The following is a 72,089-nucleotide window of genomic DNA, read 5'->3' on the forward strand; positions in this document are numbered from 1 at the left end:
ATAGATGAATTGACACAGGAAAGGGATAATACAAAAGTTTTATCTAATATAATGCATTCACTCCTAAACTAAATTCAATTCCATATAACAAATACATTTTCATCTTTGTGAAATTTAAACGGTTACCTCTTTCAGAAGTCTGTAAAAAAATAAATTTTTTAAAACAATACTGTATTCTCTTACTTTTTTTTTTTTTTTTTTTAAATTATTATTATATCAATAAAGTCCTATATCTCCTTGGCTTATTCAGTACTTCCATTCATATCCTTGAGTCATCACTGCTGTTAAAATTGTCACAATATTTTATTTTACATGTCAAGGTAAACAAAGAAATCCAAAGATCCACACTGATTGGAGAACACTCTCAGTAGCTGTACTGAAATGTTTGATTAAACTGTTAAGTTCACATGAGAGTCTATAGTTTAACAGTTCGAGCTGCAGAACTGTGTCAGTCTTCTTAGCTTGCAATAGCTTTTATTCTAATCTCTCACAATAAAACGCTGTTAGTTAATTAAAAATTTTGCTTGGAGTTGTTGTCCTGTGGATTTTCTGCTTGTTTATGCTTGTATGTGTGTGTTTTCTTCTAATAAAGATAAATACATAGAAGTTATATTTAACAACAAGAATTCCTGGCCAAAACTATTTACTTTAGGTTAAGATTTCATTTTAAAACTCTTCCACCTTTCTTTATTTTTACAAATGTCAACCGGCTATATTAGAAAATTTTACAATCTCCAAATATTATACTTTTATAAGCTTACAACCTCAATCTTACTACAAAAGAATCTTATTTAATTACAAGTCTTTTCTGAGACAGAAATAATTTACTTCAAGTTAGTATTTAATTACCTGAAACTGTAATGGATATTTACAGATGGTATTTAACATAACATTAACATTTAGAAGTTTAATAGCATCTAAAAGTAATACATGATACGCAATCACAAAATGCACCACTGATAATCAGTTCTCTGTCCTCTGCAACTAAAGTGAAAATGAATAGTACTTTATAAATTGATGCACAACAGGCACAAAATCTCAAACAAACTATGTAACCATCGTTGAAAATTTTCAAAAGAATTAAATGGTGATAGTGGAGCTGTTACACTGATATGTTAATGGGAACATTTAAGAAAACATTAAACCATAACTTTCTTGGAAATATTTGTATCACTCAAATTCAGATTTTTTTGTTATAAGCATGATTTTGAATCATTGGAATCAAGATGAGATGTCAAAGTTCAGCTTTGTTTCAGATTTTCTGAGAAACATATTTCAATTTTATTATTTTACTATTTTTTGAGTATTTAAAAATAAATGTTTCATGTCTTAGTACAGTTCATAAAAGTAAAACACAGTTTCTATCTGCATACTAATGACTATCAAGAAATTGTCCATCTACTTTCATGAATTAATGACATTTTCATTGAAAATCCCTGATTTCTTAAATTAATTTCGTTGTAAATATTATTTTGCTAACTTTTTAAAAGTTGAAGTCACACAGTATGTACAAAAAAAAAAACAACCAAAAAACAAACAAACAAAAAAGCACCTTCTTTTTCAGTTGTTGTCGTGGTTCTGTGTTTCTTGTTTGTTTGTTTGTTTGTTTTTACTTTGGGTTTCAGTATTCCACATCAAAACATCATGTAGTGTACGGGGTATTAAAGTGTTAATGCCCAATCCCAGGTACCTATCCCTGTACATTACCGAAGTCACGGGGTCTGGCCCTTCCGGGTGGGGGGGGGCGCTCCCTTGCTGCCTGGCAGTGGGTGCTGGAGGGTGCTTTCCTAGCCGTTCCACGCTTTTCGGGTTTGACTCGGTTCCGGGAACTCTCTCTCTCTCTCATCTTGTCTGATTTATTAATCTCAATTTCAATTAAATTGTATATATTGTGTTATCTTGTATTCCAATATTATAGTAAAATAAGTTTTCCTCCATAGATTGTTGCCGCTGCTCTTTTCCTCCCTTCCTTCCTTCCCATTTTTGTGGGACTGGGGTGGGGGGGGGGAGAGCAGAGGCCTGTCGTCCCTGTCACGGACATAGATTGATCTGGTCAACTCCATGACAGATTTTTGGCGCCCAACGTGGGGCTACTGCTGCTTTTTAGCTGTTAGAACGGATCTTTTTTTCTCTCTGCTCTTAGAGAGCTTCGTTAGGGAGCATTATCAGTAGTTCAAGTTTCTGTGCTGGAAAACCTGACCTTGAAAGATTAGGTGTACTGCCAGTGGTCTGGGATATTTGTAAACTTTGAGCACTACTTAGTCTGGGTAGTGCCTTTTTTTTTCCCTGCTCTTGTTAGCTTCAATTCATTAACCACTTTTTAGCAGGCACCTCTGATGAACCCACTCGTTATCGTGGGGGCGCTGTGTAAAGGATTTAAAGCAGATCAACCACCAGTGCAGTTGCTCCAGTTACCACAGGTAATGAATAGAGGGGCCCTGCCCTCAGTCAGGGGGGGGAAAGGGATAATAGAGTATATTGGACTGTGTGGATTTGATGGCCTGGCACATCAGAACCACTGAAATATAAGGCACTGGTGGACACTGGTGCACAGTGCACTCTGATGCCCTCGAGTCACCAAGGGACAGAATCAATCCATATTTCTGGAGTGACCGGGGGCTCTCAAGAATTGACTGTGTTGGAGGCTGAGATAAGCCTCACTGGTAAGGACTGGCAAAAACATCCTATTGTGACGGGCCCAGGGGCTCCATGTATACTAGGTATTGATTACCTCAGAAGGGGGCATTTCAAGGATCCTAAGGGGTATCGATGGGCCTTTGGAATAGCTGCTGTGGACACAGACAACATTAAGCAGCTGTCTGTTTTGCCTGGCCTGTCAGAAGATCCATCTGTTGTGGGGCTGCTGCAAGTAAAAGAGCAACACGTACCGATTGCTACAAAAGTGGTGCACAGGCGTCAGTACCGCACCAACAGGGATTCTTTGCTCCCCATTCATAAGTTAATTCGTCAGCTAGAGAGCCAGGGAGTGATCAGTAAAACTCACTCGCCTTTTAACAGCCCCATATGGCCAGTGCGTAAAGCCAGTGGAGAATGGAGGCTGACGGTGGACTACCGTGGCCTGAATGAAGTCACACCCCCACTGAGTGCTGCTGTGCCAGACATGTTAGAACTCCAGTATGAACTAGAGTCAAAAGCGGCCAAATGGTATGCCACCATTGACATTGCTAATGCCTTCTTTTCCATCCCTTTGGCCAAAGAATGTAAGCCACAATTTGCTTTCACATGGAGGGGCATTCAGTATACCTGGAACCGTTTGCCCCAGGGGTGGAAACACGGCCCAACCATTTGCCATGGGTTGATCCAAACTGTATTGGAACAGGGCAGTGCTCCTGAGCACCTGCAGTACATTGATGACATCATTGTGTGGGGCGATACAGCAGAAGAAGTCTTCACGAAAGGAGAGCGAATGATCCAAATTCTTCTGAGTGCTGGTTTTGCTATTAAGCGAAGCAAAGTGAAAGGACCTGCCCAGGAGATTCAGTTCCTAGGTATAAAGTGGCAAGATGGCCGTCGTCACATCCCGACAGATGTGATCGACAAAATCACTGCTATGTCTCCACCCACTAGCAAAAGAGAGACACAATCTTTTCTGGGTGCAGCGGATCTGGGCTTTTGGAGAATTCACGTTCCAAGCTACAGCCTCATTGTAAGCCCCCTTTATCATGTGACGCGAATGAGAAATGAGTTTACATGGGGCCCTGAGCAGCAGCAGGCTTTTGAACAGATTAAACAGGAGATAGCCCGTGCCGTGGCCCTAGGGCCAGTACGGACAGGACAGGGTATAAAGAACATCCTCTATACTGCTGCTGGAGAAAACGGTCCCACTTGGAGTTTGTGGCAAAGAGCCTCAGGAGAGACCCGAGGCCGACCCCTGGGATTCTGGAGTCGGGCGTACAGGGGGTCGGAAGAGCACTACACTCCCACTGAAAAGGAGATCTTAGCTGCATATGAGGGGGTTCGGGCTGCTTCCGAAGTAGTCGGTACTGAAACACAGCTTCTTCTGGCACCTCGACTGCCAGTGCTGAACTGGATGTTTAAAGGAAAGGTTCCCTCCACCCATCATGCTACTGATGCCACTTGGAGTAAGTGGATTGCGTTGATTACACAGCGAGCGTGGATGGGGAACCTCAGCCGTCCAGGAATCCTAGAGGTCATCATGGACTGGCCTGAAGGTAAAAAGTTTGGAACACCACCAGGAGAAGAAGTATCACGTGCTAAAGAAGCCCCACCATACAATGAACTACCAGAGAATGAAAAGAAATATGCCCTGTTCACAGACGGATTGTGTCGTATTGTGGGAAAGCATCGCAGATGGAAATCTGCTGTGTGGAGCCCCACACGACAAGTTGCAGAGGCCACTGAAGGAAAAGGAGAATCAAGCCAATTTGCAGAGGTAAAGGCTGTCCAACTGGCCTTAGATGTCGCTGAACGGGAGAGGTGGCCAATGCTCTATCTTTACACTGACTCGTGGATGGTAGCAAATGCCTTATGGGGGTGGTTACAGCAGTGGGAGCAAAATAACTGGCAAAGAAGGAGTAAACCTATTTGGGCTGCTGAACTGTGGAAAGACATTGCTGCCCGAACAAAGACTATAGTTGTAAAGGTGCGCCATGTAGATGCTCATGTGCCCAAGAGTCAGGCTACTGAAGAACAGCAAAACAACCATCAGGTAGACCGAGCTGCCAAAATTGAGGTGGCTCAAATAGACCTGGACTGGCAGAACAAGGGTGAATTATTTCTGGCTCGGTGGGCCCATGAGACCTCAGGTCATCAAGGGAGAGATGCAACATACAAATGGGCTAGAGACCGAGGGGTGGACTTAACTATGGATGCCATTGCACAGGTTATTCATAACTGTGAAACATGTGCCATCATCAAACAAGCCAGGAGGATGAAACCTCTCTGGGAGGAAGGGCGATGGCAAAAGTACAAATATGGGGAGGCATGGCAGGTTGATTATATCACCTTGCCACGATCTCGCAATGGCAAGCGTTATGTGCTTACTATGGTGGAGGCAAACAATGGGTGGCTTGAAACATATGCAGTACCCCATGCTACCGCCCGAAACACCATACTGGGTCTCGAGAAACAAGTCCTGTGGCGACATGGCACTCCAGAAAGGATTGAGTCAGATAATGGGACTCATTTCAAAAATTCTCTTGTAAATACTTGGGCCAAAGATCATGGCATCGAGTGGATTTACCATATTCCCTATCATGCACCAGCCTCTGGTAAAATTGAACGATACAATGGATTGTTAAAAACGATGCTAAAAGCACTGGGTGGCGGAACATTTAAGCACTGGGAGAAGCATTTGGCAGAAGCCACCTGGTTGGTCAATACCAGAGGATCTATCAATCATGATGGTCCTAACCAATCCAGTTCCCTACATACCGTAGAGGGAGATAAAGTCCCCGTTGTACATGTAAAGAACATGTTAGGAAAGGCAGTTTGGGTTCTTCCAGCTTCTGGAAAGGGCAAACCTCTCCGTGGTACAGTTTTTGCCCAGGGACCAGGATGCACTTGGTGGGTAATGCAAAAGAATGGGGATGTCCAGTGTGTACCACAGGGAAACTTGATGCCGGGGGAGTGCAGTTACTAATTCTATGTGTATATATAAGTATATATATATATATAGCCATGTGTGTGTAATGCATTGTAATCATTTTTTTTTTTGTTTGTATATATGTATATATATATTTTAAGCATGATGTAACGATGTAGAATAAGGGGTGGAATGTCGTGGTTCTATGTTTCTTGTTTGTTTGTTTGTTTGTTTTTACTTTGGGTTTCAGTATTCCACATCAAAACATCATGTAGTGTACGGGGTATTAAAGTGTTAATGCCCAATCCCAGGTACCTATCCCTGTACATTACCGAAGTCACGGGATCTGGCCCTTCCGGGTGGGGGGGGCGCTCCCTTGCTGCCTGGCAGTGGGTGCTGGAGGGTGCTTTCCTAGCCGTTCCAAGCTTTTCAGGCTTGACTCGGTTCCGGGAACTCTCTCTCTCTCTCATCTTGTCTGATTTATTAATCTCAATTTCAATTAAATTGTATATATTGTGTTATCTTGTATTCCAATATTATAGTAAAATAAGTTTTCCTCCATAGATTGTTGCCACTGCTCTTTTCCTCCCTTCCTTCCTTCCCATTTTTGTGGGACTGGGGTGGGGGGGGGGGAGAGCAGAGGCCTGTCGTCCCTGTCACGGACATAGATTGATCTGGTCAACTCCGTGACAGTTGTCCATTTATTTTTCTGAATTTCCTGATGAGTTTTACAAAGAAATTGTATTTTTATTTGGTTTAATTGAATGGTAAGATTTTGTACTTTTAGTTTCTACCTACAGTTATGAACAGAACATAATTTGAGAAATATGTTTGGCCACATTAGCAAAGGAACTATTTCCTATGCTTTTAAATAATTTTATGCCTTCACTCAGTCTGAGAGTTTGAAGGGTTTGACATGTTGTCAACAGTTTAAGGGCTGATTCGGCCCAGTTCCATCATTAGTGGGGCGGAGGTATCCGCAGATCATTGCCTCCAGAAAGGGGAAACAGGGGACCCAGAAATAATTAAAAAGAGTGGCAACGATCTGAGGAGAAACAAATTAATTTACTAAATATGGTATTAGAATGCAAGATAATAAACTATAATACAGTATAATTAGAATTGAAGCTAATAAATCAAATATAATGTGAGAGAGTGTCCAAAAGGTGGAAAGGCCTCACCATAATGGTGAGGTGAGATGCGCAGTCACGTCGAGCAACAGAGAGAAGAGAGAGCCAAAAAAAAGGGATGTAGGTGACCTACCAAGGTCTTTTACCTGTTCTGCCTGAGCAGAAATTATAACAGCACAGAGAATACTCTTCTGGGGAATGTAGTAGTTCTTCTCTTCCAGTACAAGTACCGAAACCTGGAGCATTAACTCTTCAACTCCCAGTGAACTAGATGATGTTGTGATGTGGAATACCAATAACCAAAAATCGTAAAACCATGATATGTGGACTTTTGTCTGTGATCATCCACAATTTAAATGCTAATGATATTGTTTACTTAATCTCTAAACTAGAAGGTTTTTTGTTTTTGTTTTTTTAAAGATACTTAACATACCAAAGGTTATACTGTTTCTCTGAATCTCTCTGGAAATTACTCACTCTTTAGCTATTCATTCTTTCATTTGCACTGATACTAGGCCCCCAGAAGTTGTCAATCTATATGTGTAGCAATTGGAATACTGAATATTCAACAAGATTTGCTTTTATTCTGGGAAATGCTGCTTCCTCTCCTATCTCTTTTCAAATCAATAATGCTTTTTTAGCTCTTTATCAGTTTGAGATATTTTGTGATTCTATGTCTTTAAAGATCACCTAGTCCAAATCCCAAAAATTCTTTGTAATATATCAGATTGCCCAAAATTCCTTCTAAACCTAGCTTTGAATATTTCTATGAATATCCACAATTTTATCTGGCAGTCTGTTTTAGTGTGTAACTCTATTTAGGGTAAAAAAAGGCCTTCTATTGAATAAACTAAAACTACTGCTTATTAATTTGAAGTCATAATCCATGGTTTTATCATTACATGCACTGGTGAAGACTCTTTCATCCTTTCCTATACATGTCCTTTAAATGTTGAATGACGTTTCCATTGCCTATAAAAAGAGGTCTTTAAGTTAAACACCCCAATTCTTTCAGCTTTTCTTCATTGAAGGGGTACTCCATCCTTCTTCTGACCTGCTCTAAGTCTATGCCTTTCTTACACTGAAGATCCTAGAATTGGACACAGTATTCTAAGTAGGATAGAGAGGAAGAATAATTTCTCCAAGCCTGCTGGCAACATTTCTGTTTGTGTAGTTCAAAATATGATTTACTTGGGGCTGCAACAGCACTCCACTAGCTCCTGTTAAATTTTCATCTACCAGTATCCCCAAATCCTAGTCTGCAGGGCTGCTCTCAGTGCAATTAGTGCTAGTACAGGATACTAATATGATTCTGGTAGAGAATCTTTCGCTTGTCCTTCTACTTCATAAAATTCAAGTGAATCAATTTATTCTATCCTGTCCACGTCCTTCTGGATGACAGCCCTTCCCTCCAGTGTATAAACTGCAATACTCAGATTGGTGTAATCTACAGAACTGCTGAGAGTGCCCTTCAGTCCACCAACTATATCATTAATGACACAGTTGAATTCTTTGTCCTCAGTATAGACTTTTGAGGAACAGTATTTATTATGCATTTCTATTCAGACAATGAGCAATTGATTATAGTCTTTTACATGTAGCCATTAAACTAGTTCTTTGTCCAACATGTAGACCACCTCTTAAATTGTGTCTTTCCAACTCAAAGAGAAGCATGGTATGAGACATTGTGTTGAAGGCCTTGCAGAAGTCTATTTAGACAATGCTGGTTGTCCTTCCCTTATGCACTGTCACTCCATCATAGAATGCCACCAATTTAAGTGTGATTTTCCCTCGGTGAAACCGAGTGGGCTGTCTCTAGTCATCCCCTTGGCCTCCTGATGTTTCAACCTCGCTACAAATAGAATTTGCTCTTGGTGGGATCTGAAGAGAAGGTAACAAATCCTTAGTTTGTAGAATCTTCCTGTATATCCTTCTCAAAAAAAGGTCTTTCATGATTTTTCAACTATAATGGAGAGAAGCTTGACACTTATATATTCCAGCTCTTTCAGAACCCCAGGATGTATCTCCTTGTATTCCATGGACTTGTGTATGTTCGGATTCGTCGGATGGTCTTAAGTATGCAAATAAGTAATAGTTTTGCACTTCAGACCCCATGTTTCTGGTTGAATTGACTTGTATTCCAGATTGGTAGCATACTTATTTTCACTTCATCTTATGACATTAAAAAAACAAACAAACAAACAAACAAAAAAAAAATTAAAAAAAATCCAGCAAACACGTCAGCTTTTCTGTAGATATCATGTGAGCATACAAATGGAGATTTCCTGACTAAACATCTCATAAATACTTGTCTACCTAATTCTGAGTATAGTAGGTATACATTCTGCAATATTACAGTAGATCAAAATAGTGCGTTGAGTAGAACAAAAATGACTGTGTTACTTCACCATACTTTATACATTGTCTGCTATTTTTGTTACTTGTTCTACACAAAATAGTGAAAAAGAATAGAGTGAAATATGAGAGAGACCATAATTGTATAAAAAAACTATCTGAGAAGGAAGTAAGAGGAAGAGTAAAGAGAAGAGAATAAATAGCTGATTTTTTTTTAATTTTAAGATGGAAATCATCGTATCAAATATATTAAAAATGCTTCACACAGAAAATTATAATCTGATGGTATTTGAAGGAAATAAAAAAGGATGGTATCTATAAAACAAGTGATTAGGGATTCATATGTATACTTTCAAACAGATTGAAGATCCTCGTAAGTATTAAAATTAATTGTTTCTGAAAATTCTGTAGTATATCTACCATTCTTGAGATACTCAGAATGTTTTGATTTGTTTTCTTTTAATTCAAAGTAGGGGGAAGATCTGAATATAGGTCTGCATAATCAAAGGAAATGATGGATGGGAATTCTATTGAAATAATTTGTCTGAACAACACCTGTTAGCTATCAGCTAACAATCCTATGGATGATTCTTGCTAGGTTTCCAAATGTCATTTAAATCCACTTTTCACTGACTGCATTTGCAAGTAACATAAAGCTCTAGATATTCTAGGATACCCAAAATCATATACAATCAATGATTATTTTCAGTTGAAGGCAGATTTGTTAAAAGCTTAATGTGGCCAGTATTCTTGAAAGTCACAGAATGCCAATATGTTCTAAAGTCTCTTGCAAAACCTAGTACCTAGTTCCACGTGTAGCTGGTTAAACAATTTTTGTTTTGTTTTGTTTTGTTTTGTAAGTGAAACTATAGTATAAAATTATGTGCTGTGACAAAAATAGCATGTGCTTGTGGGATGCAGACACAATTTTTGAAAGACAAACCTATAATTCTCACTTAAACCTAGCTGTAAAAATTCACATTGTATTAAAACTTTTTGCTCTGCTTCTTCAAACAGTTTCATTTCTAAATCACTTATAGGATTTTTTTTTTTTTTTGAAATTTTAAATACATGTTTGCAAGAAAACTCAACATTTTACTACACTTTCAATAAACATTGTGACTTTGGTTTGATAAAGCTGAATGCCTTAATCAAATTCAGTGTGTACATTCCAGTGACTCATGAGCTCAGCTTCATATTTTTCAACAGTGAATGCATTAGCTGAGGATGTCAGGTTATCATCTGATCCTGAGATTAATGATGTTAACATTTACAGTATGTAAATGTTCAGAGTGTATCACTGTATATGATATTCAAATTCTTCTATCACTGCAATCAATGTACTACTGGTCAACAGCTGTTAAGAGTTCAATCACTGACAAGCATATTTTATCCATTTTTATATTAAAAAAACATAGTGAAAAATAATTAATATTTGGAGCATTTATTAAAATATATTATTTGTAAAATTTGGACTGTAAAGATGGCAACCTTGATGTTTTCAAGTCTATTTTCCAGACTGCTTTAGCAAAGAAGTCCCTGAATTTCAAAAAGTGAAAAATGATGCATTCATACATTTTTTTCTTAATGTACTTAGACGCTTTAATAGTATACATATATTTTATTTCTAAAAAAAAGTAGTCAAAAGTTATTTTATGTATGTTCAAATTTATCTATGAGATAATTATTTGATATTTCTGATATTTTCTAATATAACATATTTTCTCTTTTTTTTCTTTTCTTTTCTTTATGAGAAACTTGACAAATCAGATAGACTGTCTCATACTATGGTTTCTTACAGCAATTAGTATTGCTTAGCAGTAAACATAGATTCTCCAACCATGAGGTGTTTTACAGGAAAGAAAACAATCTCCAGGCTACTTAAAAAAATAATAATTATTATATTTTTATGTTTTCTGCAGCCATCCTGATCTTTTGGTATCCCAGCTCTCTTTCCTAACTTGCTTGTGTCCCTTACTTTTAATGAGCATCCTGTCTGACCAACAAGTGATACAGGTTTGTGCCATTGCTGCACATCCTGTCATTGCTTACCAGAAAGAACACTTTCCATTCCAGCTCTTCTTAGGATGGTGTAGAAGTCATCTCTTGACTTTCTTCAAACAAAACAAAACTGTCCTCAGCATCTCCTCATAACACTTCTTCCAACACTTCTACCATCTTTGTTGCTCTCAATGATGCTTTCAAAGACCTTAACAGTATTTAATAGATGTTTGGACAATGCCGTGATGAATTTGCTTTATCTTTTGTCCAGCCCTGAAGGAATCGTGTAGTCAGACTTGATGATCTTTGAAGGTTCCTTCCAACTGAATTATTCTAATCCTAAATCTTAGTAATGAATAAACCCACTGTATAATTTTGAGGTTGTTTTTTTTTTTGTTTGTTTGTTTGTTTTTTTTAATTCTTGTTTTATGTTAGGAAATATTTGTACATTCAACTAAATAATATTCTGAAATACCCAGTAAATGAATAGAAATAATGTGTAGTTTTGAAGATAACATGATAAAAATCATGTGTGTATCACGAGTGTCAATCAGCAAATTAAAATCAAACCTCATATTTGTACCAATAAATTCTTAAGACATATCATTAACTCTAGTAATTTCCTATACTCAATTTATTGTAAAAACTAATCATATACAGTGCCGAAATCAATTCCTAACATATAAAATAAGTTTTTCTTTTCAGGTTTGTTAATAGGGAATCTCACCTTCCAGTGTAATTCAAGGACAGTAATAGTACTGCCAACTTTGTGAAAGAGTGGACCACAGTGGATAGAATCACATAGGAGCACAACATGGGAATGTCAAATACAACTTAATATAGCTTTATATAAAATCAAATATATATAAATTTTCTCATCGTTACTTAACCTAAGTTTCCTGCTGGCACTGTAAAAGAAAAAAAGTTCAATTTCTAGATTCTTAGAGCACCTGTATGTATGAAAATATACATCCGTGTCTTGAACGTATACAGGAGTAAATATGGAGGAAATTAGTACTGGTCAGGGGGAAAAGGATGGGCCTTTATGTTTGGCTGATTATGTTTGTTTGTCTTATCATCAGATTGAATTTAAATGTGTAGAAGCTTTCTAAAACTTCAGAAAGTTTCCGGGAGTTTAAAAGCTTTCAGTTGAAATACATCAATATAAAAAATGCAAGTAAGGCAGTCTCAGGTGTTTTTTTCCAGTTTTAGATATGTTTAGCACACTCTGAAGTGTATTAGTTATTCACTTAAAAGTAATCTTCCAAATTTAAGAAAAGTCAATTGCAGTACAATTTGTAAAAATAAAAGACATCTCACTTAATATATTTAGTGAGAGATCTGCTCTGGTTATATAAAGAGCTATACAGGTCTAATCATGCTGAAAAAATAAGCACCTGGCATCAAAAGCTGATCATTCAAAACTAAAGTGGCATTTTGTGACAGGGGTTGGAAATAGGTGGTCTTTAAGTTTCCTTCCAATCCAAGCTATTCCATGATTCTAGGATTTGTCGTCAAAGTCTCTGCTTCATCTACTAACTTTAAAATGGCTTTATTATTCTGCCATCCCATTTGATTATTTTGCAGATCTATTAATTGCTACTAATAAAGAACAAATATCTCATGGCAAAAGCCAAACAAAAATCAGAAAGGTTCACTGCATAGTTAATAACGTTGCCTTCATACTGAAATTTAAATAATGTTCATTAAGTAAGGCCAGTAAATACTAATGACAAATAATAAATCTTAACTTTCTTAAATTCAACTAATAGAGTTCGAAATAAACTGAACATCCTTAAAGAGTACAATCACCTTTCATGCCTGATATGCTTAAAAATAATAATAATAATCTTGTGAAGATAAATAAAATAATAAAACAAAATATTTTTTCTCCAATTAAGCAAGGATAATTTCTCTCCTCCAAAGATTACTTCAAAGCAGGAATATCCTGTCAATCCCAATCTATGCTATCCCTAAATATTCATTCCCTGACTTTGAAATTCATTTGTTTCATGTAGTGTGCTTCTCATGCAATAATTCAGCTATCCCAGAAGTTCTTGCAGTTGCCTTTGTGAAAATTTTTTTAGAATGAGTTTGAGATATTTTCCAATGCCTGTATTTTTTACTTTCTGATAATTGTGCACAGATTCCACTCACTATTAAAGTATGCTTAATATTCAAATGCATTCTAGGACTGGGAAAAAAAAAAAAAAAAAAGGATTATTGATTTATTTTTAAACAGAAGTGAGGACAGTTGTAAGCATCAGAAGTGAGGACAGTTGTAAGCATCAGAAGTGTTTCTTCTCATAAGTTAAGCAAAAAGCAGCTGTGTTTCATTTTACAGCTTTTGATAAAGCTTAATATAAGCTCTTGCATCACACTTTATTTTAGAGAAAAATCATAAAACCATAAAACAGAAAAAAATTCTAACAGCAGTTTCACTGTAGTAATATAACTTTGAAGGACTATTTTGTTTAGTTATTATGAAAAGTATGTTATATAACAGCAAAATACTAACTTTTTTTTAATAACTGAATTTGGAGCATTACAGTTAGTAAAGGGAGCTTATTTGGAAAGCTTACATAGAAATGTTCAGAAAAGAATTCTGCATTTATTTGTTATTTTAAGGCACTTGTCTGACAAATACTTCCATCAAACTTGTTTACTTATCAATAGATATATAGGGAAATCATACTTTGAGATAGCTTAATAAGAAATTGGGCACAATGTCTCAGACACTAGACTTTCAGCTGTGGGGGTTATAAAAAAAGAAATTTCTACAGCTTAATTGGAAGACAAGGGATTGATTTGGGAAGTAATGAATTGAATTCTTTGGTGGTGTGTAGGAATTCAGACAAGATGATTAGAAAAGTTCCCTAGGGTTGAAAAATCTGTGAACCATTTCTCTATTACACAGTGCTTTGGTTTTGCTGTATGCTTCAGCAAAATATTTTCTAATAAGCTATAGGTGGGCTTTGCAAAACTGCTTAAGTCTGCCTTAACTTTACTCCCATGGAGACATCCATATGTTCAGTGAAATGGCATTAAGTTGCTGCTAAGGGCTAAGTTCTCCTGAGAGTTTTACCTGAAATGAGAATAGTGGACATTTAAATAATTAATTTGAGGAGCTAGTTGCCATTTTAATGCTACTGATACAATGATACAATTTTAATGACACTGATACTGATAGCTACAGCTATGCTGGTATTGAGTGATGTAAATTACCTTACTTTGATGTTATCATTGAAAGAAATAACAAAATATTTTCATGTTGTAATAATGTTCCCTCATAAATATATCTTACTGATCTAATACAACCACTAGAGACTGCTGGTAATAGGGGAATAAAGTGGGAAGAAGAAAACCAGTTATTCTGCAAGTTTACCAAAATTAAATTATTATTCTTTTTTCCTCATTAAAAAGAAAAAAAAAAAAAGATAGATTTTTACCAAAGCAATCCTTTTAAAATGATCAGAATAACAACAATAAAATTTTCAGAACAAAGAGAATATCTTAGTCTTCTATGATAAAGATTCATGAGAAGATCACAAGCCTATCCTAATAATGTTAGATGCATAATCAATTTGGAATTTTATCTAATCTGATACTTGTCTCTGTTATATGCCTCTTTCCATCAAGAATGCTTTGTTTTTATCAGCTGTAAGATTATCTTACTGATTTCATGCCAGTTGTAAAAGAAGAGGTAAGATTGTATATAAAGTCCACAATTTTATTCAGACTTTCTATTTTCCATTGCTGCATGTTTGATATTTTGTTAGATAATTAAAAAGCAGTTGTGGAAGAGTGGTTACACACAGTATGTTTCCTTGGTAACGTACAGAGTTTTCTCTGTATGGTTGGTTGTTTTTTTTGTGTGTGTGTGTGTGTTTTTGTTGTTTTTTTTCTTTTTTGTTTGTCATATTTTTTGCCGTTGTTGCTGTTCATTCAATTGCTTTTCATTATTACTCTTAATGTATCCTCAATTCCCACTGCACATTTCACAGTTCCTAGAAGAGTTTTAAGTCAGAAGCCTACGTATAACCTTCATATGCATTAAACTGCTAGGTGCATACATAATAGAATGTTTAAACTTCTCTGTCCCTCTTCTTATTTCAGTCTGAATTAAAGTTTGTTGTTCATAATTATGTTACCTGGTCTTTTAGTAATCTCGTTTCAGTTCATTGAACTTTTTAGCAGTATTCAGAACATAGATTAATGAAAGATGTGTAAAATGTAGCTGAAAATGTCCTAAGTCTTTGTTGCTCTTTACCTTCATTGCAAGGTTAAATAAAGAGATTCCTGTGTAAGTGAATGGAGAAATGTAGGGGCTTGCTCTATTTACCAGACATTTATTTATCTATCTATTTGTCTGTCTGTCTGTCTATCTATCTATCCATCTATTTATCTATCTATCTATTTATTTATATTATCACTACCGTTCACATACAGTTATTTATTTATTTATTTATTTATTTATTTATTTATTTATTTATTTATTTTAGTTGCTCATTCCACCTAATTCAGAGCATGCAGAATACGTGGAAGGCTTAAAACATATTTTGGAGACATGTCTCATAATATCAGCCTTGTTAAATACACACTAGATCGTAGAACCATAGAATCATAGAATGGCCTGGGTTGAAAAGGACCACAATGATCACCTAGTGTTAACCCCCCTGCTGTTTGCAGGGTTGCCAATCACTATATTAGGGTGCCCAGAGCCACATCCAGCCCGGCCTTGAGTGCCTCCAGGGATGAACTATCCACAATCTCATTTAAGTATTGGAAGGCCACAATAAGGTCTTCCTGGAGCCTTCTCTTCCCCAGGCTAAACAAGCCCAGTTCCGTCAACCTTTCTTCTCAGGAGAGGTCCTTCAGCCCTCTGATCGTATCTGGGGCCCTCCTCTGAGCCCACTCCAAAAGCTCCACGTTTCTGCACTGGGGACCCTAAGCCTCGATGCAATACTCCAGTTGGGGCCTCACAAGAGCTGAGCAGAGACTGATGATCATCTCCCACTCCGTGCTGTCCACCCCTTTTTATAATGTAGCCCAGAACACATCTGGCCTTCTGGGCTGCAAGTGCTCACTGTTGTCCCATGTTCAGCTTCTCATCTACTAGGACCCCCACGTCCTTCTCCGCAGGGCTGCACTCAAGGAGATCTTCCCCCAGCTTGTATAAACACCAGTGACTGCCCTGGCCTAAGTGCAGCACCTTGCACTTGGCCTTATTGAACCACATTAGTTTTTCATGGATCCACTTCTCCAGCTTATAGATATCAGAATCTATTTTCCCAACAGAACTATAATACTTTCCACATGACAGAATGAATCTGTGGTAGAAGCCATTCAGGCCTTGAAAATCACAAGGTTTGGTGCCCGTTAATATGTTCTTTTCAGGCTACAAAATACCTTAACCAAACTATTAAAATTAAATTGGTTACTAATATATACTAAAGGTACACAGAAACTAAAGACAATATAAAGACAAGATCAATTTTATGTACTTAGTCTAAACTGAACCATATTTTATTTCAGGAAGTCTGATTCCTTCTATTTATCTTACTGCTCTAGGAGAGGCAAGCAGTTTTGCTGGCTAGTTTTTCTTTTGTCTTTTGTCATGGCTGTGCAAAGAAGGGTGAGCCAGGAGTCACATACAGCAGTGAGGTAGCAAGAGCAGAATCCCCATGCATCTGTCCAAAGCCAGCTATGCAGGTCCATGGCAGTGGTTTGTTCAGCAGGAGCCTTGTGACCATATCCAGTGTGACAAGACACATACAAGTTCCAGCTTGGAGTTCATCAGGCTCTGGGTCATTAAGGAGAAGGCCAGTCATCAGCCCATCTGTTGTAAATGATCTCCCTCTAGCTGACAGCAAATACAGGTGTCTTCTTGAAAAGAATTCTCAGGCAGAAGACCATGGAATCAAGGGCCTGAAGCAATCTCCTAGCAGAGATTTTTTAAGACCTCAAGGCTAGATACCTACACTAAAAGCTGACACTTATCCAAGCAACCAAACCCCAGTGTCAGGGGGAAATGCAGTCAGTGCTATGTTGCTTGATTTAGTATTTGTCAGCATTATTTCTTGTGGACAGTAGTTGACAAGTTTCTAGTTCCTCTGCTCCTTAGACCTACACTATACTCAGAATTCTTCCATAGGCAGAAGGAAACACACCACATGTTACAAAACCACAACTTCCTGTGAGTTGAATTAATGTTAACATAAAACAAATTTTAACATTCTAAATTAAAAACAAAACAAAATAAACCAGTAACAGCAAAAAAACTAAAAACAAACAGAGGAAAAAAAAAATTCTTAAATGATCTCATCATGGCACATTAGCACTGTTTTCATATTTTAATTTATCATTCATATTTTGTTGCTCAAACAATCATATAAAAGTATGATTAATATTACAATTAAATTGCTATATACATTGCATCATCGTGAAGAGCTGGGAACTAGGCAGAGGAGCTCTGCCTTCTCAGACTCTGATGAAGTTGGATTTATATTGAAATATTTTCATTACCCACTCCTGTTCTCTCACTAGCAGACACTACAGGTGTAGGATTGGTTACACAGGGACTCCCTGTGGAATTGATGGGTATTTTTCATTTATGTGAAGTAACACAAGCTTGTGTTACTTCATAAGCTACTTCACATTAGCTTCAAATTTCCCATAGTCCTCTTATTTCATCAAGTATTTATAATGTTAAGTAGGCATTTAAGTAGGTTTTTATGTATTTTAGACAAAACAGAACATTCTATTTTTCTTGTTGATGTTGATTTCTATTACATCAATTGAGAATTAGAATGGCAGTCAAATAGTAAAAATTGAAGTTGTAATGAGATTCCAGCTGCTGTGATAATTAAAATGCAGCTTCTATTTCACACACACAGACACAATGTATTTATACAGAGTACATCTATTCTTTGTCTTCAAGATAACAAAAATTATGCTCGTCATGAAAGTCATGTAAGTCAAGTGAGAATTTGAATGATAAGAATTCCATATATCCCTAATTGAAATTTTGTGTTCTTTTGAGGGACAGTGGCCTTGTGTTGTTTCTTTGCATTTTCTTTTCTTTTTTTTTTTTTAATTAGCTTTTCAACATCTTTTTTTTCTCGTTTTTTTCTTGTTTTTTTTTTTTCTTGTTTTTTTTTTTCCTTCTATCATGAACAAGAAATTGTAGGCATTCTATATTTTGCTTTGTTTTCCTTTAGTTTAGTTTAGTTTCAATTTTTTTTGAGAGTATAGGAAAAGAATGATTTATATGTAGGTTAAAAATTTATGAAACCTAGAAAAGAAAGCACTTATGAAAGAACTTCTGTGCTTTTAAAAATGCAAAGATATATAAGGAGACTAGAAAATTAAAGTAGAAAGCAATTTATTTGCAGCCAAAAATAAAAATTTAAAACGTGTGCAGAATGTGGAATACATCTCTTGTATTTTATTCTGTTTCTCCTCATTGGTAAAAAAGTATCATAGAGTCATAGAATTATAGAAAGTTTTGGGCTGGAAGGGAATTTAGTAGACTACATAGTCTAATTCCACTGGACATCTTTTACTGGACTATGTAGCTCAAATCCCTGTTCAATACAACTTTGAGGATTTCATTTGGTAAGTTATCCAAAACTTCTCTAGGTGGCCTGTTCAAGATGCAGAAAAATTACTGAACCTGTACAAATGTCTCATACAAAAATCCAGCATTTTTTTTACCATGAGGTAAATGACCCCAGAACTAAAAGTCCTTCTCTGTGGGAAAAGCAGATTTGACTATTGTCCAGGAGATGGTAAAATATGTAAAGCCTGATTCAACTGAAGAGATTTTGCAGGTCTTTATTCACTTAGCCCCTTAAAACTGGTAGGACAAATTGACTTATTTTTTTCCACAAGAAATTTTCTTGGCCCAACTAGTTTCCTTCATAGCTGTCTTACAGGCACTTTTATATAATGTTTTTTGTTGTTGTTGTTTATTTGTTTTTGTTTTTTGTTAATTAGTTAATTTATTTTTAATTACTGGTATGATACTATTTCCCTAGACATAAGGGTGCTGGGATATTTTATTTTATTTACGGTTATAGACCTCTCACAATGGAAAAAAAAATCTCAACACTCTTCTCAATATGAAAACTGATTTAATTTCTCTTGGTTGTCTAATATTCTGCCTGATATAGCAATTGTTAAACTGATCTAATCTTCCAGACCCAGATCAGATCATCATGTTTTCCACTGAGTGGTTTCCATGCTTTCTAGCTAAGTTACGTATGCCAAGAAAGGCAGAGTTTGCCACTGATGTTCAATTGTCATCCATCTTATTTTCACTAATTATGATACATATGAAAAGTGAGGTCTGACATCATTTTGGAATAATGTTCTCTAGCTGTACTGGATTTATATTTTACAAATATTTTGAAGGAATTCACTACTCTGAGTACTTCAAGTTTTACAGAAACTTCCATTTTTTTCATAAAAGCTTTTTTTTGTGATCTTATTTCCAATTATTTTGTCTGTATATTAACAGCATCTATTTTTTGTTTTTAAGATACATTTAAGTACTCTATTTTTTACAGTAACAATACTGATTAGTTAGCAAATATGTCCTCATGATAGAAAAGATGCATTTTTCAGGAAAAGACACATTTTTTGGGAAAAGTCTGACATTCTAATATCAGTTGTTTTTCTTACTTCTATAAATAAAAAAATCTCAAAGCAGTAAAATGAAAAAGTTTAGAAGATGGACATCTGTGACATGCCTGGTTATCCATTTTTCCCTTAACAACAGCACATTGTATGCAGTTTTTGATTTACTGCCTCAAATAGGCTTTGAAAAATATAGTATAGCATCTTTAATTAAATCCTCCGAACTCACATTCAGAGATAAATAATAATCCACTAGTTATTTCACTGTCTAACAGGAACCAGGAGAACTTGACAGTCTTAATCACTTTAGCCACTTATACCTTAATTTTCAGCTTTGTTTCAGTTGAGTCACTTACTGGCATTTATTTAAATATCTTCTTTTTTTTCTACTAGACTTTGTAGGTGTAACATAAAAACTAATTTCAGGTGCAAAATGGAATATCTTTGAACCACATGTATCAGTAGCATAAGTGCGTTAAAATGAAAAGTTATCTGTCATTGAATGAAGTTTATCTCTGTAATAAACTGAGGCATTCAAGAACTGTGCCTTGAGTAAAATTAGGAGCCAAAAGAAACAGCACAGCTGAGGGGGGGGCAGAATATGTAAATGAGGTTTTGAACTCATAGGTACATGTGTATGGAAAATCAAAATGAATTAATGTATTGCTTAATAATTATATTCAGGCTGCCCTTGTATCCTTTTATGAATCTTGAGGATAAAAGGTACTTTTAGATTTTACCCTTGAAATAGTACCCATTTCAAAATACATTCTATACGTTTAAATAAAGGACTATGACGTTGCTTTCTCAAATATGCTTCTTAAATACCAGTATAACTGCCTGAAATGGCAACCAAGGTAGTAAAAACAGACCACAACTTCTTCTTTTCCTTCTTCTTCTTCTTCTTCTTATTACACAATGAAAAAAGGGCTAAAATATAACATTTATTGTCACATTTTAAAATTAATTTTATACAATTAAAATCTATTTTTATATCTTAATACTTTGATAAATTGTTGATGATAAGTAGGTAGAATAAATATGTGGAATAATGAATAGTGCTAATTATATATTTAAACTATTTTTGCACTTAAGATTTTCCTATAATTTTATATACATAGAAAAATATATAACATAATATATGTACCTAGCAATATATATATATATATATATAAAATATAATTTCTACAACATAACTAAAAAATTTTCCTATAATTTTCTGAAGCTGTCAAGTGTATTTATCCCGGTCTTAGTTTGCCACTGAAAGTGCATGAGAATACATGAGCATGCGCTTTTTTTTCCCTATTTTTTAAATTTTATTTATTCTGTATGTATTTTGTTTATTTTGTTTTTATTTCCCCCAGAACAGATGACTGACAAACAGTTAAGCACTGACAAATTCATTAATCTCTGTACAGAAAAGTATGGGTTTGATATTTTTGAGTTACAATTCTGCTTTTAGTAAAAATCTTCAAGACGTGATCCTAAGAACTGTAGACTTGCTCATACAAGAATTTGTAGATGTACCTCTGACTTTTGCTCATCTCCCAGTTGTGGCATATGTATGCATAGTCCACGTGATCAAGAGGTAGCAGTAGAAGCGGACAAAAGTTCTACAAATAGTAGAAGAGACTGTCTTTCCTGGCAACACTCTTGGGACAAATTCCCTAGGACAGGAGTGGACAGGTGAAGGAGAGGAACTATTATAGGAAGAAATCTAGTTTGTTTAATTCCACATAAACCAGTAAAATCGTCTAACCTGTATACCATTAATGTCTAGGACTACCCCTCCTTAAGTCTCCTGTCTGTCACTATATTTTCCTCTTCTACAAAATGAATGAGTATGGCATGTTGATCTACACAGATGACAATGTTTTGCCAGAGTACTTGGTGTATATTTTGTGTGACTGTTTTCCATTTGGAAACTATATGATTTATCTATTAACTATGCATAATATTTAAACATTTTTAAGCTTCATTTTTCTTTTTGAGGGCTTATGAGCCAAGGGTATCACTGTCAGTGTCAAACACATTTTCTTTATAATTGAAACATTGAAATGACTTAATTTCTTCAAACTTGACAAAAGTTTTCTAGCATAGATATAATTTTTAATGATTCATATATCCTTCTGAAATAATCTTTGTAAGAATATGGTAGGAATACTGAGGCTTTTAATACTCCATTACCCAAGACAAGACTATACCAGTCTTTCTCTTATTCTGGCAAAATAATGATTCATATTTCAATTTAAAGGAGATATTTAGATTAGATATAGAGGAAAAAATCTACAATGAGTATGGTGGGGCACTGGAACAGGTTGTACAGAGAAGCTTGCTTAGTATAAAGCAAGTTTCTTTACTGTTTTCTCCTCCAGTCTCTCCTCCCCCTCGTCCCTCCCCTCCTCCCACCCCCCAAAGGAAAAGAAAAAAAGAAAAAAAAGAAAAACTTGAACTATGATCTGGCTGTTTTTCATAAACCAAATTTATATAGTCAGTAACAACAACAAAATAACAAAATAACAAAATAAAATAAAAAATACATTTTAAAAAAACCACATCAGATACTTTAGGTACAAATGATTTTTGCTCAGTTTTATTTTTTGATCAAAATGTACTTTTAAAAAGTATATTTTAGGAAACAAGAATTGCAGTATGTGAACCACTAAGTATAATGCAGAGAAAGACAGGTGTTAGAGTATTTTGCTGTTACTTAATTGCTTTGCAAATATGCATACATTTGCAACCAAACAAATTCATGCAATTGAAATTTTAACACTTGTCCCACATATTCAGCCTTGGAGAATCTTCCTTTTGTTGGTTGTGAATGAGAAAAAAGCAATTTAAACATAGATACTTCATCCAAGTAAAATGAGCTTCAAGAAAAAAATAAACAAATAGAGATGCAAATGTTGCTGTTCCCCGCTGACTTTTTATATCACCACTTCCCTCCTTGGAACGTGTTTTGAAATCTTTCATTAATGCATTTTCAGATGTATTTCTTTTCACAGGATAGTTCTTAAAATTTCATAATTCTTAAAAAATATATACTTGGAAGATAAATGCAGAATTATGTTGAAGACAGAGCAGCAGATTTAGCATCTCTGAGCCGGCAGTGCAGTCGTGTTTGATTCAACAACAAAGAATCATTTAAAGCTATGGTGATTAAAAGTACATCTTTTATGAGTGCTATTTAGTAACAATTTACACTCAGGAAGTTCTCAGACTGAGGATCTTTAGTTTTACAGCTCTCAAGAGTTCTTCAGGTTTCAGTCAGATTTACATAGCTTCAAAAAACATATAAAAGCTCGTCCATCCTGCCTGTTCCCTTCAGCAGCCAACTCCCTCAGTGGCTTCTGGAAAGTAGCCAAGCATGTTTTCTTCCCTGCAGAAAATTAACAATCTCTTTTGTACTCCAGTCCACAGAATACAAGCTGAGACTTCCTCCATTCGTAGTTCTGTAAGTTTTCTAACACTCTGAGACAGAGCTATGTGCTGTAAGAGCTAGTTGGATCCGCAGCTTTAGAGAGACTACAGCTGGTTAAATAAGAAATGCATCTTCTGCAGTCAAAAAAGTTATCTTCTAGTGAGTACTTTTAAGATTTTTTTCAATATAATTCAGTAGATGAAAAGACCTACAAATTGTCTCTAAACTTTTTTTTGGAAAAAGAACAATCAGCAATTCTTCAAATTATGTTACTCATATATTAATGTAATATAAACTATCAATATAAATTCTCAGTATGAACTCTTCTACTATCTTAACTATTTGATTTCAAACTGGGACAAATTACTGTTTGGAGCTTCGTAGAATTAAGCAGTCCATCAGAAAAAAAAAAAAGTGTTTATATGATCTATTTTTAAGGCACCAAAAGTAATGCAGTTGAGCTGAATGAATGTCTATACACTCTATTAGCATTGTGATACATTATATGCTTCAACAAAAATCTTGATCTTTGTTTTTAACTCTGGAGCATTCTTTTGTATACTTTGAATGTCCTCCTGGCACATGCATACAAATGGACTAATATTCTTTAATGGATGGCTGCACTAGTCCTACATACAGCCATAAAAGAACTGGACATATTCAGTGAATGAACAGTATGCAGATATTTCTCATTAGTGTATTTCTTTAATGAAAAAGAAGGCAGTTTTAGAGCAAAATGAATAACGTATGAAGTACAAATGTATGTAACCAAATAGACTGGTTCTATTTTTTAAATGAAAACTGTCCCAAGAATCCATCAAGTTTTCCATTGCTCTCATAAATTAAATTGTTTTGCACTGTAGGAAGCTAGAAAATGATTAAAAGCCAGAGAAAGACCTAATCTCTACATAAATATTATTTGCTTGTATCATTCTTTCTTTTCAGAAATTAAGATTTTTTTTTTTATGACGTTAAGGTCTGAAATCTGTAGTTACTTAACAATTTCTTCCTCTAACTCTCACTGTAGTTTTCTTAGGCCATTAAAATGGTAGTTTTGATCAGTGTAAGAAAGTCTCTAAGTTTTACATGAATTTGCAGTTATCATGGAGAATTGAGATTGACTTCGATATAATTGAAAGTTTTTGACTGATTCAGTAAACATCAGTACCAATCAGAGTTCACAAAGGATCAAACTTTGAGATTAAAGCCAGCAATTCCACTGAGTAATTAACCATGTTTATATCTCCATCAGGACGTCTTACAGAGAGGTATGTGGTTTCTTTCAGAGCTTATGGGTGGAAAAATAGAAAGCAGTAACTTTATTGATAATTGACAGCGTTTCAGTTTAATCTTGGTGTTTAAAAAAATACAAATTCCTATTTTTCTTAGAGTTGGAAACAAAATTCATTCATAATGTCTTTACTGGTTCCAAATCATAATAATCTATTAAAAATGTGTAATATTTTAAATACACTTTTATTTATGGATATGTAACATGGCAGTTTACATTAGACAAAAATGAATTATATAAAAATCTGAAAAACTGTAAACTTTTTATATTCTATCTGAAATTAGGATTCTACATGAAAACAATTTATCCATAAGAATTTACAAATTACACTTCTAGTCTTACAGTTGTCTTACATCACATTCTATGCTTTTCACTTAGAAAAAATCCAAATCCGTATTTACAAAAGTCTATCCTTAACTTTTCTTGCAGGTAACAGAACATAGACTCATAGAACTACAGAATCATGGGTTGGAAAAGATCACTAAGATCATCTGATCCAACAATCAACCTACCACCATCATGTCCAGTATTCCATGTCACTCAGTGAGGCATCTACTTTTTTCTTGAATATCTCCAGGGATGGTGACTTCACTACTTCTCTGGGCAACCTGTTCCAATAGTAACCCACTCTTTCTGAGAATACGTTTTTCCTAATATCCAGCCTGAACTTCCCATGGTGGAAGTTAAAGTAATTATCTCAGGTCCTATTACTAATTATGTGGGAGAAGAGGTAATTTCCTTTCAGATGGTTGTAGAGAGTGTTAAGGTCTCTCCTGAGCCTCTGCATCTCCAGGCTGAACAACCTCAGTTTCTGCAGCCACTCCCCTTGAGACTTGTATTTTAGATTCATCAGCTTTGTTGTCCTTTTTTGGATATGCACCAGTGCCTTTTTCATGTATGGTCTTTCACGTACTGGGGGGCCCAGAACTGAAAACAGTACTTAAGAGGTAGTCTGACTAGTACCAAGTAGAGGGACAATCATCTCCCTGGTCCGGGTGATCACATTACTTCTTATACAAGTCAGGTTGATATTAGTATTCTTTGACAGCTAGACACAGTGCTGGCTCACAATTAAAAGGACTGTCAACTAATACCTCCATAATCTTTTTCTCCACACTACTTGAGCCATTCAGCCCCAAGTTGGTTTTTGACAAAAGTGCAGAACTATCACTTGGTCACATTGAACCTCACAAAATTAGCCTCACCCCATTGATCCAGCCTAGCCAGATCCCTGTGTGGGGCCTTCCTACCCTCAGAGAGATTGACACTTCCTCCCTTATTGATGTTATATACAGACTTACTGAGGGTGCACTCAATCTGATGGCACAGATCATCAATAAAGATATTAAACAGGGCTGGTCGCAGTATGATCCCTGGGAAACACCACTAGTGACATGCTGCAAGCTGGATTTATTTCAATGCACCACTCTGAGTGTCCAGCCATCCAGATAGTTCTTTACTAAATGAAGAATATACCTCTCAAAGATCATGTTTGTCGAGCAGGACTTGCCTTTCATGTATCCATATTGGCCATGCCTGATCCCCCTGATGTCCTGCACATGCCACAGAATTGCACTCAAGATGATCTGCTCCATGACCTTTTCCAACCCCAAGATGAGAATGGCAGGCCTGTAGTTTCCTGGATCTTCCTTCAGACTCTTCTTGTAGATCAGCATCACATTAGCAAGTCTCCAATAATATGGGACATTTGTGGTTGACTGGACTGCAGATAAAATATAGAAAGTGGCCTGGTAATCACTTCTGTCAGCTCCCTATCATCCTTGAGTGGATATAATTAATATAATTAATAATGGCTTGCATATAAGTTGTCCAAATCCAGACACAAGTATTTCCGTGTATAGTTACTTTTGAAAGGACTGAATCATTAAGTGGATTAAGAACCAGAGAATCCCTAGATTCTTAGGTTTTTGTATGTGGTAGTCTCTTTATCAGAAATTCTGAGTTAAGTTCTAGAGTACACTCAGCCCTTCAGTGAAGCAGTGGGCACTGCAGCAGGAGTTGTGGTCCATACACAGCAAACGTTTCTCTACCACTCCTTGATTTTCACTCTATTGACCATAAGTTCTCCAGTAACCTCAGCCTTTTCAGTGGGACATCTGCTTTGTCAGGAGCTCCATCAAAACCCTCCAATCTCTGCCATTGTTTCTCACTAATTTCTTCCTCTTCTTTCTCACTTTGTGTTTGGATGCTTTTTTGCATTTTTTTTCCCCCTTGCCCTACATTTTCACAGAGGCACATCTGACATGGTTCCTGTCATGGCTTACAGTGAGGACTTTGAAGCAGGCTAGAATAGGCTGTGCCCAGTAAACAGGGAAGCCCTAACTTCTCCCCATAGAGGCCATCTGCATGCCCCTCTGCTGTCAAAACTTTTACAACTACATTCAACACAGAAAGTTTCTTCATACAAAATTTAGCTTTACCTTATATCTCTACGTATGTATATACACATATTAGAATATATTTAGAAGTTGTCTAGAAATAATTATATCTTTGTTTTTCCTTCATTTTTGTTACAGGGTCTTTTCCTTATTAGTGCTTTTTCTTCACTGGTGTTCCGTCTGTGAGAGTTTAGTTCTTGTTTTTTTTTTTTCTTTCAATAGAAACTAATTTTAAATCCAATTTGTTTCCATGCAGAGTTTATTTTCTTACATCGTAAAGCAGTCTGAATAACAGATGCAGCTAATCTTTCTAGATTCTTAGGTCACAAGGAGAGAACAGAACACTTAAATTTTAAAGAACATTGTAAGAACAAAGCACTTGAATAGACTATGGAGTTAAAAAAATAATATATGAGAATCAAACTGAAACAAAAAGTCTTTGAAATTAAAACATTATACTGAAGTTTAGCTTAAAGATAATGCTTTGTAAGATTATGGAAAAGACATTACAGTGTGACTACCTGCCATACAAAGGACTATGCCTTGTAATACTATAATTGCTTTCCAATGATTTTTGGACTGCGGTTTGTTGTTGTTTCTGCAGTTTTCTGCAGAAACATTATGTAAACATTTCATCTTAAACAGGACTGATTATCAGATCTAGGTTTTTGTTTGTCATGATTATGAAGAAAACTCATCTTTATGAATGTCTTTTTTGACAAATTTTAGAGTTACACTGTTGTCTACATCAATGCCTTTTTTCAGAACCTGCTAAAACTAAGCAGTGAAAGCAGTTAACTGATAAATACACTAGTTACATGTATAGAGCTTGACTAATAATTTATTCAATCTAAAAACATTTTTTATCGTTTTCAAAGTAGAGCCTCCATTTTTGTTTACAAGATTGAAGAGTCCATTGTTTGCTCCTTACACATTGTGAGAATAAGAAACATAGAGTTATATATGCATGCTTTTAATTACGTGCATGTATTTTTTTTTAAATCTTAGAAATGACTCATCTGTGTGTACGTCTACTACTGAAATATCTAAAAATGATTTACTGGTCACTGGTGTAGATAGAATTCTGAGTTGCACAAAATTATTTTTATATATATTTTCCAGTTTCACATTCAGAATCACAAAACCTGAAGGAAACTATTGAAGAAGCAAATAAACTTTTATCTACTGATTATGTAATCAAGCAATGGCAAGATTCTGCCAAGCTAGTCTTTGGTTCACTGCTTTATTATCTGAGCACAAGGCCTCGTTTTGTATAAAATCAACAGGCACTCAGCACTTGCTGAGCTAAGATGTAGTAGTATGACTGTTCACTTTTTTAAATTTCATGTTCAGCATTCTTGTATGTTCAATGTATCCTTTCATGTAGCTTTATTTTTGGTTTGGAATCCATAAGCTAAAAAACTCTGAATTGCAAATATTTTATTACCGACACAGAATGCATATTTTATTTCATTGTTTGGTGTCACTAACCTCTGCTTCAGAAGAATTCTGAAGGAAACTTCTTCTTCAACACACCTACTATTTACTGAATTTGAATGAAAAAACTCACTTAGCCTTGTTATTTTTTCCTATCTGCTATCTAATCTCATGCAGTTGTTTGACAGCAGCTCGTTAAAATATAGCACAGGTATTCATCAAGTGTAGTTGAGAAGAGTGTAAAAAGAGGGAAAATATAACTATATTTGTAGTTTAACAGAAGCCTTATTTTGTTTTGATGGGAATTCAGAAGGTGTGAATTTATCCTCCTCCCTAATAACAGTCCTGCTGGACAAATTGTAAATGAGGTTTATTCCTCAATCAGCATGCTGTCAGGGAATGCTTCTAAGGGCAGTGAAGCCTTTTGAAGACACTTGCTATTTTCAAACTCTGAGTAACCATGCAATGATAGGCTGTCAGTCAAGTTTTATTATTTTTCCTATTGAAGTGCAGTAATGATGTCTAAATATATAAAATAGGCATGCACAACTTGCTGCCTCAGTATTCATTAATAAAAATAATGTTTGTGGTGTTGGCCATGTAAAATTTGTCTTTTATATGTCCACTATATTTTGTCAATATCTTTCTGATATAGCTATAAAAATCTTATCTACCCAGGCAAAGAACATCTTTTTTTTTTTCTTTTCTTAAAATCTATAAGCAATAGGACTCCTGCCTAGTACAAGTTCTTTGTCTTAATAAATGAAATGGTAATACACTAAGTACCATTAGACAACATTACTTGGTGTACCTATTCATATATTATAAAGCTGTGATAATCTAGTATTTTAGTTTAGCACAAGTACTTTTTTGTTCTGTCCTGCCCTGCTTTTTCCCCCTCCTCTTTCTCCTTTAACATTCCTTCCATTTTTTATTTTGTAATTGCAAAACTGCTACTCTAATTGTTTTTGAAGGTGCTTTTTATCACTTTGATTAGATAACAGCTTCATTGTATTACAATCCTTTTATTTTTGTCCTAGATAGATTTTGTTTCACTTTAACCAATTTGGTCATGTCCAGTACTAACTCTCATGGCTAGCTTAATGAATAGCACTGTTTATTGGAACAACAGATTACAAATTATTTTGTAACCGGTGATACACTGTGGAGCACATGTGAGTATCAAGAGTGTGAATAATACACTCAACCTCAATACATTAAATTATTGAAGAACTAATAAAGATTTCTAAGTTTTCCAGGGTTGAGCACTCAGAATAACCAAGCATGCAAATGTTACCCAGTAGGCATCAATATTGGGAAGAGAGGCTCAGCTCACTGACTGATCCCAGAGGCCACAATATCCTCCGCACTTGTGTGTGAAGGTTTCTTCCCCAAATTCATTCTCTTTTGAGCCATTTTTATATTATTTTCAGATGGAGCATGAGTTACTTTCAGATATATCTTTGTTGCAATTGGTGCAACAGAAAACAGAAACTGATTTGGAGTGTCTACTATGCAATCTATCAGTTTCACAGTACTATCAAGTTCCCATCCCTGTGATGTTATTACAGTCTGGCCAGTGTCTATGCTCTGCTGTAACTTTTGTTTTGTATTTCAGCATACCAGGATCTCTTAGTATCTTACATCTAAGGCTCTCGGATCTTAAATACTTAGGTGACAAATACTACAACCACTTGAACTAAGACACTGACCCCACCATGCACTTCTCAGCCATAGCAGAGGGCAAGGCTTCCTTCCATCCTTCCTTAAATTCCTCTAGTAAAAGATATGTTTACAGAATTAGTCTAATACACATTATGGATCTCATACTTACTTTTCCATCCGGCAACTACTAACATTTAATTTTCTTATGCTCTGTGCTACCACGACTGCTAATTTTATATTTACCAGTTAACTGATAAACAGTCTCTCTGTATGGGCTTAGATAATACCTGCCTTCCACAGTTTTAAAGGCCTTGTTTTAATATGGATGAGTATTAGATTTTATAGTTTGGTACCTTGGCTGGCTAACATTACCACTTACTAAATATGAATATTTCTTTTAACCTTTTTGTACATCACAGATATATCTTCTTGTTGTTAGATTTATGAGGAGTTGAAGAGCAACTGTTGTCAGTGCAAGTTTTGAGATGTAAGCATTGATCAAAGGCTTTGGCAGTCATTGGTGAAAGTAATATGACAGCTTCTCATTGAACTACCATGACAGAGAAAATGAACTTGGAGTCAAAAATCACTGAAGCCTCCTGTGAATTGCAAGTTGAGATGCTGTCAGAAATTTTGTCATTATTCTTGTCTTCTAAGTAGCTGAAACTTCCCAAAACTCTGTTGTTAATTTATGCATTAACTGCTTCTTTTCAATAAAAATGATAATCTGCATGAGGCTCTTGGAGAGAAAAATAACAGGTCTGAACTGTGACTGTGCATCAGGAATACATTTATCTGAGCTGACAATGTGCAAATGAGTAGAAACATATCTTAATTTGTAAATACATGCAGTCACTCATACTGGTGCCATTTTTAGAAATTTATATTCAGTTTTGAAAACGTACTATGGAAATGCTTATTTAGTTATTTTAGAGGAATGTTCTATTGGGAAATAGAAATCTCAAGAATTTCTGTTTTATATACTCTTGCATAAAATACTGTGTAATGCATAGATTTAAAAGACATTTTTTTAATGCACAGTTGTTTATGTTTTGATTGCTTTCATTTCTGTGTAATGCTTTATAGTTTGAGTAATTTTCAGATAGGTCTGAGTCAAAGTACATAGAGACTATTTTCTAGGACAAAAAAGGCATTTAGGGAACACTCAAAAAAAAAAAAAAGTGATTTTTCTGTAAACTATGTTTCAGTGATAGCAAAAGTGTATTTTTAAATATCTAAAGGCTCTTATGAAAGTTTCTTTTATTAAAATAATCTAAAATCTTAATATATTAATATTGAAATAATTTGTAGTAGTCTTCTAATTGAAATAGTCTTCATCTTTTCAATAATATTTAATATTTAAATTTCACTACATTTTAATAAGTTGATTTCTTTACTTTTCATGCTATACATTAATATGCATAGTTAAAAATTGAAAAAAAAAAAAAAAGATTTATATGTATCAGAATTAATTTTCAGTTTTGAGTCAGTATTGCTAGTACACTAGTAGTATGCCTGAAATGGTACATTGTAAAATTCCTGTTCAAGAAGTTCTATGAAGTGTCTACTGAATCATAATTGAAAATCCTTATGTCAGCGGTTTATGGGCTGGTTCGGCCCAGTTCCATGACCAACAGGGCAGAGGGATTTTGCAAAATCCACGCCTCTGGAAAAAGGGAAGAGGGGACCCCAAAATAATTTTAAAAAGTGGCAATGATCTGAGGAGAAACAAACTAATTTACTAAATATAGTATTGGAATGCAAGATAACACACCATATCACATAGTACAATATAATTAGAACTGAAGCCAATAAAACAAATATAAAGAGAGAGATCATGTCCGAAAGGTGGATAGGACTCACCATAATGCTGACGTGAGATGTGCAGTCCATTTGAGCAGCAGGGAGACAAAGAAGAGCAAACAAAGAAAAATGCATCAGGTGACCTTGCCAGGAGTTCTATCTCCTCTCTGACCACAAAGCCCCTGTGGAATGTAGTTCTTCTTCTCTTCTGGACAGGTACCCAGAACTTGAACATTAACAGTTGAACACCTAGTGCACTACATGATGTTATGATATGGAATACCAATAACTATGACACCTTAGAATGTAACCTCTAATAAGAATCAAAGATTTAGGGTATTTTCTTGTTTTTCTCAGTATTCTTTAGTTGTTTATAGTTCTTCTGGATCTTACTATTTTGATATTATCACAGTATCCCTGGCACTGTGATTTACATGATAAAACACATCCCATATCTATGAACATCCTATATCTATCAAGGAATAACACCTTGAGCTTCTTTAAGATCACCATTGTGGTTTCTTTGCATTAGTTGTTTTCACAATATCTGCTACAAATTATGCACGTTTGGCTAGAAGAGACTTCAGTGTTCTTAAAGATTTGTCCATAAAAATTACAGGATTGTCAGTATTGTCTTGATTAATAGAGAACACATTGTAGAAGAACAAAATAATAATAACGTGTTTAATTTATTTGGAATGTAAAACCATATAAGAAATTACCATTTTTGGTTGATTGCTAACATCTTACATTACTGAAAACTATGTTTCTTTTTTGTATGCCTACTGTTTTTTTGAGGGGAAGAAAAGTGCCACGCTGAGTTAGATTTCCTTTTTGTACAGGCCAACTAAAAGTTCTTCTCCATTACAGTTTTCAGGAAGTAAACTCTTTCAACATCTGCTTTCACAAATTTTGTATTATCATAAAGGAAAAGTGATTCACAGTGAGATCTCCTTGTACTAAAAGTGCGCAATGGTGGTATCTATCAGAAAAGCTATTTGCATCTTCTCGTAATTCTTTGTTTCTGCCTAGGCATTCTTCTATTTTTTAACCACCTTCTTAATTAAAAAATGTTTGTGTTTCATTAGAGCATATATTATTTGATTATATATCATGAAAAAATACACTGCAGTGCTCTGAATGGAAAAGAGATCTGTCTCTGCCCCCATACAAAGCAGATGATAAAAAGCTCTATTACTAGCATACATAGTGAAGCAGTATCTTGCAATATTTCCTGTTTGAAAGCCATTGTTATGGCAACTTTGTTTGCCTACATAATAATTAATACAGTCTTAACTGCAGAAAACTGGTTTTAAATTAAGAAATTCATTTGCATACCTTGGTAGAGGAGGAGTACCTACACATTCTCTTGGAGAAGCTGAAGTCTTCAGTATTCTGGTTAGCATAAACTTCTAATTGGCAACCTGTTTTAACAGAAGGTTGGACTAGATGATCTCCTGAGGCACCTTCCAACCCCTCTGGTTCTGTGATTCTGGAATTGAACACCTTTCATACTACTTAAGTTGGAATTTCTTAGAATGAGTGTTGCAGTAAAACTCTTAAATATTTTCCAAACTTTATTCCAATTTTATACTTCTGCTTTTAATTTCCATAACCTTGGACCACATTAACCCTTGAGACTGTGTACCATCCAAATTGGTAAATGATCCATGCTACATTTTAGAGCATGCAAAAATTAACGGTTGATATGGAAACGGGAAGGGAATAGCTTTCCAAGTCTTATTCCATAACACTGGATTCCAGTTATCTTTTTGAATAATGAGCTACTTTTCCTTTCTGAAATACTTTAAAGAGAAATTGTGCATCAGAATTTAAAAATTCCTCAAAGATGGTTAAGTAAATAAATTATGAACATGAGCCAGCAGTGTGTCCAGGTGGTCAAGAAGGCCAATGATGTCCTGGCTTGTATCAGAAATAGTGTTGCTAATAGGAGCAGAGAAGTAATCGTCCCCCTGTACTCAGCACTGGTGAGGCCACAGCTCAAGTACTGTATTTAGTTTTGGGCCCCTCACTGCTCAAAGACATCAAGGCCCTCGAGCATGTCCAGAGAAGGGCAGTGAAGCTGGTGAGGAGTCTAGGGTACGGGCTTTATGAGAAGCAGCTGAGGGATTCAGGATTATTCAGTCTGGAGAAGAGAAGGTGACCTTATACCTCTCTACAGCTACATGAAGGGAAGTTGTAGTTAGCTGGGGGTTGACCTCTTCTCTTGTGTAACAGTGATAGGACTAGAAGGAATGGCTTCAAGTTGCACCAAGGGAGATTCAGACTGGACATTAGGAAATATTAATTCTCTGAAAAAGGGGTCAGGCACTGGAATGGCCTGGTCAGGGAGGTGGTGGAGTCACCAACCCCAGAGGTGTTCGAAGAAAGTTTAGATATTGTGTTGAGGGACATGGTTTAATGAGAACTATTGGTGATTGATGGACAATTGGACTGGATGATCTTGAAAGACTTTTTGAACTTTGGTGGTTCTTTGATTCTATTGCTCACTTGTATCTACTGGTTTACAGTGTTTTTCTTCTAAACTAACAACAAAAATTGTAATAAAAATCTAAAGCCTTGTAGGATCCACGTGCTACATATATTGAAATTGCATTATATGCCTCATGCACTGACAATGTTGAAATATGTGTGTGTGTACACTACAAGCCATTCACTTAAACTTTAAAATGCAATAATATGCACAATACGAATACTTTATGCTAAATTCTATGTTTGAAGGCTTTTTGGCAAAAAAATGCATACTAGTAGCACCTCTAGGGGTCATATTATTACAATAATGTTTCACAATAAATGGAGTTGCAACAAGCTGTCAGAAAGTCAGACACAGGGATTCCCAGAGCTCCATTTTAAAATCTGTTCTCAATGTTATAAAAATGGTCTGGATGCAATAATCAAATATTTACTATGTTTGTGGCAGGCTGGGAGGATTCTTCATCCAGCACAGGGTAATTCTGGATAGACTTGAGACAGGAGGCTGGAGGGCACCCAATGGAAATGGATGTGGAAGTTCTGGTTAATAGCAAGTTGAGTATGTGCCAGCAGAGTACTCTGAGAGCCAAAAGGACCAGTCATTTCATGGGATGCATTGGGCCCAGCACTGCTAGCTGGTCAAAGATATACATTGCCCTGCTCTCCTCTGTAATGCTGCAACCTCATATCAAGCACTATGTACTTATGTGCTCCTTCCAATTTGGGATACTCTAGGATTCTATGACATTTTGCTGATGACAACACTGACTTTTATTAGTAGTTATACTTTAAACCTTTTAGGCAGTAAAGCCCAACACACCTGCTCACAAATTCTCCCCAGGTGGAACTGGAAGGAAAATATGAGGGCTAAATGTGAAAACAATTCAGGGGTGAGATTAACACAGTTTGCTAGTTAAAGTGAAAACTGTGTTTGCAAACAAAGAAAAGCAAGGAATAAATTCACAGCTTCCCATCAACGGGCAGATGTTCAACCACTTCCTTTTGAGAAGTATTCATCATAGTTTTATTGGAAATTCTTCATCACTTCTTCTTTACTTTCCCCAGCTTTTGTGACTGAGCACAACAGCATGCAATACATAGCTTCCCTTCAATCACTTAGGGTTAGCTGGCCTGGCAGCATATTCTCCCAGCTATTTGCTCATCCTCAACCTCCTCATTGGCAGGGTAGCACAAGAAGCTGAAAATTCCTTGGCTTTTTTAAAACTACATTCAGCAACAACTGAAATATCTGTTTTAATACTGCTATTTTCAAGAGAAGTCCAAGGCAGAGTGCTATGCCAGATATTATGAAGAAATTGTATCCCAGACTAAACTATAACAACAAACATGTTCGTTTAGTTGGTGAGTACTTTTCATTGTAAGGTGAGTGTGTCTGTGGGATCTTCTCTATAGTTCCACCAAGCTGCGTTGTAATACCTGATATTTTTTATCATGAAGCCTTCACTGTCCACATTTTTCATTGTAATTTAATTTGAAACTTCTTAAACAGTAGGAATAGTTATAATCAGTAAATGCTGTCTAAACAGAAACTTCACTGTCCTTTGACCTAGTCCAAAATATATATCTGTTGCTTTTTTTTGGCAAAAAAAAATTTCAAGAATTTCCACTATTACACAGTCACAAAATACTACATTTTTGTTTGTTTGCTTGTTTTGTTTTGTAGAATTATACAGTAATTAGAACTGTATCAATTTATTTGGTTCAAAAATGTTCCTTCCTTAAATACATGCTCACTGCTAAGATGTACAATAGAAAGTAGAAATAATAGATATTGACTCAGTAAACTCTCTGAATTTCTCTGAATTTTTGAAAAATACTGAAAAAATATTTGAGGTTGAAAAAACCTCAAAAATATTTTCTGCAACTTGATATATTAAAAGCTCAATGCTCAACTATAATGATTACTTCTGCAGAAGTTGTTTATGGAGGAAACATGCAAATAAATAATGAAATAAACTACACTGTCCAATTTTTATGTTGTTGGTTTTGTTTTGGTTTGGTTTGGTTTGTTTTTTTTGTATTTCATTACATTTTATCTTTAAAAACCCTGCATTCAAATATTTTTCAAGTAGAGGTAGACATTCTTGAATGAAATATATTCAAATTAGTAAACCTCAGCCACTAAAAAATCTTTTTTTTTTTTTTCTTAAAACTATTTTAAATTTATTTTTTTACCTTACTGAACCACTGCTGTTAATGAAGAACTATAGGGCGACTGTGGAAGTAGTTCGGGGAAAATGGCACAAGGTTTATTAAAGTAAATATTCAGTAGAGTTTGCTTAAGGTTTATATGAGCATGTTTCAATATTTTTGTTTGTGCTCTTGGCACAAAATTTAGGATCTCTCTGGTCAAAAGTCAGGAGATACTACCAGAACACTGCCTAGGAAAACTGATTATCCTATTCGAAAAGAAATTGGATACAATTTCATGGTCAAGAGGGTAGAAGCGTACACTTCAAGTCTAGTAACTATTCTTGTTCTCTATTCAGGTTTGGTAAGCTAGAAATGATGGAAAAGAAAATAATACTGGATAGATTAATAAAATTGGTGGCTATTTTTAATAGAGATAGAGAAATACCAGTTCAAAACACTAGCAAGAATTTACCAAATCTCACATGTCAATTTGGATCTTTTCATGAATATAAATTAAATTCTGAAACAAATGCATTCACAATAACAGTAAGAATATAATTAGATTAAATAATACACCTTCAGAAAGAAAATAATTTATTCTTGTAAAACAAAGTCAGATAAATGAAATGACTGCTCTCTACTAATATAACTGGGACATAAAAGCCACCTAAGGAGCAAAAGAACAGCATCTGTCCAAGTACAAAGACAATGCATTGGCAATGAGCACATTCAGTCATGAACCAAGTGTATGACCAGCAGAGGAAGACATTTAATGGCAACTTTCAGACTGAACAGTTAACAAATTGGAGCACATTCTGGAACAAACTGCACATCAGAAAGTGAACAAAGTCATCTACAAGTTTCTCAACCAATCTGGTGTACCTATTTTAAATTAATACATACAGAACAACAGAAATTCATGAAGTACAATATTGATTCACATAAGCAACCAAAAATCTGAATGTGCAACTAACCTGTTTAAACACTTTGAAGATCTTTTTGCTAAGACCCTTGCTATTTCTCCCTGGTGAGAGATAAGCATTCTGGAGTTTTCCACAATGACCACATTGTAGTAGGTAGTCCCATAGAGGGACAGCTAGGATATTTCAGATGTGCTTAGATTTGAAGTGGATTAATGCTTAATACTGACTCAGCGTTTTATTCTATTTGTCATCAAATATTTTGTACAGAACATAATTTTTAAATAATGTATCTAGAAGATGTGGATTTATTTCAATCTTGTACACTTAAGAAGATATACAGACAGTGGTCTGGAAAGAATCTGCATCCTTCTATGTATTATTTACCTGCAATGAAAAGATATTAAAATAATATACAGTGTTATAGTGTTAACAGTGTACAGTAGTTAATAATATTAAAATAAAATACAGTGGTGCAGCTATAAGTTCAGACTGACTTAAAGAAAGTCACTGAAAACTCTTCCTCAGAAGAAATCAGCTGTTAACAAAACCAGTTCCTGCAAATATATAGCATAGTAGGCTTGATGTTGATCTATTTTTTTTTCTAATATGAAATTTCCTGTTGTTGCAGAATCACTTTATTGTTCATTGTGCCTATTGTGAAGAGGCACTCGGCAAATGAAAACAGTTTTCCTTTTGTATTTACAGTTTTTCATGAAATTAGCACTGATAGCACAATCATTATGTGTAATATTTCAAAATTATAACCTTCTCTCTAAAAACCTTTAAAACGTATAATCAATTTTCATTCAAGAAATGGAAAAATATGCTTAAAAATATGTTGAGATTATTTTGCTATGAATGTCTTATTTTCAGCAGAGATAACAGCGGTTGTTTAATATATAACATGAAATCCCATGAGCATTATTATAGAATTATAGAACCTTTTGATTCGGAATGGATTTTTAAAGGTCATCCACTCTTCATTGCAATGAGCAAGTACATCTACAACTAGATCAAGTTGCTCAGAGCACTGTCCATCTTGACCTTGAATATATTCAGGGACGGAGCATCCACCATATATCTGGGCAATCTACTCCAGTTCTTTCCTATTCTTATCATAAAGTAAACAAAAAACAAACACAAACAAAACCCAATGTCAACGTTTTATGGGCTGATTTGGCCCAGTTCCATGACTAGCAGGGTGGAGGGATTTCACAAAATCCGTGCCTGTGGAAAAGGGAACAGGGGACCCCAAAATAATTAAAAACATCTGCAATGATCTGAGGAGAAACAAACTAATTTACTAAATATAGTATTGGAACGCAAGATAACAAACCGTAATATAATATAATCAGAATTGAAGCTAATAAGTCAAATATAATGAGAGAGATCATGTCTGAAAGGTGGATAGGACTCACCTAACATTGAGGTGAGATGCGCAGTCCAGTTGAGCAGCGGGGAGATGGGAGGAGAGCTGATGAAGAAGGGCGGATGAAAAGAAGCCCATCAGGTGGCCTTGCCAGGAGTTCTATCTCCTCTCTGTGACCGCAAAGTCCCCTGGGGAATGTAGTTCTTCTTTTCTGGACAGGTACCTGGAACTTCAGCATTAACAAACTCCCAGTGCCCCACATCATGTTATGATGAGGAATACCAAAAACCAAAAATCACAAAACCATGACACCCAACAAGACCCTTTTCCCTTGAATCTAAGCTAAATCTCCCCTTTTTGTTGGAAATTATTTCCCTTATCCTATCACAACAGACCCTGCTAAAGAATCTGTCCCCTTCTTTCTTATAGTCACACTTTAGATACTGAAAGGCCACTCTCAGATCTCCCCGAAATCTTCTCTGAACATATCCAGCTGTCTTGGCCTGTCTCATAGAGGAGGCATTCCATCTCTTGGATTTTTTTTGCCACCCTCATCTGGGCATGCTCCAGTATGTATATGTCTCTCCTGTACAAAGGACTCCATAGCCAGACAAAATACTCCAGGTGAGGTCCTGAGTAGAGGGACAGAATCAGCTCTCTCATCCTGCTGGCCTCCTTTCTTCTGATAGATCCCAGGATATGATTGGCTTTCTGGACTGCAAGGGTTCATCACTGGCTCATGTTCAGCTTGCCATCCACGAGTATCCCAGGGTTATTTTCAGCAGAGCTGTCCTCAATCTTTTTGTCTCTCAGCTTATATTGGTAGTGGGGGTTGCCTTGACCGAGACACCTTACAAGGTTACACTTGAATTTCATAGAATCATAGAATCATAAAGATTGGAAAGGACCACAGAGATCATCTAGTCTAACCATCAACCCATCAAAGACATGCCCTCTAGACCATGTCCCTCATTACTACATCTACACATGAAACTCTAGAAAATCTCCAGGAACGGTTACTCCACTACCTTCTGGGGCAGCCTTTTCCAATAGCTCACCACTCTTTTTTAGAAGAATGTTTTCCTAAAATCCAATCTTCCTCTGGAAGTACTTCAAGCCATTACTTCTCATCTTATCAATAGTTACCTGGGTAATTAGGCCAATCCTCACCTCCGTACAAATTTATTTCACATAGTTGTAGAGAGTGACAAGGTCACCCCTGAGCCTCTGCTTCTCTAGACTAAGCAATCTCAGTTGCCTCAGCTACTCCTTATAAGACCCTTCACCAACTATGTAGTGCTTCTTTGCACAGGTTCCAGGGCCTCAATATTTTCTAGAAGTGAGGGGCCCAAAACTGAACGCAGTACTTGAGGTGTGGCCTCACCAGCCAAGTCAGTGGGATGGATGGATAACCTTCCTGGTCCTGCTGACTATATTATTTCTGATACGAGTCAGAAGGGCATTGTCCTTCTTAGCCAATTAGACAAACTGCTGGCTCATGTTCACAGGGCTGTCATCTATCACCCCTCAAATCCTTTTCCTTCTAGCATCCTGCAAGGCATTCTGCCCAAAAGCTGCAGCAATACATGGAATTTTTGTGAGCTGAAGTACTGGACCTAGCACTTGATCCTGCTAAAGTTCATACAGTTGGTCTCAGTGCATTGATTCAGTCTATCCAGATCTCTCTATGGGGTCTTCAGCACCACACACCTTGGTGTCATCTGCAAACTTGCTGAGGGTGCTGAGAGTGCACTTGATCTCACTGTCAATGTCACTGATAAAGATACTAAGGAATATCAGTCCCAATACAGACCCCTGAGTGACACCGCTTCTCTCTGATCTCTATTGGATATAGAACCAGTGACTGCCATTCTCTAGATACAATCTTGCAACTAGTTGCTAGCCCATCAGACAGCCCACCCATCAAACCCATATCTTTCCAATTTGAAGAGAGGGGTGTGGTGAGGGACCATTCTGAAGGCCTTACAGAAATCCTGATAAATGATATTAGTGGCTCCTCCGTTGTCCATTGACGCTGTTGCACCATTATAGAAGGCCATTAGGTTGATCAGGCAGGGCTTGTCCTTGGTGAATTCATAATGGTTGTCCCATATCACCTGCCTGTCTTCCATGTGCCTTTGTTTCCAAGAGGACCTGTTCCATGATCTTAGTACAGATACAACGCTAGTTGGCTGGTAGTTTCCATATTTCCCTGGGTCATCCTTTAGACGTTTTTTGAAAATTGTTGTGAAAATTGTTGCCTTTTTCTAGCCAGGAGTGATTTCACTTGACTGCCATAACTTTTCAAATAACATCAAGAGTTGTGTGGTGACTTGGTGACTACATTAGTCAATTCCCTCATTACTATTAATTATTTTGCAAAAACAGACAATAAAGTCAACCAATTTATATTTTAATTCCCACTTCAGGAGAAGAAAATAAGGCTTTTGTCTCTGAAATCTAAGTGCACATCAATTTGTACAGTACAGACAAAGAAGTGTTAGTGTTTAAAGTACTGTAATTTCCAATGTGGAGATTATTCTATATATAGAAAAAAAAAAATAAATCAGTTGCTAGCTCAGTTCAGCTCTTAAAAGTCTAACCATCTTTACATGCATATTTATTAGTCCTGTTACAGTACTCACACTTCTAATTCAGATTAATACAGAAGAGCCTAATAAAAACAGTGAAACTTGTTATGTAAGAATTTTTTCTAGTATTTATTTTATCTTTTATCCACTAAACTCGTTCCTTCAATTCTACTCTATGTCCTAAGGAAGAAACTCAGGATTGTAGTGGGTTATTTGAGAGAGTTTTAAATATCTGATGTAGAAGATTTCAAAGCTAACATGAAAGGTGTTCTCACACTTTTCCACGTAACAGCCTACTTTGCTCTACTTACTTCCCAGCTGAAGGTTGAGAAGTACTTTGTCATCTCATTCAGTATCCCTCCTCTTCCCTTCTCCAGTCTATCAGGACTGTGAATTTTACCTCAGTTACTTCTGGTTGTCCTTGAAAACAAAATTTAAGAAGTCAGAACTTAAGAAAAAAAAAAGTAGCATTTTATTTATAAGCAGGTGTTTTAGCCACTGCATGTTCGAATTGTTTGTAGGTCACTATATGTTTGAGATTTTTCTTTGCATTTTTCCTTCTCCAAATGTTACCATTTTGTACAGTGTGTTGCACTCTGTTGAGTACTCTTTTAGAATCTAATAATGTTAGAAGCTTTCTTGTTCTCAATTTTTGCATTTTTTTTTTTTTCACTTAAGATGCCTAATCTGTGATGCCTTTTGCTAAATCTGTTCTGAGGTATGGCATCTATGCATTCATTTTCCAAGAAAATATCTTCTAAATTTTATAGCTTCCTCCAGTGAAATTTTAAAGGTTAAATGGCGGTTGTTGGAAAACCTGCAGGAGGTGATTTCTAAACATCCTAGAAATTATATAGAAGCATCCACATATTCTAAACACAAAGGTAGCTGCAGGATTGCAGGCAGGTGTTTGAAATGAAGTGTTTAGAGCTGTATTTTTTATTTTATAACTGAGAATAGCGTTAAAGGGAACGAGACAGAATCACAGAATCACAGAATCACAGAATCACTGAGGTTGGAAAAGACCTACAAGATTATCCAGTCCAACCATCCACTCATCACCAATAGTACTCACTAAACCATGTCCCTCAATACAAAATCCAAACGTTCCTTGGACATATGGAGAATATTCTTAGAGACATAGACCTAGGCAGTATGCTTGGAGTTATTCCACAGATTTTGTGGGTACAAATCACAGCCTATGTGCTGCTGTATCCAGATTCTTTCTGTTCAGTATACAGAGATTCTCCAATAACATATTACAGTTCTATATAGGACTCTTCTATAGTTTTCATAGTACTACTTGCAAATACAAATGCTAAAGGGATGTTACTTTGCGATTTGTTGAACTCATTCAATTTGTGTTCCATGTGACTAACCTTGAGCCAGTTGGCAGGCGGAATCAGACAGTAGATCTCAAGCCACTTCATCTTTCACTTGACAAGTAGACCATTTCACATCAATCTTGTGGCTCAGTATATTCAAAGGAAGTTCACAATACTCTTCTGTCTTGAAGCATCTTGATCTACTCTTAATATCTGGTTCTATAAATGAATGACTATCATGAAAATAAACTTTCTCGTATTTTCAATTTTATGATCATCTTAGTTACAAAATGATGACAACCTTTGTGTTCTACTCACCTGTATGTATTCATTTACATTTCTAGTCAAGTTTTCTTACCGAAACATGAAACAAACAAAAAATTAAGTTCATTTCATTACATATGTGATCAAGAATAAATATTCAGTCATTATATTCTATTGTGTGGAATAAGAAAGGATCATTTTAAGTATCTCCAGGAACAATGAACATCAGGGAAATGAATTATGAAGACACCAAGAAAATAAATGTTTTCAAAAATGTTCTTAGATATATGGATACTTGAACATAGATTTATTTTCAGTTCTTAAATAAGAGATCAAACCATAAATCTTCAAACAAAGTAGTGCAGCATTGTACTCAGTACTGAAATATTTGCACTCAGAACAATAACGGAATTTCAAGTTTGCATATTCTAAGTTGTAATGACTAAGAGCACTTAAATTGAACATTAACAGGAACCTAATTTTTGATGACTGTAGTAGCATTACAGATAGTAAGTGAATATTATGTTGCAGTCATTCATTTACTGATGTCCAATAACTTATTTCTTCAATCTAAAGTAGGCTATGAAATAGTAAAGATGAAAATATCCTTAGCTGATGAATTTGGACATAAAAAGCATTCAAACAATTCAATTCTCTGAAAGAGGTTGTTCTAAATATACATATCTAGAAATTCCTGCTTCAGTCAATATTTAAATTATATAATTTAATGTCCAGTAAATTTTTACTTTTTCACAAAATTTTAGTTTGATTAGGTAACTGATTGTTACATCTGAGTCTGCAAAATTAGTTTGTATAACAATATTTGTTACTGGAATTAATTTAACTTTTACATAAAACACTGCCAAAGTCAAGAAAAATTCATTTGCAAAACAAGCATCAATCATTTAACATTAAAATAAAACATTCACTCAAAAAGTTAATTAAACAAATTCACTCAAAAAGTTAATTAAACAAAATACAAAAAAACAGAGAAAAAAAATGTTGATTTTCAGATCTATTCATTAAAAAAATGTTAAAAATAAAAATAAAAACCCCATAGAATTATCTAAAATTCGTAGGATAATGAGTTTTTCCTATATGAAATAATGGCTATCCAAACACTTTCTGATTATTATTCAGAAAGACAGACTACAGACTGATCTTTACAAGAAGGGCAGAGAACCGTTGTAATACACCATAATGTTGGATAGTATCTTTTTAAGGCCATTCACAGGAGCCATCTGTCTCTCCGTTTGTTTAGCTATGAAGAGATATTGACCTTTGAAGATGTATGAGCCTATTCTATAGTTCGAACCAACCTTATTCTGTCCCTAGATAAGATATACAAATTGTAATTCCTTAGCTTTTTACGTTGGCAATGTTGTACAATTAGTTAAGTGTCTGTGCACAAGGCAGTAATCTGAGATGCATCTGCAGCCAATGACATCTAGCATTTCATCTTCATTGTAAAATTAATTAGGTGCCAAGACAGGCCCTTCACGTTTGCTCCTATTTGAAAATGATCTTCACCTACTGAGCATCCCTCCCCCACTCTCAATTCCCCTTTTTAAAGAGATCTCTGATAAATTCTGTGATTGGAAGAATATACGACTCTGCCTCAAACTGAGATTTTCATCTTCAACTGTTCCAGTACTTTTGCAGTTCACGTAAGGTCATATTTCTGGTGGGAAATCTAAAGAACAAATAGGAATATAGTATCCATGAATCAGAATCAGAGAATTGCAGTGGTTGGAAGGGACCTCATCGAGTTCAACCCACCTATTAAAGCAGATACCTTACAGTAAGTCACACACGTAGGTGTCCAGATAGGTCTTGAATATTTCCATACATGAAGACTCCACAACCTCTCTGGCAACAAACAGTAATACAAATTGAACTTGGCCATTCTCCTGTGCAAGAATGTGGCCTATAAAAAACAATATGTTTAAGAATTTGTAACACTGAAATAAGCAAAAATGCTCAGTAGATAAGAATATTCCATCTGAAATGTATACCAAGATTAAAAACTGTCTGTCTGCAGTGCTCAGGGACATGATTTAGAAATGAGTTGTTAAAGTTAGGGTTGTTTGGTTAGGATTAGTTTGGTCTTGATGATCTCGAAGGTCTTTTCCAACCTGAGCAATTCCGTGATTCTGTGATTTTATGAGCAAAACTAACTTCAAAATAGAATAGGTCTGTCTGCCTGTTATTTATTCTTCTTTAAAATTATGGAAGGAAGAAATGTCATATTTCCAAATTGAAAACTCAAGACAGTAGATTCAGAAAATATTTTTTATTGTTATTTTATTTATTCAAGTGAAAAATATCACTTTTTATGTAGCATAACTTAATGGCAGTAGGTACAGGTGAAAAATGTATGTAAATGTCAAGAAAATTTTGAAGAAGTGGGACTTGAATTATATTTTGCTTAGAAAACAATGCTAGTTTTCTATATTTTGATATCTTTTCAAAAGTCGAAATTTATTCTTAGATTTGGGAAAAAAATGCAAGGGCATTATTTCTAATATTTATATTTACATAGTTTTTAACCATTTGGTCTAAAAAATTTACATTTTTAAAATATGAATTTTGGGACAAGAGTCACACCTTGCTTTTTTGAACTACCTCTTTCTTGTAGTTCAGGAGTTTGAAAGCTGGAAGAAGAATCACTCTGGTTCTAGGAGTAGTCACTTATGCTTGCATGAAACCTTTCAGAAATGCTACTGAAATTCTTGAAAGTAAATTAATAGATACTATGTGGTTAACTGTCTGACAGGTAAGTTTACTTTTTTGCTGTCTGTTTTGCTCTGAACTTTTTTTTCTTTTCTGTTCATTCCAAAATAACAGTTGAGGAAAAAATATATATATATTCAATCTCAGATGATCAAATATTATCAACCTTCTTATCTATTAAACTATAAGTTCAGTAAGTTCCCCAAATGTATTGACAGTCAACTGCTGATCTTTCTCTGCAGAACCTGCCTGGTTTTCATATACAGTAGGTATTTTCTGCTCATTTAGAAATGTTACTCGATACCTTATCATAGTCCACAATATATCTTAATTCTCAGTGGATGGAATTTATTTTTCAAGATATTAAAGACACAGGCTGCAAGTAATGGGAAATAATCCCTTACTATCCTACTATTGTGAAAACGTGAAAACATAACTTTTCTTATCAATTCAGCTTTGTGCTCTTAGATTATTTTTCAAACTCTTTAGCTAGCATTTTAGGAAGTGGTCACTCTATATTAGCTAGTGCACCTGAGACATTCTAGCAAATGTTTATAAGCTGTTGGCAAACTTGGTGACAGTGATGTCTGCACTCTATTAAGTAGTTCAAAAAACTAGCATTCTTCAATTCAGAGTATCGTAGTATTATTAATGTTTGTTTCATTCAATGTGCTTTTCAGCACTGTGATTTCTCACCAAAGCTGAATTGTTATTACTGCTGTAAATACTGGATAGAATCTTTCTATTTTTCTTCTGCAAATTGTTTTTATATCTTGTGCTATGCTGTCGAGAGCATTTCCACCCATAAAAATTTGTTTCCATGTAGAATTTTGATATGATAAATTGCCTCAAATACATACACTTATGAAAAATTACAGCTTTGAAATGTTTTTCAAAAATATTATCGTTTAAAATTTGTCATTCTTTTGGTACAACATGTATAATAGAGTAAATTAATCTCATAAACATTGTTTGCCATTTTATCCACTACATGAAAACCCATCATTTAGAAAAATTCTGCCTTACCAACATTCTATGCTGAAACATATTAGATACTGTCCAAATACATAATAAGATTTTTTTTTTTTTTTTGGTCAAATGAAAGCTCTCCTGACAAGTGCTCTACTGTATAGTCTTTTTCTGATTAAGATAGTTCTATTCCTCTAATTGAGCCAGCTAGCTGAAAAATATGCATTCTTCTGTCAGTATTAGGATAATCTTTGACAGATAATACATGTAAGCAAAGTGGTATTTTTCATGTCTCAATACTGTAATTTTGATAAAAAATATTTTTATTTTTATATGTAAAATATTGTCAAGAATACAGTACATCTTTTATAAGTTTCCAGTCCTAAAAATCCTTAGGTTGAATGTTTAATCCTACCATTTCAATGATATTTCACAAATCCATGTTTAATGAAGCCTTTATAAAGCACAGCCATTTCTTCATCCAGTACTGAGTCATTTATTCATTTATTTTCTAGAATTATTTTTGTATTTTAATTTATTTCTTAGCATGATTTATTATATGAAATAAAATCTTATTTTGGATACCACGTTCCTGGCATTGATTTTACATTGTCTCTGAGAAGGTAGGAAATATGTGAATAGTCAAAATCTGAAGGAGGGATTTTATCTATTTTATCAAGGTGCAAAGGAGTTGTTTTACTATTTTTTTTCTTTTGTTCACATGGAATATTATTGATTGAGTGGCAATAACTTGTTGTGTCAACGACTAATTTTCATATCCCAGAAGTCTCAGAGAAACAATGAAAAAAAACTCAATATTGTCTAGTGCTGATTCTGTTGAGAAATGTTCAACAGGGCACGGCTGTGTTTGATGAGGCCAATTGTCATTTCTCTTGGGCTAGGTAGTTTCAAGGACAATGAATATTAGAGAGATCTTATTAGAGATAGATAAATCTTCTGAATATGAAGTTCAGAAAAGCATTTTGGTTAATGTCTTCTTGACTGTTGACAAAGAATAACTTCATACAACCTGCTGTATTCCATATAAAAATATAAAATATATTTTATTTTATTTATTTATTTATTTATTTATTTTATCTCTCCAAGCACTGTAAAGTGTAGAAAGATAACATTTTCTGCACTGGATAGTTCTCAAATGTACATCAGTTTAAATAGATTGAATTTCAGAAAAATATTTACTGATTTCCACATTACCATAGTAATCTACCAAAACTTTTCCAGTTCTTTTGAGACCTAATGAAGAGATGCAGTTAGGAAACATTGTTCTGTTTGTTGGTTCTCATATTTTTGAACATGTCATATAGAAAAATTATCATTAAAAAACAAAGCCAAAGTAAGTATTCTTCTTAAAGGCCTTCTGTTATAAAGAAAGAAAATTTTCTTTGGAGTTAAGGCATATTTAGCATAATTTTTCCTCCGTTTAGCAGTTTACTTTTTTTTACAATTTGCTGCCTTTTTCCTTGCTAAGAAATTTTGAAAAGCTATATACAACTAATATTAAAACATTAGAACTGGCTTCAGTAAGCTTTAAATCAATTTGCAAGCAACGAAAATAAGTTGTATTCTAGAAATTTAGAATTAAAAGGTGATTTCAGAAAAAACAAAATTCCTGTCTCCGATTCTGTCCACTTCGTGCAAGCTAGTACCTGAGCTTCTGTTTTCCCCCCTTGTTTTCCTAAGCAAATGCAGCTTGTGAGGCACAGACTCAGACATGAATGATCCAAATAATTTATTACAGGGTCTAACATACCTTACATACATTCACAAGTTTTCTCTTTTGACTTTTCCACCCACCTTTGTGTGTGAACAAAACATTCCACAAACACTCCTTAGATGTATACAAAGGCACTTATCCAGTCGGAGCCACGAGTTGCTCCGAGCCACACTGTCTTCCTTTGGTCAGAGTCATTATTACACAGCCATCAATCAGCTTACTTGACTTCCTTTTTCTCTTCTGGAGGTGTCCTTGCTTTCTCATGCTGTTTGTCTTGCCCCATAGCTTCTTCTCGGAATAGTCTTTCTTGTACTTCCACAAGCAAAGACACTGCTTATTTAGTTATTTGGTGTTAATTTCCAACTTCATATGTAAGGTTTATGAATTCAGATTCTACTTTCTTTTTCACATCCATAGAGATTTTGGAATTAATCATAGAACAGTTAATGCAAGTTCCAAGTAGAAGAGCTGCCAATCTTTCTTTACAGCATTCTGATTCAAAGTCAATCAATAACTCAATCAATCAATCAATCAAAGTAGTAACTCTAATGACTGGAATTTCTTTTGAGAAAAGGTAATCCCAGTGTCACGGAGAGTCAGTTAAGCATGCTACGTTCAGAACTGCATGGAGATAGATATACAGAGTATCAAGTATTACGTGGAGCAAAGGTATAAACTGGTTCTCCTGCACAAGATGAATTCTGAAAAACATGCATTTTGAGAATTTTTTTTTTTTTTAGTCTAAAATATAATATCATTTTTAATGCAGTAGTTCTGTGAAGCTGAATTCCAGAGTAGAAAGGGAGATGTAATATGAAACTTTCAAGTCAAAGATCACTTTTAGAAAAATGGAAGATAAACTTATGCATACTATTGAATCCGTTTCTTTTTAGCATTAAGAGCATCCTTCTCAAATATTTTTATGAGAATTCATGAAAAGACTAGCTAATAGAAATAGCCCAAAGGCATGTTTAAACTAATGCATCCTAAATGAAATCTTAACCTTCAACCTTCATTTTCAAAAAGCATATTCTCTAATTGGATATTGCTCTTCTCATGAAAGAGAAAAGTATAATGCTGATTAGGTTGTATATCAGTGAGGGAAATTTTGCTGCTACAAGGTCAACATCTGTTGACTCAGAAACCAGAAGGCATAATTCAGTATTTGAAATCATATCTATTTCTAGTAGGGTTAATTAAAAACCAGTGCATAATTTCCTGAAAACTCATAACGGATGCAGCCACAATGAAAGCTGAAGGAGATTTTATTTTTCATGTTCTGGTATACGGTTTTTTGCCCAGCCCACACAATGTATGGATTAATAGAGATGTAAGCTTAAACCTGCACACCACCAAATTTGACAGTGGATTTTTCTGGGTTGATTCATTTTTTGCCATGAGTCTTTTGTAGTAGAATGCAATTAAGGAATAAGAAGCATAATGAAATTAATGGTTGTATTTAAACATTAACACATTAAATGATTGTAAACATTTAAAAAAGTGCTGGTTCAATCAGAATCTCTGAGTGTGACTTTAGGTCATTGTCTTTGTGTTCTCATTTCTCCCATTCCACAAACACTGCAACTCCTTAGATGGAATGTGATTGAGTTAAGGAAGAAGAAATAAAAACTGAAAATAAACAAACAAACAAAAACAAAAACCCTCCAAAAACCCTACATCAATTGATTACTAGATACCAATTGATTATTTTGGTATTAAGCTAATTATATTGCAATAACATGCATTTAAACTGTATAAACAATAAAATAGGATGTACTTTCTTAAATTTTAATGTGTAAACTGTAATTAGTTTAATTTCACAGCATTATAGAATGATTAAAGTCAGAAAAGACCAGAGATCATCTCATTCTGTTGATCCATCAAAGACATGCCCACAAAACCATGCCTCTCTTTAGTACACCTTTAATTTTCTTTAAAACGTCCAGGGACAGAGACTCCATCACCTCCTGGGGCAGCCTGTTCCAATACCTCACCACTCTTTCTTAGAAGATATTTTTCCTAAAATCCAACCTGAACATCCCCTCACATAAATTAAAGCCATTACCACTCATTCTATGACTACTTACCTGAGAGAAAAGGCCAACCCTTAATTCACTACAACATTCTCTCAGGTAGTTATTGAGGTTTGGGGTTTTTTTGTTGTTGTTTGTTTGTTTGTTTGTTTGTTTGTTTTTTAATTTGGTATAATGTCTCACCCAAGCCTCTGCTCCTCCACACTAAACAATCCCAGTTCACTCAGCCACTCATCAAAAGACATGTTCAGTGGGCTGTCTACTGTCATCCCCAAGTTATTTTCCTCCAAGCAGCTTACCAGACACTGCCCAAAAGCTGCAGCATTGTCTCGCTCCAATTTATAGGAGGGAGAAGAGGTTCTTTTAATATCTGTATACCTAGCGTGAGATTAAGAAGCAACGGTTCAAATGCTGGTCCGACCAGTTTATTACAGATCTTAATCAGGGAAATGGGGAAGGGGAGAACGGACACTATTATGAATTAGGGTAATGGGGAAGGGAAGGACGACAATAGAAAAGATAGAAAAGAAGAAGCAAGGAGTCTTTATAGGAAGCAAGAGGGACATAGTCACCACCGTGGATCCAGCGAGGTTCGTAGTTCAGTCTTTGATCTTCAGTAGTGGTGGGTCATCGGACATTGTTCTCTTGATGACGATGAGAACTACGACGATGACAAGGACGACGACCATGGCGATGATGGCCCCTTTTCAATGCTTTCAAAGTGGTCGAGTCAGTTGCCTTTGGAATGACAGCTCAAATCCAAAGTGGTTGAGTCAGCTCTCCTTTGAGTGACAGCTCAAACCCACAGCGGTTGAGTCAGTTCTCCCTGAGGTGGCAGCTTCTGGCTCTGGGATCTCAGCAGGAAATTCCTTTGTTCTTATCTTTCTGGCCTTGCCAGCAGATAAGAGGAAGCAGGGAGGCACCAACTTGTATCTTGCCTTCGCAGGATACAATGGCATCATCCCCCAGCCTCCCATACCAAGCTGGTGCGGTTTAGTCAGAGGCCAGATCTTTCGCCAGTGAACACTCCTGAGCACTCTCTTCTGCTCTTCTACAGAGCAAGCAGCTTTGGAGGAAGGAGCTTTCAAATGTTCCCAAGCTGAAATTGATTGTCACACAGTTAGCACCCATCACTTGCCTCTTTGACAAATCACTCAGAGTCTTATCACAAGAAAAACCTCAGGAAGCAAGCTTTGAGCCAGAAAAAACAAAGAAGGATTCTCACAAGCACTTCATGGAATTTTTGTGACCTCACCTCATTGATCCAGCCTGTCCAGATCCCTCTGCAGGGCTTTCCTACCTCCAGACAGATTGACACTTCTTCCCAGCTTGAAGAAGTTTGTAGATGCGACTACAGTTTGTGACTGGTTGCCAGCTGCATTTTAATTCCATTCACCAATATTCTCTGGTCTTGGTCCTCCAGCCAGTTCCTTACCTAGTGAAGAGTCCAAGTCATGGACTATCAGCTTCTCCAGAAGAATATTGTGGGAGGAAAAGTCAAAGGTTTTCATAATAGATAGTCTGCATCCACAGCCCTTCCCTCATTCATCAGGCAGGTCATCTGGTCATAGAAGGAGGTCGAGTTGATCAAGCAGGACCTACCTTTTATGAACTTATGTTGACCACACCTGGCTACACTCCAGAACATCTGCTCCACAACCTTTCTGATACCAAGATCAAGAAGACAGGCTTTTAGTCACCCAGATCCTCCTTCCAGTCCTTTTCTTAGATGAATGTCACATTAACACATGTTCAATCATCTGGGACTTCCCTGGTTGAACAAATGCTGACAGGTGATGGAAAGCAGCATAGCAATCACTTCTGCCATCTCTCTCAGTATTCTTAGATGGATCCCTTCTGATTCAATGAACTTGTGACAGTCCAGGTGGAGTAGCAGGTCACTAGATTTTTTCTCCTGAATTGTGTGGTGTTTATTCTGCTCCTCATTCGTGCCTTCCAGCACAGAGGGCTGAGTATCCTGAGTATAACTGCTTTGACTTTTAAAAACAGAAGTAAAGATGGTATTGAAAAACTCAGTATTTTAATCACCCTCAGTGGTACTGTTCCCCACAGAATCCAGTTATGGCCTTCATTGCTCCTTCTCTTGCTGTTAACATATTTGTAAAAAACATAATTTATTATCTTTAACAGTGGTGGACGGACTAAGTTTTTGTTGGGCTTTTGCACTTTAATTTTCCCTCTGCATGCTCTAGCAATATACCTATACATCCATCCTCAAGTTCACTGTCCTTTCCTTCATTGGTGATTGTCACAGAGTTAACTAGATTAATCTATGCCCGTGAGAGGGGGGCAGTAGGCCCCTGCCCACTTCACTCTCTCCTCCCCCTGAGACCCACAAAATGGGAAAGAAAAGGAAAAAGGGATAGGTAGATGGGAGCTGGGCTCAAGGAAGGAAAAAAAAACAGCGACAGCTATCCATAGAGGAAAAATTATTTTACTAACTATGACATCAGAATGCAAAATAACACAATATCATGCAATCTAATTGAAATTGAGACTAATAAATCAAATAAAATAGGAGAGAGAGAGAGAGTTCCTGAGACCGAGTCAAACCTGAAAAGCTTGGTACTGCTAGGAAAGCACCCTCCATCACCCACTGCAAGGCAGAAAGAGACCGCCCAACCCAGAAGGGCCACATCCCATGACTTCCGTGATGTATAGAGACAGTTACCTGGGATTGGAGCATAAACACTTTAACTCCCAGTGCACTACATGATGTTACAATGCAGAATACCGAAAACAAACAAACAAAAAAAACTATGGCAGTGATAAAGGCTTTTTTTTTTTTTTTTTTTTTTTTTTTCTTTTTTTCTTTTTTTTCTGGAGTCTCATCAAAAGATCCCTGTCCAGCCAGGTCAGTTTTTTTCTCAGCCAACTCATCTTATGGCACAGGAAAACTGCCTTCCTTGACCCCTTAGCCCTTCAAACTGAATCCCAAGGGATTCACTGAAGCAATGTTCTAAATAGCTCAAAGTTTGCACCTCTGGAAGTCCAGAGTGGCACTTTTGCTGGCCCCTCTCCTGACTTCACCTGGAAAAATGAACTCAATCAGTGGTTGCAATGTTCAAGACAGCTTTTGGTCACTATGTCTCCCAGCAGTCCTTCTCTATTGCTGAACAGCAGATCTAGAAGGGTTCTTCCCCTGTTAGATTAGATTCTGTTACCAGTTGTGTCAGGAAGTTATCTTCCACATACTTCAGGAACTTCCTAGGCTGCTTACTATCTGCTGCACTAACTTCTGGTAAATGCCAAGTAAATTGTAGACCCCCCCAAGATCAAGATCTAGTGAATTCTGCGAGCTGCTCATGGAGTGCTTCATCTCTCTCTTCATCATGTTGTGATAGTCTATAATAGACCCCCACAAGGATGTTTGCTTTGCTTACTTTTCCCCAGGTCTTTATCTGTAAGGGCACAGTCTTATCACTACCAGCATTGAATGCTACAACATTAAAACACAAGTGTGGAGAGTCACCTCATTGCCCCTTCTTCCTTGCGGAAGCACTCCAGTCATTAGAACAATCCCACCATGCTTCATGAGTGATCAAATTTTAGTTTTTCTACCATACAGTGAGTTGCAACTTCTCCTGTGTTTGCCCACACCATCGGTGCAGATGCATGTTAGCCAGTTTATTGGTCTTAGTCCAATTTTTGAGAAAATTTAAGAAAAAAGGTATAGATCTCTATAGAGATAGATAGATAGAGATTATAGATGGCTAGATATAGATCTATATATTTAGAAGCCCGTCAGCCTGATCTTGGTGCCAGGAAAGGTTATGGATCAGATCATCTTGAATGAGATCACACGGCACGTGCAGGACACCAAGGGGATCAGGTCAAGCCAACATGGATTCATGAAAGGACAGTACCTGCTTGACCAGCCTAATCTTCTTCTATGATTGAGTGATCTGCCTGGTGGATGAGGGAAAGGCTGTTGATATAGTCTACCTAGACTTCAGCAAAGCCTTTGACATTGTTTCCCACAGCACTGTGCTAGAGAAGCTGGCAACCTGTGTCTTGGACAGGTGCACTCTTTGCTGAGTAAGTAACTCACTGAAGGGCCAGGCTCAGAGTCTGGTTGTGTATGCAGTTAAATCCAGAGGGATTGTTACACAATCAAGTTACACAAAGAGTGATTCAGGTTGGACACTACGAAAAATTTATTCACCAAAAGAGTGATCAGGCACTGGAAGAGGCTACCCAAGGAGGTGACTGAGTCACCATTTCTGTAGGTGTTCAAGACCGTTTAATGTTATACTGAGGGTCATGGTCCAGCTGGGAAATATTGGTGGTAAGTGGATGGTTGAACTGGGTGATCTAGCAGTCTTTGCCAATCTTGGTGATTCTACTGTTCTGTGATTCTATTCCTGTTATCGCCATTGTTTCTACATTTTCTGTTTGCAGAAATTTACATAAACATGTTTGTAGCCAAAAATTCTGATATGCTTTTGGTAATATTATGAAAAAGTGGGGAAAAAAAACAAACACATTTTGATTTTTTTTTTGTTTTATTGATTTTTTATTCTTACAAAATGCATAAAATCACAGGAAGAGTGTTAGGAAACACATGAGTATCTCTATTGTATTCCTTCCATAATCATTCAGTTGAAAAATCATAGATGTGTTTTAAGATCAAGTGACTAATAGTTTAAAAAGCACAGAATTATATCATATATCATACATATCATACATTTTCTTATACACATTCGATCTTTTGTTTACAGTATAAAGACACTTCTCAGCATTGTATGCATAAAAAACTATCTTTCTACAGTGCGCTAATCGATAAATATCAAGAAAACTAAGATGAAAACAGAATCTATCTAATATAATTATAACTAACTCCCTATTTTACAGTGCTTAATGGCTGCAATAGTATTTCATTGCTGTATCTTCCACTTTTTTTGTTTTGTTTTTGTTTTGACGGCAGTATCACTGATATCTGTGTATTAGTACATGTACAGCTGATGAGTTTATCACACATAAGAGCAAAGTCTCCCTAGAGAAATAGGTTCAGGAAGAAAACTTTAGAAAATAAAATAAAAAATATATTAAGGCTTTTCTATTTAATGTAAATAAAATATGCAATGTGAAAAATAATGAAAATCAAAGTAGATATGATTAAGATGACAACACTGCAGATACTAATCAAATCTGATGTTCTGTTATGTGGTTAGAATATAGGATTTTCTTTTTCTATTAAAAACAGTGAACAAATAATATCCATGCTTTTTCCACTGCATAGACTATAATTGTTGTTTTCATATGAGGTTTCCTTCACTATAGAAGAAGGAGAAATCATTAATTCATATGAACTTCTGATTGTGTTACTGGTTGGTCTAATGAGATTAATGCACTTTTTTTCGTAATTTTGATGGTAATACACTACCTACACTTCACACAATTCTCTTCTATTAAGTATTATGTGATTGCTTTAGTATAAATTATTTCTCTAAGTCCCAAGTTTATTATGCTAAGCCATATAGTTATTGACTTTATTACATAGTTTATTTCATTATGACTTTTACTGTGATTGGAATTTCATCTCTCCTCTGAGTCCACAAAACTCTCCTTATATTCTTGTGATTTCTTTCACTTGAAATACATGTTTAATAAGTAATTATTTCTGCTCATATCCTGAAATTCACCAGTTCCTTGGTGAATGCCACTTGATGAACAGTGAGAAGTCATTCCATAATACTATAATATGGAGTCATGAGGTTGTTTCTGCTCCACGTAGTTGAACTTCCAAAAATGATGACTCAGAGGGAAACCTAAGTTTCCGTCCACTGGAAACTGAGTGTAGCTCATTACTCAACACAATATATTCATACTGACAAAAGCTTAAGTCCAGCTTTTGGACCCTGTGAAGAATCTAGGGCAATGTAAGTACTTTCCAATTTTCTTCCAGCAGGTGATATAGTGCACTACAAATATTTAGGTCAGCTGCACAAAGTTGTTTGCTTAAAGATAGTATGTTGGATATAGTCAAAAATGTCATCATTCAGACCCTTAAAGTAGCGGTCTGAACATGTTTAATTGAAAACTGCATATAGTAAACTTACTTTCTACTTTGTTCATATTTCTTTATGTCCTACAAGTAATGTGGAGAAAAATAAGGAATATTATGTTGAATTCAGAAAAATTCAGATGTTGTCATTTTAGAATCAAGAAAGAATATTCACATTCAAATATGAAAAAGAAGTTTTAGTATTTTTAGGTAATAGAGCAGGTGCACAAACAAACAAACAAACAAACAAACAAAAACACCTAACAACAACAAACTATGTCTGTAGATTTCTCAAGGGAAATGATATGTCTTTCTCAGAAATTCAAAATTGATTGTGCAACACCTACATTTGTTCTGTCAAGCTATTGTGCTCTTAATCTCTGAAGTGTGAGTATTTGTTATCTCAGGAGAAAAAAATCTTAACGATCATCAGAAAAAACTTTGGAATTGACTATGGATTGATTATGTTTTCGTACTATGTATGTATTTATAAATTATTTGCTGTTTGTACATATCGTAACCAAGGCTTCTCTTCATGAAGAAATACTGGAAAGATAGCATTAATGTTGGTACATGGAACATGATTCCATTAAGTCATTTTATTAAAAAAAAAGTCTAAAAAAATTTTACAATATCGCTATTTTGTAGAATCTATTGGTTATGACATGAATTCAGCCCTTAAATAATAAAAAAAAATCATTCCATCTGAATGTTTCTAAGAGTTCCCAAAGATTACTATTCTGCTACATGAGATAGCTTACTACTTTGTCTGATACATATTATATTATATCAAGGATTAGAATCTGTATTAAGTTACTTTTAACTGGTCTACTATTGCTAGTGGGGTAGAATTTCTAACATTCTCCATTCTGGATAACTCACTAAAAATAATACTGCAAAAACAATACTACTTGTTAAATTCAGAGAGTTCTTCAAACTGTTTAAGATCTGAGTCACTGAGTCATAATGTTAAGTCCTTCACACATTTGTGTCCTCTTCTGGGGTTTCTGCTTGTCAATAAATACTACAGACAAATTTCCATTTCTTCTGTCCTTGGTTAGAATTTTTTTTTAATTTTTTAAATCTCACTTCTTACTCGATCACTCGAGAACAAACCCTTCTGAAATCTTACTAATGTTGTATTAGTCATAATAGTTCTCTCACATTCTCATTAATTTATTTCCAACAGTTATTTTCTTATCTTGGGTGGGGCGTTACTGCACCATGTTCTTTTTAATATGGATGAGCTTGTTAGGGAAGTGAAGGCTGGGGGCAGCTTCGGATATAAAGATCACGAGGAGGTGGAGTTCAAGATCTTGAGTGGAAGAAGAAAACCAAAAAGAGGGATTGTTACCCTGGATTTCAGCAGAGCCAACTTTGATCTCTTCCAGGACCTACTTGGAGCTATTCTGTGGGTTAGAAGGTGAAAGCTGGTCGGCATTTTAGCAGTGCTTCTTCCAAGCTCAGGATCGGTGTTTGCCTATGAGTAAAAAATCAGGGAAGACTAGCAGAGCGGTGTCCCCCGGGGGTCTGTCTTGGGACCAGTGTTCTTTAACATCTTTATCAATTACATCAACAATGGAATCGAATGCACCCTCAGCAAGTTTGCGATGACACCAAGCTGAGTGGTGCAGTTCACAAGGTGGAAGGAAGGGATGCCACTCAGAGGGACCTCAAAAAGCTTGAAAGGTGGGCCCAGGTGAATCTAATGAGGTTCAACACAGCAAAGTGCAAGGTTTTGCACTTGGGCCAGAGGAATCCCAGGCACCTATACAGACCGAAAAGAGAAGTCTCCGAGAGTAGCCCTGCAGAGATTGACCTGGAGGTCTTTATGGATGAAAAGTTCAACATGAGCCAGAAGTGTGCTCTTGCAGCTCAGAAAGCAAATGATATCCTAGGCCCCATCAGAAGAGGGATGGCCAGTAGGGACAGGGAGATTGTCCCTCTCTACTCTGCTCTTGTGTGGCCCAATCTGGAGTACTGTGTCCAGGCCTGGAGCCCCCCGTACGGGAAAGACAGCTGTTGGAGAGAGTCCAGAGGAGAGCCACAAAGATGATCAGGGGACTGGAGCACCTCTCCTGTGAAGACAGGCTGAGGGAGCTGGGCTTGTTAAGCCTGGAGAAAAGAAGGCTGCAGGGTGACCTCATTGCAGCATTTCAGTGAAGGGAGCCTACAAACTGCTCACTGTCTCCCACAATAACTTATAATAAAACTGAGGAAGTATGGGTTGAGAAACTGGTTGACCAGCAGAGCTCAGAGGGTTGTGATCAGCAGTACAGAGTTCAGTTGGAGGTCTGCATTTAGCAATGTTCCTCAGGGGTCAGTGCTCCATCCAGTCTTGTTAAACATCCTAAACAATGACACTGATGAGAGGATAGTGTCCACCCTCAGCAAGTTTGCTGATGATACAAAATTAGGAGAAATGGCTGACTCACTGGAAGGCTGTGCTGCCATTCAGCAAAACCTGGACAGTCTGGAGAGTTGAGCAGAGAAGAACCAGATGCGGCTTAACAAAAGCGAGTGTAGAGTCCTGCGCCTAGGGAGGAACAACCACATGTGCCAGTACAGTTTGGGGGATGACTTGCTGGAAAGGAGCTCTGTAGAGGGGGACCTGGGTGTCCTGGTAGATGCTGTCATGACCCAGCAGCGTACCCTGGTGGCCAAGAAGGCCAATTGCATCCAGGGGCACATGAAAAAGAGCGTGGCCAGCAGGTAAAGGGAGGTTGTCATCCTGTTCTACTCTGCCCTGGTGAGGCCTAACCTGGAGAGCCGTGTCCAGTTTTGGGCTCCCCAGCACAAAATAGACGGGGTTCTCCTGGAAAGAGTCCAGTGGAGGGCCACAAAGATGATAAAGGGCCTGCAGTATCTCCCTTACGAGGAAAGGCTGAGCAATCTGCATCATCCCACCTTGAGAAAAGAAGACTCAGAGGAGATCTGATCAATGTCTATAAATATCTAAGGTGTGGGAGAGAAAGGGACTAGGCATATTTGGTGAGGCCTTAAAACTGTATGTTCTGATGGAAATTTTCTTGGAATTTGGATCAGGATTTCAAGTCTGCATGACTGTGATCTCACTCTTACTTAGTCTATACAGTGGATATTGCCAGGTGAAGCAGTCCACTAATTAAAATATTCTTCTTAGCTTGAAACCTCTTGAACTACTAGTTACAAATGATGCTACAGGAGCAAAAGCATAAGAGAAAAAAGAACATTTAACACTTCCTAACATAATGCATTCTTTATGGAAATTTTTGTTTTATTTTTACAAAGAAATATTGTTAATGTTGTTGTTTTCATAAGTATTTCACAAATAAATAAATTGTTTTGAGCTTCTCAAAGCCTATTAAAAGAGAGAACCATTTCTCCCATGATCTTGCTTGAAGATGCCATGATATATGTTTACACTTTTTCTAACTGGCCAAATACTATAGATCTTAATCCAGGAATAGGGATTATAAGATTTTAATATGGAGTTTAATAGACTCTGCTGATGCACTCAGCAATTTCATTTCAGGGCTAGGTATCCACCCTAGAATGAGCTTACTAATTCATCTTCTGATATTGAGCAATTTTTAATCATGTGGAATTACAAAATCATTGAACCATAGAGTCACAGACATATCTTGAAAGGCATTAAAGATTATTTAGTTCCAACCCATTTCCACGGGCAATTACCAACCTCTAAACCATACAACATATTGGGCTGCCCAGGATCTCACCCACCCTGGTCTTGAACACCTTCAGGGATGTGGAGGTGCATGACATCTATGATAGATATCCTCTCTTTTAGTTAAAACTGTTCCTTCTTGTCTTATCACTATTTATGTAGAGAGTTATTTCCTTCCTGTTTATGAGCTCCTTTTAAGTATTGGAAGTCTACAATGTTGCTTCTTGGAGCCTTCTCCAGGCAGAACTAGCCCATCTTCCACAGCTTGTCCTTGTAGAAGAGATGCTCCTTCTCTCGGATCATCTTCATTGCTCTCCTCAGGACCCATTCCAAAAGTTCCACAGCTTTCCAGAGGAGGGCGCCCCAGACCGAAGTAGGACTTCAAATGAGACCTCACGACAGCAGAGCAGAGAAGTACAATCACTGCCCTGTTCCAGCTCTCTTGATGTAGCCCAGGATACAGTTGGCCTTCTGAGCTGTAACTGTGCACTCCCAGCTCACGTTAAGATTTTTATTTATCAATACCCCTAAGCACTTCTTAAAAGGGCTACTCTCAGTGAATTCTTCTGCAGTTTGTATTGTCCAGCACTTCCCACTTGCCATTGTTCAACCTCATTTTATTCTCATGGTTCCACTTTTCATCCAGCCCACTCTGGATGGCATTCCTTCCTTCCTCATATCCCCTTCTTACACTCAGCTTTGTGTAATCTGCTGAGTGTACCATCTCATCATCAATGCCACTGATAAAAATTTTAAAGAGTACCTGTCCCAAAATAGACACGTAGGGATACCACTCAACACCAATCTCTATGTGAACCTAGAGCCACTGACCACAATCCTCTCTTTGAGATCTTCTAACCGATTTCTTACCCACCAAATTGTCCACCCTTCAAATCTCTTCAATTTAGATATAAGGATGTATGGACCGCATTAAAGCCTTGCAGAAGTCTCCACAGACAACATCAGTTGCCCTTCCTTTGCTCACTGATGTCATCGCTCCATCTCAGAAGGCCACCAGATAGGTCAGGCATGATTTTCCCTTGGTGAAGCTGTACTGTTTGTCTCAGGTTACCTCTTCATCCATCACGTGTCTTAATTTGTCTCCTGGAGGATCTTCCGAGTAACAGAATTAAGGATCACTGACCTGCATTTCCCTGGGTTTTCCTTTCTCTGTTTCTTAAGAAATGAGAATGATATTTCCCTTTTTCCAGTCAGCAGGGTCTTCACCTGACAGCCATACATTTTTCAAACATGACAGAGAGCAGCTTGGCAACCACATCAGCCTGATCCTTTAGGACTCTGGGATGCATGTCATCAGTCCCCATGGAATTCTACACACAAGGCAATAAAAGTAGGCAAATTGGACTTCAGAACTTATCTTTTAACTTTAAAAAATACTATTATTTGGTAAATACGTTCCAATATTGAAAATAGAACAAAAACATCAAATAATTGTGAGTATATATATAACTTTTTCTGCAAACGAGTGCATACCAATAATGGGAGTTGATAAAGGCATGTTTACACATCATATCTCTTTCCAAATTTGTTTTTATTAAATTGCCATAATTGCAGTAGTTTTCCTATCTTTTAACATCTAAGAACAGTTGCTTGATTCATTTGGTGCCTGTTAGCACCGTCTGAAAAAACTGTCCGAAATGGTATTAATTTAAAATTCCTCATGGTTGCGTTTTCAGTTTTATGTCTTGCTAAGAAATATCTGGAACAGACAACTCTGAAGAAAATACTTTCTCATAGAAATAGTGTAGCTATTGGATATGACAAAATAATAGCAAACTGGTATAAGGTACAGCTAATATAGCTAAGGGCTCTCTAAAACAAACACAAATTTTGTTGCTTTTCTAGCTAGTGCATTTTTCTAAAACAGGATAATCCAAAGGTCACTAAATGAAGTTACTGTGTGCCTGTGCATAGAAATAAGGTTTAATCTCATCTTTATGAGGTTTTACTATCATCTGTAATCTGTTTTGTAAAACACTGAATATTTTTCTTCTCCTCTAGCTTTTTTTTTTTTTTTTAATAGATTTCTAATTTCTTCAGTTTTTACTTTATTCTCACTGTTACACATAAATTCCTTATTTTGAAGCTGTTGTTACAAGACTGACTGTTGGTTATTAGCTTTGCCTGATTTTTTTCTACCAACAGTTAAACAAGTCTTGCCACTTTCAATTTAGACCACCAGGTAGAAGATCTTTCTCTTCATTTCCTGTGGCAAGAATACAATTTCCAATGTTAAATTGGAATTATTTCTTAGTCCTGCAGTGCAATTTATCTGTTTTCATACCAAGACTATATAGCTAGGGACTTCTGGTAGTTACCTCCTTGTGTTAATCAATTTACACACAATCAAACCAATTTAAACATGTTTCAGAATGATATAGAACTTCCAATATTAATAGTAATTTCTTCCTTCTTCATCTTTCAATAACAGAAATATCTTATCCAACAGCAGTTTTTATCTCTGTCCTAATCTTCAGTTATACTGAAAACCACATTTCCTAAGGGATTGATTTGTTCAAGAGTAACAATAAAAATTCATATGCTGCCATTAGAAGAATTGCTGATGTTTCTCGTATGATCCTTAGACATGTTCAATCTTTTTTCCTCTTATCCTTGAAAAACTATATATAGGGAATATATACTGCATGCTATTCCATTAGAATTGTAATCTGTTATTAAAATTATACCTAGAGAAGTCAAGCCATCTATATTAATATCCTTTCTAAGTGCTCAATTGACAAAGTTTATTATAGACTGTGTATTTTGTTCTAGAGCCTGATGTATGTTGAATCTTATTCTCACCAACTGTGAAATATCATTTCTAATGTAACATATATGCTACATATAACTTCAGTTTTAAGTGCAGAATATTTGTTGAAAGACTAATGAGGCACATAAAACATAAGTTAATGAAATATTATATTTCCTAAATAATGGTTCTAAATATGCTTTATATGTATTAAAAAGATATTTCTATGCTATTGTTGTCTTTATTTGTATGTCACGTTTTTAACTTTTACTTACTCATTCTCTTTATCAGTCACTAAATTTTACATATCTTGAGATTATAATCAATCTGTCATTTTTCCCCCCTGTAAGATTAATTCATTCTGTCCTTCCATTTCTGAAATCTTTGTTTGATTTGTACGCTGAAAATAAACTAATATGAAAATGTAAGAAAGAAATCTTTGCAAATTGGCAATTAAAATAAATCCATTTTTAAATGAAATTATTCCTCTTCGCTCCTGTCCTTGGGACTCAGACCAATAAGGAAAGCAAACTAAGAGACTTTTATTTGTAGTTTAGCTGCCAAGCACAGACATTCATGTCAAGAGCTGATGCTTTCCAAGCCTGCATTACTTTTGTATTTGGACACACCATTCTGGACTGAAGTAAAAACTGTCAGTGTTCCCCTTAATAAGGCTATTTATAAAAGCCTAAATATATGCCATGGAATACATTTTCTTCATCAGAATAAAGTAAGAAAAAATTTCTAGTCTGGCTCAGGATGAATTCTTAAAGGTTAGAAGTTTCTTAGCACCAAAGGAACAAAGTCATGATTGAAGAACTAAATTCATAAATTTCTATAGCTTTGCTGTACATGAGGAGCAACTTCATGAATCAGATGCATCCTCAACAAGTTTGCCTCAGTCACCAAGCTACATTGTGTAGTGACATGTCAGAGAGAAGGAATGCCATATACAGGAACCTGGACAGGTTTAAAGAGATGAGCAAGTACAAACATTATGAAATTTCACAAGACCACATGCAAGTTCCTGCACCAGGGTCAGGATAATCCCAAGCACAAGTGTAAGCTGATCAGAGAATGGATTGAGAGTAGCCCTGAGGAGAAGGATGTGAAGGTGCTGGATGATGAGAAACACAACATGAGCTGGCAGTGTGAACTTGCAGACCAGAATGAGTGCACACATAGACTCCAATAGACTTGCACACATTCAGTTTTATCAGGTAATCTTGAACATGATCTTCTCTTACAGTGAGAGGAATTTTGTTTCCCTATAAACTGCCTAGAGTTTCAGGGATGTGAGAGACATGGCAAGCCTAATAGGCAGTTAAGACTGAGGCAAAGAACTTGAGTACCTCAGCTTTCTCCATGTTTGTTGTTGCCAGTTTTCCCTTTCCAATTATCAGAGGGAGAACACTTTCCTTGTCCTCTCTCCTTTGAACAATTTATGTGTAGAATTTCTTGTTCTTTTTCACATACCTTGCCAAGTGCGATTCTGTCTATGCTTTGTCTCTACACCTCCAGAAAGTGCAAATGCAAATACAATAAACTGTTTTCAAGACATTGTCCTCACACTGTACTGAGTTTGTTTGTTTGTTTGTTTGTTTATTAGGAAGGATACAGTAGGGGCTTCCAACAGGAAGATCTGTGAAAAAATGTTCACAATAATCTATGTTGTAAGTGTGTCTGCAGTTCTTTACAGAAATTATGAATACATATTCATTATCACAACAATTAAATAAATGTTGACTTAAATTTAAAATGTGTCGGTGGTAATGCTGCAAATCTAAATGTTATATTTCCAAAAATTTGGGTTCCTTTTTAACATGAAGTGAGACAAATTCAAATTATGGCTAACAAAATAGTACAAATAACAGTAATTCAAAGGAAATATATTGTCAAGTGGCTTTAAATACATCTCAGTTTATTGATACCAAATTTAGCTATTTCACCTTTTAATATGTCTTCAGCAGAAATTGCTTTGTAGAATAAAGGGTGAAGTAACATATTTTACCTAGCAGAAGCACTGTGTCCAAAGCAGAGATGCTATTATACCTGTGACTAAAATTTGACAAAGACTTGGAAAACAGACCAAATCCAAAACCTGGAATAGAATTTCAAAATTTTAGTTAGTTTCAAATGACAGATAAATAATTGAACAAACTTATTAGTGCCAAACTCTCACACCTCATCTCAATGATGAGGTTTACATAGCTCCAGATGAACTCTGGGACAAACAAGATAAATATTAAAATCTGACTAAATAACTCATCTGTTCTTATGATTTAAGCCTAGGACCCTAGAAATGAGAAGTCAGTTGCATCATCCATTCTTTTAACACAGTCTCTTCACATTTTGATTTATTGCTAATTATTCGGTACATTTTCATAGCATTTTTGATAAAAACACTCAGAAGTAACATTTTTTATTGTCTTCCATTCTCTTCAGAATGTGAGCTAGCTTTTCTCTCTAAATAAGGGAAATGCCTCTATATTTCATTCTTGCTACTTACATGTTTATATCTGTGCACTTCCATTCAATGCAAATGAGCATTTTTTGGAATTAAGTAACTACCCAGCTATTTGGAAAACTATGTTTTCTAAAGATATATATGCAAAATATTACCAGTCAAATTATGAAACTGTTTTCAATTATTCAGGCGCTTAGGTAAACAGAAGCAAAGTCATAGAATCAGTCATAGAATGGCTTGGACTGGAAGGGATCTCAAGGATGATAAAGTTCCAATCTTCCTGCCACAGGCAGAATTGCCAACCACTAGATCAAGTAGTAGATCACGTTCTCAGGACCCCATCCAAACTGGCCTTAAATATCTCCGATGGGGTATCCGTCCTCCCTGGGCAACCTGTTCCAGCACCTCACCACTCTCTCAGTGAAAAAAACTTCTCCCTGACATCTAACTTAAATCTCCACTCCTTTAGTTTAAAACTATTCCCCTTTGTCCTATCACTATCTCCTGTTTAAAAACTCTTCAAATACTGGAAGGCAACAATGAGATCTCCCCACAGCCTTTTCTTTTCCAGACTGAACAAGCCCAGCTCCTTAAGCCTATCTTGATAGGAAGGTCTGTAGACTACATAACATAAGGGATATCAAAAATATGATGGATCTGATATCTCTCAAGATATTGCATCACAAAAGCCTGAACCTCCAGATGCACTAAGGAGAAGTAGATGGAACATCTGCTTAAACTGTGAAATGAAGAAAACCAGGCTGGTGAAGTCTGAGAATTTCTGAACTTTGGCACCAAGAGGACTGCTTCTGCTCTGATCTTCATAGAAGGTCTAAGGCCACCATACAGGCAAAGGAAGGTATTTCTGTGAAATGACATCTCCCAGATGGTTGTGCTTTAATTAAGGGCAGAACAAGATGTGTGTAAGAGACTGTGGAAGGAGGCTCCCTGCTAGAATCATGGATGTTAACACAACCCGTTATTAGTGGAGGCTTGCTTCTTGCTGAGTACTTGGATTAAGGACATCTCTTGAGTAAGATCACATGGCATGTGTAGAAAACTTGATGATCAGACCTGCCTGCTTGACCAATCTGATTTCTAATGATTGAGTAATCTAGCTGATAGGTGAGTGAAAGGCTGTTGATGTGGTCTGCCTAGATTTCAGCAAAGCTTTTGACATTGACTCCCACAGTTTCCTAGAGATGATGGCAGTCTGTTGTTGGACAGGTACACTCTTTGTTGAGTAATGAGCTGGCTGGAGAGCCAGGCTTAGAGAGTAGTAGTGAATACAGGTAAAACCAGCTGGCAACTGGTCACAAATGGTGTTTCCCAGGTGTCGGTACTGGGGCCTATCTTGTTTGATATTTATATTGATGATCTGGATGAGGGGATTGAGTGCAACTTCACTAAGTCTACACATGACATCAAGCTGGGAGGAAGTGTTGATTTGTCTGGTGGTTATGAAGGCCCTACAGAACGATCTGGACATGCTGGGTTACTTGGCTGAGGACAATCAGATGAAGTTTAAAAAAACCAAGTGTTGAGTCCTACATGCTACAACTACCCCAGGCAATACTGCAGCCTTGGGAAAAAGTGGCAGGAAGGCTGTGTGGAAGTAATGAGCTTGGGGGTATGTGTTGATACTCATCTGAACATGAGCCAGCAGTGTGTTCGGTAGCCGAGAATGGCAATGACATATTTGTATCAGAAATAGGTTTGCCAGCAGGATCACCTCCCTGTACTCAGCATAGGTGAGGCCACGCTTTGGGTTCAGTTGTTCAGTTTTGGGCCCCTCACCACAAGAAAGACATCAAGGCCCTGGAGCATGTCCAGAGAAGGTCAGCAAAACTGGTGAGGGATCTGGAGCACAAATCTTATGTAGACCAGCTGAGGGAATTGGGATTCTTTAGTCTGGAGAAGAGGAGGCTTAGCGGAGACCCGATAGCTTTCAACAACTCCTTGAAAGGAGGATATGACAAGGTGGGAGTCGGCCTCTTCTCCCACCTAACCAGTGATAGGACTACAAGGAATGACTCAAGTTGTGTCAGGGAAGGTTCAGCTGGATATTAGGAAAAATTTCTTCTCTGAAAGAATGGTCTGCCCAGGGAGGTAGTTGTGTCATCATCCCTGGAGGTGTTCAAGAAATGTTTAGATGTTGTACTGAGGGACATGATCTAGTTGGGAAACATTGTTGGTATGTGGATTGTTGGACAGAATTGACAATTGCTTAAAATGGAAAAAAATCAACGAGGTCAAGAAGGAAAGAAAGACATCTTTACAAACATGCCAACTGATCTCAAAAAGGGAACAGTAAATTAGGAATCGGGCTGGGAAAAGTGACAAAAGTCTCGTGAGGAAACAGTGCACCAGATACACAAATGAAGCATAATTGCTAATATAATTACTAAGAAATTTTTAATCACCAGCTGGAGAGCTACTATCATAGAATCACAGAGTCACAGTGTCACTGAATCATAGGAGCTAGAGGGGACCTCTAGATATCATCTAGTCCAGCCACAGCAGGCTCCGTATACCAGGTTGCACAGGGAAGTGGCCAGATTGGTCTTGAACATCTGCAGAGAAGAAGACTCCACAACCTCTCCAGGCAGCCTGTTCCAGGTCTCCATCATCCTTACCGTGAAGAAGTTCTTACAAACATTTGTGTCATTCCTCTGTTTCAGTTTGTGTCCATTTCCACTTGTCCTTCACCAGACACCACTGAAAAGAGTCTGGCCTTGTCCCTTTCCCTCCCACACCTTAGATATTTATAGACATTGATCAGATCTCCTCTGAGTCTTCTTTTCTCAAGGTGGGATGATGCAGATTGCTCAGCCTTTCCTCGTAAGGGAGATACTGCAGGCCCTTTATCATCTTTGTGGCCCTCCACTGGACTCTTTCCAGGAGAACCCCGTCTATTTTGTGCTGGGGAGCCCAAAACTACAGTACTTTTGATGAGACCTCACCAGGGCAGAGTAGAACAGGATGACAACCTCCCTTTACCTGCTGGCCACGCTCTTTTTCATGTGCCCCTGGATGCAATTGGCCTTCTTGGCCACCAGGGCACGCTGCTGGGTCATGACCAACCTGTCGTCACCCAGGACACCCAGGTCCCTCTCTACAGAGCTCCTTTTCAGCAGGTCATCCCCCAAACTGTACTGGTGCATGTGGTTGTTCCTCCCTAGGCGCAGGACTCTACACTCGCTTTTGTTAAGCCTCATCTGGTTCTCTGCTCAACTCTCCAGCTTGTTCAGGTTTTGCTGAATGGCAGCCTTCCAGTGAGTCAGCCATTTCTCCTAATTTTGTATCATCAGCAAACTTGCTGAGGATGGACATTATCATCTCATCAACACTGATGATGAAGATCCATGTATGGATGCAGGCTGTTTAGGAAGGGTGGGCTAAGAAAGAAAGGAAATTCATTTTCTTGAATTTAGTTATAAATTCATCTTAATAGTACTAAGAAATAACAGAGTAACTTTAAACTAATAGGCTAAGGCTTTTGTTGTTGTTTTGTTGTCTTTTTTTCTTTTTTTTTTTTCCCCCTCCCGCTAATATTAACTAGAAATAACAGGCACTTCTGTTAAGGTTAGTAAATATGAAGCAACAGAAAATTGTAATTTCTTCTCCAAAAATTAGGGAAAACTAGAGTAATTGTAAGATTTGGTCATTTGTTCCCTACCGTCATTGAGTGAAACATTTGTACTGACTCATGTTTCAAGTATTTATTCAAACAGTGATAAATCAATCACAGTCCTCATCCACAGAAGTACAGGATATCTGAAGTAGTAATTGCTGTTCATTAACTACTTAGTGGGCTTGTATTTCTCATAATGAGACAGAAAACTTAGTTAAGTAATCAAAGCACTGTATGTTTGAACATCTTGATAAAAAGTCTGTGAGTCAGTTGAAACAAAAAGGCATCAGTGTAATAAACTGCCTGTGGATGAAGTACATAGTTTGTCAAAACTCATCGCATCTGAAAGTCACAGGCAAAAGTTCCTATTTTAGCAATCTCAAAGTGAACTCTGCTTTTCTTTCTGTTCACATTTGTTGCTTTTTTTTCTGTAGATCAGAGTTACATGAACTGACTACATACTGAAGTGCAAACAGATTTTTATCATGAAAACAGATATTGATAACATCAAGCAGCTATTAATAGCATCCATCACCTTTCAACTGCAAGTTTTCTGTAATTTTATTATTAAAATTCTTTTTTATGAGGTTTTTTGTTGTTGTTTTGTTTTGTTTTTTTCCACCAAGTTAGTTGATTTTTTTTTTTTTCCAATAAAATGCATTACTTTTGTAAATAGAAAATGAACAGTAAGGTGGATGTTCTGTTTTTTCTTTTGCTGTTTGCTTGAATTATTTTGGGGTTTTGCTTTGTCTCTCTTTCCGGAGTAATAATACCAGATTTCTGGGGAAAGCTAATTTCTTCATAAGATTGGCCATATATCAGAAAAAAAGGTTATTCATCAGAGGGTGACAATGGATCAGGATCCCTAGGGAAGTAATTGTGTTGAGCTTGCTGGAGTTTAAGAAGTGTCTGGACAATGTCTAGGTTATACAATTTTTTAAACAGTATTTTTGGGTTGTCCTGTGTGGAGCTAGGAGTTGGACTTGATGATCTGTATAGGTGTCTTCCAGCACAGGATATTCTATGATTCTATGAAAATTATCACTCTATTTGATTAAAAAGGAGGCTGTGATGGCTGTATATCTTCTGTGTTTTCAGAACACAGTTTTTCATTTTCTATACATATTTATTGTTATTTTAAGACAGTGGGTATAAATACTCGATCTCTAGAATTTCATTCTCACTTCTCAAAACTTACTGTAGTCTTCTCCTTTAAATCACTCCTTTAAAAGTTTTTCAAATATATCTATGGATAATAACAGACTTCACTGGGAGCAGTATATAAATTTAGAACTCTATGAAATAATTTAGAGCTGCTACTAGATCTTCCATTAGAGTTTGCTTAAAAAATCTGTGGAGTCTGTTTCTCTCTTGCATACAGATCTTGACATAGAGAGCCAACACTTTTCTATCTCATGCATTAATCATGAGGTTGGACTTGTTTAATTACTCTTGAAATACTGTTTCAGAGGCTGTCCAGAACTAATGCAGTCAGGATAGTCCTATCAGCTGATGATTTACTGAAGAGAACAAGGTTCTCCACAGCATAAGGAAGCTCAGACTTTGGATTGCTCTTATGCTACAGGAACTGTCTGGTCTTTGAGAGCCTAATGATTTTGGAAATACAGACAAGCAGTATTATAGTGTGATTTTATTTAGGTGAAGTGTCTTTCAAATTCTAAATAGAGAAAATTCTGTATGTAGAAATAAAAAATTCCAATTTCCTTCATTTGCATGACTTCCATATCACAGAATCACAGGATCACAGAATGTCACCGACCACCGATTGTTAGGGACCTTAATAGATCATAGATCATCCAGTATGATCCACCTGCCAGAGCAGGAATACCTGGATTAGATCACACAAGAATGCATCCAGGAGGGTTTTGAATATATACTAATGAAAAAACACAGATTAAAAGAAAAAAAAATCCTGTTATCCTATTGATAGGGTGGTATTCTTTAACAATTATGAATTTCTATTTTTTGTCCTTCTTTATTCACTGTTATGTCTTCTACAGGCATGGACTGCTGCCATGGTCCATCTCACAGCCTTTAAAAGAGTACTCAGTAGCATTCATAATCATCACTATCTCAATCAAAATGGACTGTGAATGTTTTTTCTAAATTTTGTTCTGTTATTTTAGTGTAATTTGGATAGATTAATCTGATTTTCCTCTCCATTTTGAAACATAAAGCAAAATTCTTCATACCAGATTGGCTTTTTCATATTTGTCTTCAAAAGATAGAGATACTATCTTTATTATTATTTTTTTTCATATTTATAACAAGACAGGAAAGGGTTATTTGGATATTGGAAGAAAAAAATGATTATAGACTACATCTGATGGATTTTATTATAACTACTTATGCATTACTAGACTGCATTTGTATACTACCTTATCAGCATTTTTAAGCCTAAGCAGAATGTGAGCAATCTAAACATAAACAAAAAGGGAGAAGCCACTTGCAGTGCAGTCAAGGCAAAATATTATTTATGATTAATTTATATGTTGATGAGCCATAGACTCAACCTCTTTAACTTTCATTTTCTCCATTAAGATGTCAAACTGTCTCCTTCTCAGTGCACCACCTCTGTAATAGCCAGTGAGAGCTAAACTGAGTTGGAGTACTCTGTTTATTGACCCCGCCTTAATTGTGAGAAATGGTTGTCACACAAAATAGGTTAGCATGTTCCAGTTAGTCAGTGATCTCTAAATCGGGTATGTTTTTACGTCCATGAAAAAGACAACATATTGACTACCACAGAATTGATCATAGACTCCTTTCCAACAAGTTATGTAAGCATACTATACAAACATATACACTGTCCTGTAACATATCCGTGGTAAGGAGCATCTTACTACACATCTAACTGTAGTCATTATAAAATAAAGAAAAGGATAAAATCATAGACATGTGTTGGAAGGACCTTAAAGGTCATCTAGTTTCAACTCCCCTGCTGTGGGTAGGGTTGCCACCCATTAGGCCAGGCTGCGCAGTGCCCCATACAATCTGACCTTGAAACTTCCAGGAAATGGTTTTAAACTAAGACAAGGGAGGTTTGATATGAGGAAGAAATTTATCACACAGAGGGTGGTGACACACTGGAACATGTTGTCCAGAAAGGCTTTGGCTTTGAACCCACCCCTGGATGCATTCAAGGCAAGGCTAGATGTGGCTCTAGGCAGCCCAGTCTATTGGTTGACAATTATGGCCCTTT

This window comes from Tetrao urogallus (assembly GCF_951394365.1).
Source record: "Tetrao urogallus genome assembly, chromosome: Z".
Lineage (NCBI taxonomy): Eukaryota > Metazoa > Chordata > Aves > Galliformes > Phasianidae > Tetrao > Tetrao urogallus.